Below are 72,089 nucleotides of genomic sequence, written 5' to 3' on the forward strand. Positions count from 1 at the left end.
ACCGTGCACATGATGGCAACATCACGGGCTCATAGTTTGTTTTTTTTTTTTTTAAAAGGCTGGGGTTAGCCAGACCCCTACCAGTTATACAATGATACCATTGAGATTCGAACTTGCAAAGTCCCAAGACAAGGTGACGTACACTAGCTGCTCCTACCAGAGAAGCCGAGCCCCCATTGGTACTTATAGCTTGTTTTTACCTTATCTAAAACTCGGGAAGGTGTCGCTTCAGGTCGCAAAGAAACATCCTGTTCATGTAAGCTGATCATACAGTACGACAAGCACCGGTATTGACAAGTGACAACGCTTCACGAGATGCGCTTGAAGTATTTGAAGTATTCAAGGTTGATTTATTGTTATAGTGAGCCAAGCTGAGTTCGAGCTCACTTTGTTATCTAGCAAAAAAAAATAAAAATACATAAAAATAAATGTAAAATATATCTAATATATATATATATATATTTTTATTATTTAACGAGCTTCTAAGAGTCGAGCCTAGCGGATTACATATTGTTCCTATTAAGCTTGCCAAGCTTATTTTACGAGTACGAACGAGCTCTTTATGAGCCAAACATGAGAGGGTTAGCCTGTTTCCCAATCATACTTAGACTGAGATTGAATGAGATAACTGGATGGTTAGGTCAGACTATCATAATTGAGAAACTCATAGTCAAATACCTCGAATTATTTTCAGGAAAAAAAAAAAAGAAAAAGAAAAAGAAAAAGAAAAAGAAAGGAACTTAAAACTGAGTAGCTCGGGATATAAATGGTATCATCTCCCAAAAAAACAACTTAACAAGACCTAATTCTTCATCCTTTCATTTCTATACTCGTATTTTAGATCTTGGATTTTTTTTGCAAGATGATATAGGATATGCTCTACAAAAAATTTTGTTTGTATTACTCTTTTTAGCTTCAATATAGTACAAATGTTTGATTAGAAGTGCCAAAACATTGTCATAAATCAAATGTACGATTTACAGTAGAGTAAATAAATAATAGGTACGATTTACTTTGTTTTTTTTAGATAATCCAAGGGAAAAACACCCCCCATCACGGACAGCACATGATTGGCCTCCGGTTAATAAAATCTTTGAGGTCCCCCAAGGTAACCTTGTGGCAAGGGATACCACCCGTGGATTTAAAACTTGTAATGGCCCTTCAACTTAGTCACCCCAACCAGATGAGGGGATCCCTTGTGGGCAATGGGTACTAATTATTAGTGTGTATGTTTTCCTACACATTGTGATTCCTTAACAATAATTTGGTTTTACCTTTCAACTAAGATCTAAAGGGAAAAAACCATGCTTATCTTTTGACTTCTAGAATATTAGCAACAAAATTAAACATTTGATTCCCTATCTCTTAGCAAACAAAGAAATAAAAAGATCTTAATCAAGAATAAATGATCTTCACCACCCAAAGGGAAATATTTAGTTTAACAACTTTTATATAATTGCCTTAATAAATTTTGATAGTGATTATCTAAAATGCTTTTGTTAATTCATGATTAAATATCATATCTTAAATGCATTATCATCCTCATGGTTGTTTAGGAGACAGTTAGCTAGAGATCCTACTCTTAATGTACTATCAATTGCCATTGTTACAAGGGCATGCCTTTTTTGGTCGTGTTCTTGGTGACACAATTGGACACTCTGACACAAACAATGACATGTATGGACATTATTTTAATATTTTTGATCAATTTTAATATATTTATTAATATTTCAGTAAAAAAATAATATTTAAATATCAACAATATCTTTTAATTAAGTGAAAATTTAAAGAATTGCATGTCTTCATGCCCAACTTTCCAAGACATTTTTGAACTTGCAAGTTGAACCTGAATCTTGAGAAATCTTAAAATAGATGGTTTTCAGTGGCTGAGCTGCATGATAAGCATGAAGCGACACTGCATAAAAAATAGCCTGATATGTTAAAAGAACATTAAAGGGTATGTCCTTATTGTTTGACACCACCACCACAAATGATTTTTTTTACAAAAAGAACCCCTTTTGCAACCCCTTATGAATAGGGGTGTCAACGGGTCGAGTTTACCAGGACCTGACCCGAACCAAACCCTATATGGTCCGAGTATGGTGATAAATAAGAAGACCCAGGTTCAAACCCAAAGGTACGATTAATACATAGACCTCAGTATAGTTTGTAAAATTTTATACCAAACATGGGCCCGACCCGAGTTCCGATTAAGACCCATAAAATTTTTATGTAAAAATGATAAAACATATTATTTTGCCGGGTATGACCCGGATCTGGTTCATGTAGTTCATCCGGGTATGATTTTTCTTATGGTGAGTCCGATTAGACTTGAGTCCGGACCCAATACCATACCTGAAAATTGGTGCCAGGTCTGGTTACACCTATATACTAACAAAACCTTACTGTTTATTGACAAACAAACCAAGCAAGGATTGGCTTGGCTATTGTGTGGAATTTGATAGTGTAACTGTACTCCTTTTTTTACATACAACACTGATGTTATCAGTTCGAGGTCCTAAATTCTTTAATGATTTTGTTCCCCTCATATCTGTTCTCGAAGAAAAATATTAAATTCTTGTCTCTTGAGTCGCTTTCCGACTTTGTGGGGCTTATGATTATTCCACTTGAATATATGTTATCTTATTCATAAATCAACAAAACCCACTGAAAATGTGCCTTTTTTCGGCAGGTGTAAGGCCATGTGGCCATAAGGTGATTGTTGGGGGCCGTTCCAACAATCACAATACTCAAATGCAAGAGACCTGTCTCTTGGGGGATGCAGGGATTTCTTCCAGGGGTGTGTCCAAAAAACTTGAACTCTTCACAACTATAAATGCAGTGAAAAGGGTATGGTATGTAGATAATGAATTATACAAGGAATCATAAAAGCATTCACAGAAAGTAACATTTTCAGTTACTAAAGGCATTCAAACTTATGAAAGGGTTGAGAGTGTGGACTCCCTGGTGATTTCGAGCGTTATAGCGACATCTTCACCCCCGCTGCAATTCTGCATCCGTGCATAAAGGTCCTAACATTAGTATCAGAGTCAGCTTCAACAGATCCTTGACGGTGCCGGAAGCAGTCCGTGCATGCAGGCATGTTGACACAAAAATCGAGCGTCGGTGATGACAATGTCTCATCACAAAAAAAGTTACATAAAGAAAAATCAAAATTCAAAACAAAAGGTTTGTTTTTATTTTTCTGATTTAGACAAATCGACGAACCAAGCATTCTCGATTTGCTTAAAATTGAAAAAAAAAGAAAGAGAAGAGGAAGAGGGTTCAGTTCTCTCTCTCTCTCTCTCTCTCTCTCTACTGAGAGGCATTGTCGAACAAAAAAAGCCTACAAAGGCGTTACCGAATAGAAAATGCTTGCAGAGGCGTCGACTGAAGCCATTGAAAAAAGAAGAAGAAAGGAGGCCTATAATTGCTCACCCTTTTCGATCGAAGGCTGAATTTGCCACCAAATTTTTGCCTGCAGTAGCAGAAAGAGGCTGTGGAGGCCTTCTGAGGTCGTGCGGTGACCACTGGTCACTTAGTCTGGTGCGACGTGCTACCGCTGAATTGGTAGCCGGGTGTCATTGGGTCAGATGTGCTACTGCCAGACCGACACTGGATTTTCGCCTGCAGCGACAGACAGACAACAAAACAAAAACAAAAAAAACAAAAAAAAAAGAAGAAGATGAAGGAAAACAAGGTCTTCACCTTGCTGGGGCAACGTCTAACAGGCCAGAGGAGGTGGTCGTTCCTTGCCGGACTATCGGGCACCGAAAAACCTGATGCCTCTCCAGCACGACTCCATTGGGTTCCTTTCTTTTTCAAAACAAAAGAAAAAGAAAATGAAAAAGGGGAACCCTAATCGGGTTTCTCCTTCGTTTTAACACATAAACCTTTTTTTACATAAAAAAATTAATAAATAAATAAAAAATTCAGTTTAAACCTGATTTTTTTTATAAATTCAGAAAAGGGTTGGTTTTCTTGAAAAACATAAAACAGTATATCAACTTTTCTAAAATTACAGAAAAGTGGTTCCTTTCTTTTCTATTAAACTCAGGAAATTATATATATGTATATATATATATATAGTTTGCTGAATAATTAAGAAAAGGCTACTGATCTTTTTTTAAATTACAGAAAGAGGGTTAAATCTTTTTGTTTAACTAAAAAAAAATCTTTTTGAGGTTTTTGTTTTCATTTTTGCTTAAAAAGGCTTCTGCTTTTCTAGAAATTGCAGAAAAGTAGTTTATCTTTTCTGATAAACTCAAAATTTTTAGAAAGTGTTATGCTTTATTGAGTTTTTGCAGAATAGGTCCTCTAAACTTTTCTGATATTACAGAAAGAGAGTCAGAACTTTCTGTTTAACTCAGAAAGCTGCAGAAACAAGTTTATGTGATTTTTGTTTACATAGAACCTCTTATATTACTTTTTGAAAGTGCAGAAAAGTGGTTCCAAGTTTCTAAAAACCACCTATTGCTTATTTTTGTCAAATAGTGCTTAAATTTAATAATTTTTCTAAATTTCTTGTGTACTTAAAGACTATATTGCATACTAAACTAGTTTAGAAGGATAAAAAATAGTTACATTTAGAAATATTAATTAGAATAAGCTTTATTAATTCTAATATTTGTTTATAATTAAGAATATGGCAAATCGAATAGTCATGACTGAGTTATCCAAAATAAAAAAACTCAATGAGACAAATTTTAGAATGTGAAGAAGGAAGATGCAATATCTATTAACACATGACAAGACCTTATACGTATTGAACAATGTAAAATCTTCACTAACTGATAGATCGAGTGAAGAAGAGAAAAAAACTCATAATGAGTTTATCAAAGATGATCAACTTACTCGAGAAATTCTTCTAACATTTATGCAAGATGACCTCATCTGAGTGTTTGAACACTTTGACACTGCAAAGAGAATGATGAAAGAAGTCAGAAAGAAGTATGATATGACTTCAGAAACCCACATTCAACTTCTTCTGGAGCAATACAACTCATGCAAGATGAAAGAGTCAGACAACGTGGTCGATCATGTGAATCGAATGCTAGTAATGGCTAAGGACTTAGCCATTACTGAAAATGATATTCTTGAGCACATGTAAATCTTCACCATACTAAACAACCTTTATCCAATTCAGAAGATGATGTCAATTGCCATGAGATTAAATTAGAAAAGCCTTACTCTAACTGAGCTCTCTCTGTAATTAGCCCTTGAGTAAGAGCACATGTCAAAAGACAAGAAGGGAAAAGTTATGAAAACTCAAGAATCCTTTTCGGCGACCTCTCATAAGTTCAAGCTTAAAGGCACATTTTTTAAGAAATTTAAGAAGAATAAATTCAACAAGAAGTGTGAAGTGCAAACAAAAAACTCCAAGACTGCAACCAGAGGAGCATGTTTCACTTGGGAAAAAGTTGGGCATTTCAAGAATAATTGTCCAAATAGTACCAAGAAAGAGAATTCAGGAAAATAAGTAAATGGAAAACAAGAATTAGTATGCATTGTGTCTGAATCATTGATCACAGATAGTGATCTCTCAAGGTGGTGGATTGATCTAGGGGCGACATGACATGTGTCTAAGACAAAGAAAAGACTTGTGGAGATGAAAGAATTGAAGCCTGATGATCATAAGGTGTATATGAAAAATAACACTTATAGTGATGTGGTCGGGATAGGGACCTACAGGCTTCAGTTATAAGGGATCAGTCTTCTACTAAAAAATATACCTTCTATGAGAAAAAATCTTTTAGAAGTAGAAGATTTGCTAAAAAGGGTTTCAAAATTCGCTTATGGGGTGACAAGGTCACTATTGGGAAAGATGGAAAAGCGAAGCTCAACGGTCACTATGATGCTGACCATGGTCTTTTTTGTCTTAATGTAACTCTTTATATAAATAATACAATGAATATTTCTAGTTATATTGATTATGTATTTAATGTTGATGCATATTTATGACATTTAAGGTTAGGGCATGTAAATGTCAACAAAATGAAAAAGATAATTTGCATGAAATTATTACTTTATCTTAAAAATGTAAAATTTGAAAAATATGAGCCATGCATATCAGGTAAAATGACTAGAAAATATTTTTCTAAGGGTAGTAGGTCATGTGACTTACTAGTGTTGGTACACACAGATATCTGTGGACCTTTAACAGTAAAAACACATGAAAGAAAATCATATTTCATCACATTTATAAATGACTACTCAAGGTATGACTACATATACCTAATCTCTAAGAAATCTGAAGCTCTATAAAAGTTTAAATCATATAAACGTGAAGTTGAATGATTACTATGAAGAAAAATCTAAGTTATTAGATCTGATAGATGAGGTGAATATAACTCTGATGAGTTTAAGATCTTTTGCATTGATAATAATATAACTCATCATACAACTATGCTTTATACACCACAACAGAATGGTGTGGCAGAACAAAAGAATAAAACCTTAATGAATATGACAAGGTTCATATTGGAACATGCAAATCTTTCTAAGAAATTCTAGGGAGAAGCAATTTGCACTGTCATGTATATCCTAAATAAGATTCTTTCTAAGGCTGTAGAGTTTACACCCCATGAATTATGGACTGGTAGAAAGCCAGACTTGAGTCATTTGCAAAAGTGGGGGTCACATGCTCATGTGTTGATTCTTAGTAAAATGAGAGACAACTTAGATAACAAAACTATCAAATGCATCTTCATGGGATACAAAAAATGATCAAAGGGATATCAACTATATAACCCTCAAAAGGGATTTATAGAGAGTAGAAAGGTAGAATTTCTAAAAACTCAAGAAAGCAATTTTGATCATAAAGACAATGATGTCTTTCTTGATATCATAAATGATCCTAGGGTACCAAGTCAAGAGTTAGAGCATAACGATCCAATTATGAATAATAAACAAAATTCATAACCAGTAATTGGACAGAAAAAAACATGAACTCCTCCATCCTATTTGAATGATTATTATACATTCTTGAGTGATGAATTATGCTATTCTATGGATTTGGATGAAACTCTTGACAACTTAAGTTTTGAAGATGTAGTTGCTTCTAATGAGTCTAAACTATGAAAGAAAGCAATGAAAGATGAGTTGGACTCTATAGAAAAGAATGGAGTTTGGTAAGTAGCTATTTTGCCTAGTAGATATAGGGCAATTGGTAGTAAGTGAGTTCTCAAGAAAAAACTCAAGGTAAATGAATCTATTGATATATTCAAGGCAAAAATTAGTAATAAAAAGTTATTCTCAATGAGAAAGAATTGATTATGAAGAAACTTACTCTCTTGTAGTCAAACTGTCATCTATTCATATTATTTTGGCATTGATAGCTTATTTTGATCTTAACCTATATCAAATGGATGTGAAAACAACCTTCTTAAATGGTGAATTAAATTAAATTATTTTCATGCAACAACTAGAAGGTTTTGAAATTAAGGGTCAAGAGTATAAGGTATACAAGTTAAATAAATCCTTGTATGGACTTAAGCAGTCACCAAGACAGTGGTATTTGACTTTTCATAATGCTATAACTAAATTGGGTTATGAGGCAAATAGTCTGAAGTACTGTGTATATACCAAGAATAGTGAGAGTAAGTTTACTATGTTATCACTCTATGTTGATGACATATTAATTACAGAAAATGATATAGACATGATAAATATGACTAAGTTATGGTTAAGTTCTCGATTTGAAATGAAAGATATGAGTGAAGTTTCATATATCCTTGCAATTAAGATAAAGAGAGATAAAAACTCGATATTGCTATGTCTAAGTTAAGAAAAATATTTTGACCATATTCTAAAGAAATTTAGAATAGAAAGTACCGAGGCAAAAAGTACTCTTGTAGTAAAATGCTAAAATCTAAGTAAGAATGATTGTCCAAAAGATGAACAAGAAAAGTTAAATGTTCCCTATGCTCAGGCAATTGAAAGCCTGATGTATGCAATGCTTTGCACTAGACCTGATTTGAGTTTTACTATAAATTTAGTGAGTAAATATCAAAGTAATCCTAGGCTCTCCCACTGGAGAGAAGTGAAGAGAATTTTTTGATATCTAAAGGAAACTAAGAAACTTAAGCTATGCTATCAGTCAAATAGTTTAAAGCTTGTAGGCTACTCAGATGCTGACTTCGCTGGTGATAGAGATGGAGCAAAGTCCATCTCTAGTTATGTATTTATGTTAGGAGGTGGGGGCAATTGCATGATCATGTAAGAAACAAGGGTGTGAGGCACAACATACCCATGAAGCTGAGTATATTGCCTGTAACATGACAACCACATTTGGTATGTGGATAAATCATTTCCTAAATAAGTTGAAATTAGACATTCCAAAAGATCTACTTCAACTTTATTGTGACAATAAAACTGTTATAAGACTAATACAAACGGAAGCGGATAACTCTAAAAGTAAGGGTGCTGAAGTTAAATATCAATATATTTATGATATGCTTATGAAAAATGAAATAGCAGTGAACTATATTCGTTCAAGTGATATGGTAGCAGATCTGCTAACCAAGGCAGTCACTGAGGATGTTTTCAATAGACATGTGAGTTAGATGAGACTCAGATATATCTAAGTGGTGAGTAAGTAAATATCACTCAGAATGTGTGTATGCAAGGTTTCGATTGAGAACAAACATATAAACATACAAAATCCCTTATAGCCAAGTGGAAAATGTAAGGGCATGTGGTCATAAGGTGACTATTGGGGGCTATTCCAATAGTTACAATACTAAAATGTAAGAGACATATCTCTTAAAGGATGAAAGGATTTCTCGCAAGGGTGTGTCCCCAAAACTTAAACTCTTCACAACTATAAATGTAGTGAAAAGGGTATGGTATATAGATGATGAATCATACAAGCATTCACAGAAAGTAACAATTTCAGTTACTAAAGGCATTCAAACTTGTGAAAGGGTTGAGAGTGTGGACTCCCTAGCGATTTCGAGCGTAACAACTACATCTTCACCCCCCTGCAATTCTGCATCCGTGTATAAGGGTTCCAACAACAGGAATTGTCGATGATAAAAGAGCAAACACGTTAATGACCCAAGATGAGCAAGGCTGGTAAATGAACTGAACAACTCGTGACTCTACTCAGTTTGTCTCATTATGATCTCTCATTTGTGATCGGTTCATATAACTTGTGAGCCCAATCATGAATAACTCATTTAGTTTAAACAAGTTTAGGCCAAATACAAGATGTCCGGCTTGGCAAAGCTCTGGCGAACTCACATAGGTAATATATATATATATATATATATATATATATATATATATATATATATATATATATTATTAATGATAGGCTGCTCCTGGAGCACCTATTTTTACCTAATAAAAGCTTTAGATTTTCAAAATTTATGAACTTTTTTTTATTGATCAGACCATATATAGATATGATCTATAAGAATTATTTAGTAGAAAACAGTTTTGGATCATGTGATTATTAAGACCTTTAAAAAACAATGGCTTACAATATATTAAAAATTTATGACTTAAAAAATATATTTTTATGTCCAAAAAACATGATTCAAAGCATGATTCCTATCAAACAAACTATGTTGAGTACATTTAAGTTTTGGTTGAGAAAATACAAAATACAACTATGATTTCTAGTATCTGAAAGTAGGTGCTCTGGGTAGCATTACTCTATCTATATATATGTTTTGTGTAAAATATATTTTAAGTGTAATATATAAAAAGAAGAATGTAAAAAATATACATGTAAAAAAGAAATATGCATTAAAATTTAGAATACAATATATATATTCTAATTGTAATATATAAAAAATATATATATTTCATGTATAAATAACATGATTTTTTTACATGAGCCTGTTCTTATTCCGATCGTCTAGTTCATGAATGAGCCCAGCATGAGCTTAGCTTGGCTAAACACGAGCCGAGTCTTCATTGGTAAGTGAGCCGATCTCGACCAGAACATGCCCAGTTCTGTTCCATCAGCTAGTTTTCCAGCCCTACTTAAGGTTGGTGGGTATGCATGTGGAGAAAGAGAGACTTACAAAACAAGAGGAGCCAGGAGGAAGAGGGGGAGCTTTAAAGGAGTCAATTGTTCGGTTTCTTCCTTATCTTACTAAATATATTAACACTATTGCATACAAGCAAGGTGGTGGTGAAAATGAAATACAAAAAAAAAAAAAGGAACCATAATGGGTTTGACTGAAACTTTCAAACAGGGCAAAGGGAGAAAGACCATACAATTATAAATACAATATGTGGGCCTAGGCGTTTTATGGGCAGCCCAGGTTCAAATCTCATGAGCATCACCCTAGTATAAACCGAAGCTTGACCACTCTCTGCGGTCGAGGAGTAAGCCCTCAAAGTTTTACGCTGATCATAAGTATGGCAGGCTGAGCCAAGGCGACTAGATCTCTGAGCCTGGGGCAGTTTCTCCAAGTAAAAAAAAAAAACGGCATTAGTCACCCGGGCATGAAAAATCTGAACCCCATCATGCACTCCAAGTCCAAAAAATGTGGGCCCATTTGGACTATTTATTGGGCGCAAAACACATGGGGTGTTTGTTATAATACCTGCAGGGGGTGATTATCTTGCTTGAATGACGGGGAGGTTTTCCTCCTCTCTTCCAGCCCACCTCCTCCTCTCTCCTCACGGAGCACCAGATCATTTATTGGTTTTGTTCCCTGATTCAAGATTTGATCATTGGTGGTAGTTTTGGATATGCGCATTTGCTTTTTATTTTTGTTTGATCTTTTGTTACTGTGGGAGTGAGAGAATTAAAGAGATGAGACGTTATTACTGTGGGTAGTAGGGATGGCAGTGGACTGGGAGAAAACGGGGCTTCGCCCCCGTCTTCTTTGAATCGGGGATGAAGGACATGAAATGAGGATCGAGGTTAAAATTAAAATTTGTGCGGGATGAAGGCGGGGATGAACTTATGCTTTCTTCTGTCCTGTCCCATCCCGTCCTGTCCCGTCCCGTCCCGTCCCGTCCCCGTTACTTTATCCCGATTTGCTTCAGTAAATTCGGGTGGTGGGTTTGGAATTAAAAGGTGGGCTCTGAAGCACCGACTTCTACAGAGGTTTACTATGTTCTACTGATGCATCAAAGGTGTGTAATTAATCTGCACGGAGGTGGAGCAGCGGTAGACCCTCATCACACTGTTCCGCTACGGAAGCTCTTCTGCTGCTGCTCTGTATGGTATTCTACTGAGTTGGGTACCCACGGTTGTACGAGGTAGACGTAAACCAACGTGAGTTTTCCCGCTCTCTTTTGTTCTTTCTTGTGTTTTCAGAATGTTGGTCGTTCTGTTATGGGAACGTGGGGTGCCCAGATCGCGAATTGGTTATGAGGGGAGATGGTTTTGTGGGTTGTTTGCAGGTGGCAGGATGTCGCGGCCCCTACAGCGAGGCAACCGGCGGGTCTCCGACGGCGGCGATCCGAGCGATTCGCAGGTGACGGACAGAGATGAGAAGGAGGGCGTGCAGCGAGCTCGATCCTTGGGTGGCACTCTCGAGATCGCGTCTCTGTTGAAATTCTGGAACAGGCGGAGCAGTTTGCCTGCTGGTGGCGACGATCATGGCAGGGAGAATTCGAAGCCGTATGCGGAGGACAACTGCCTCGGATCCGATCTGAAGGATCTGCCATTGTCGTCTGGCCGGCTCGAATCCAGTGCTCCCAATGCGCCCCGGAGCAGGCCCAGTTTGTCCCTCAGAATTCTCAAATCCGGTCTGGTTGTGGTCGTTCTTCTTGCTCTCTGTGGATCTTTCTGGTGGACGTTAACAATCCCGACGCCACCGTCAAGCACGACGAGTTCTTATAGGGGTTACCGGCGGCTTCAAGAACAAGTGATGGAGGATTTTTCAGATATTGGGGTGTTCTCACTTGGGCTGGCTAAGCTGAGGGAGTTGGATTTCTGTCCCCCGGAATTCGAAGACTATGTTCCCTGCTTCAATGCTACCGGGAGTTCGGAAGAAGGATCTGCGGATGGCGAGCATTATGAGCGGTACTGCGATCCGAAAGCAAAACAGAGTTGCTTGATCCTCCCGCCCAAGGATTACAAGGTCCCCCTGAGGTGGCCAACTGGGAGAGATGTGATATGGAGTATGAATGTGAAAATTACGGCTGAGGAAGTTGTTTCGTCGGGAAGCTTGACGAAAAGGTGAGCTGTGATTTCTTTCTTCCAATTGATGTTGGTCTTGTTTCCTCTTTTAGTGCGATGGTCAATCTCGATTTCTTAGTGAATTAACTGGTGTTTTTAATTGTTAATTTGCTCAGGCAAGAAATTCATGCTTTCTGTATTTCTTGTTATTTACTGCTTTCTATTATTTGTCTTTGGTGGTAAAAAATTCATTATCTGCCGTCTTTTAACATCATGTTTTACCAAGGGGAATATGTGGTTTAATGATCGTAGTTTTCCTTTAGTGCAATTCTTGTTAGTTTAATCAGAGAGTTTCATATGTTTCAGAATGATGATGTTGGAGGATAACCAGATTTCCTTCCGATCGGAGACTCTTTTTGTTGATGGAGTTGAAGATTATTCACATCAAATTGCAGAAATGATTGGGTTGCCAAACGAATCTAAGTTTGTTAATGCTGGTGTGAGTATGCTTTTTCTTTCTTCATGTTCAAATCTTGGTGATCTATCCATTCTTAGGGAAGCACTTACATGCCTAAACCATTCGAAATATCCAAATAACCTTGATGCTTGCGTGGATGTTGCCTCGTATTTTTCCTTTATTCGCTCTTGGTTCTGGTTTTGTGATTCATTTTTACCTTGAAATAGAGGGTTGATCAATGAAACGTGATGAATTTGTTAATTTGTTGCTGTCTGCAAGAATTCTGTTGAAACTGAATTTGGAATGCTAATGTATGCATTCTCAGGTCATAATCCTTTTATGCATTGGCTTATTCTGTATTCTGTTGTGCATCTTGCAGGTTAGAACTGTTTTAGATATAGGCTGCGGTTATGGTAGCTTCGGAGCACATCTATTTTCTAAGCAGTTGTTGACAATGTGCATTGCAGACTATGAGGTTACTGGCAGCCAGGTTCAGCTGACACTTGAACGAGGTCTTCCAGCAATGATTGGTTCATTTGGTTCAAAGCAATTGCCATATCCATTTCTTTCCTTTGACATGGTCCATTGTGCAAGATGTGGAGTAGATTGGAACCAGAAAGGTACTATTCTGATCATTCTCTACTAAATCCTACATTGAACCGTATAAATGGTTTATGCCTTATCCGAGGTAGTGTACAATCCAGTGTTTAGGCTTTGCCCATGTTTATGCATACCAAAAATTATATGGTGTATAAAACTTGGAAGTCATGTTCATGTATGTGTGTGTGTGCAATGTGTGGTTGCTTGTATTTTCTAAAATGCTCAGCCGAGTTAAATATTTACGCACATAGTTCAAGTCTGATGAATGGACCGAAGAGTGAACATCTGGTCATTAGCTCCTTGTATGTTGCTGCATACCATGAGCGCTTCATTTCAATACCATGCAAATATTGGAGGCCATATGAAGCTGTCTGAGTTGGCCAAATTGCCAAAAACTAGTAACTGCCTGATTTAAGTAGTTGATATCATGGTTTTAAAACTTGTTGACTTGTCACTCAGCTCGTCCTTGAATGACCCGTGACTCGGCCGGGTCATGTTAACTTTATATTTTATATAAAATATATAAATATATGTATATACTATGTATATTTTATAATATTTTATCAATATATTATATATAATATGCATTATATGATATTTTTTATAATATATTTAATGTATAATTTTATTAATATATGTATAACCATATTTTTATATATAATATACATGATATTTATATTATATTTCATATAATATATGTAATTATATATAAAATATATTATATATGTATATATATGCATGACTCGCCCATGACTTGGCTGACTCATCCATGACTCTGCCGGGTTAACTCGGTGACTCGGCCGGGTTTGGTTCAAAATGAGTTTGTACTCGTTTTTGACCCAATGACTGGGCGATCCTGGCCGAATCAACTGAGTCACCGGGTTGACCCGGCGAGTTTTTAAACTATGGTTTATATATGGGATTGTCCTTTTGAAGGATCCGACATATGGCGAGCACAAAGTTTTATGATGGCCTTTGTTTTATGCAGGTCTAGCTTTCCTTATTGAGGCTGATAGAGTTTTGAAGCCTGGTGGCTACTTCGTCTGGACCTCACCAGTGGCAAACACTCACAGATCAATGCGTAAGAAAGAGATCTTTAAAAAATGGAACCATATTCGTAGTTTTGCTGAAAACCTTTGCTGGGATTTACTGTCACAACAACAAGAAACTGCTGTTTGGAAGAAGACGAGTATAAGGGACTGCTACACCTCTCGGTGAGGAGCAGAAAAAACTTGTTTCATAGTTCCTTTTTTTTAATTTACATATTTGTGTTAAAAGATAGAACTATGACCAGTAAGTTACAAAATGCTCTCTGTGTTGCTAATTATAAGTTACTGCATAACTTCTGCAGGAAACCTGGTACACGCCCTTCTATCTGCACTAAGGGACATGATACTGAATATCCATACTATCGACCACTTGTCTCCTGTATAGGAGGAACTCAGAGCCCTCGATGGATTCCTATTGAAGAACGTACAGCCTGGCCTTCTCGTGCCAAACTGAATTCCACTGAGATTTCTCCTCATGGTATGCATTGCTGATGCGCAACTAATGGAAACAAATGATAATTGAGATGTCATAGTTGGTACATAAATAGAAAAATGGGTTTAAACATTCAATTTGAATAATTCCTTTTTTATTGGTTCATCGGTAACAATTTCTTTTATACATTAGGTGTACACAAAGAAGACTTTGACGAAGAGGATATAAGTTGGAACTTGATTGTCCGTAATTACTGGTCTCTTCTTTCACCTCTCATATTTTCGGACCATCCAAAGAGGCCTGGTGATGAGGATCCTTCTCCACCTTTTAACATGCTTAGAAATGTAATGGATATGAATGCTCGTTTTGGTGGCTTTAATGCTGCTTTGCTGGATTCTGGAAAATCTGTTTGGGTCATGAATGTGGTGCCTGTTGGAAATCCAAATTATCTTCCCCTTATCTTGGACAGAGGATTCATTGGCGTTCTACATGACTGGTATGTAAAATACTTCTTCCACATTTCTGAAATACTCAGCAGTGATGTACATACATTTTGTTGAGTGGGACATAACCCACTGCTTTGGTTGTTTCCCTATTTCTGTTGTTCTTGAGGCTTAAAACTTGGAGACAACTGCATGTTTTCTATTAGCTAGAGTCTAGCATTGTCTCTCCTTCAATTCCATGTTCTTTTGTGCTCTAGGACCATGACGTATGCTGTAGTTTCCCACCCTTGATCTCATCTTGTGATTTTTAGTATCTGGTCCTCTTCAAAGAAGTTCAAGTGGGTGTTCCTCATATATGCTTCTTTCTTGAATGAAAGACATCGTCACATTCCTACCACATTTTGTTTTTGAACAAATTCTATTATCAAATTGATTGGCTTCTGCCTTGCCTGGAGTTACAATGGTTGAGTCCATTGCTGGGTTGGACTCATGCTTTCGGCCTTGGGACAGATGCTAAGTGCCTAAAACTACAGAGATATTTCTCATAATCAGGGCTGATGCTGATCTTATTTTTTCCTCCCCTAAAGAACACTGTTGCCCAAGTGTAGGAGGAATCCTCATTGGCATGAAGCGTTGGCCGGAGATAACAAAAAATTATGAACATTTTGCTAGCAATCACATCTTTTAGATAATATCTTTAAGTCCTTTGAACTGTCGGCTAACCCCCTGCAGCTATTGCCAGTGAGTAGTTTTTATTTAGTTTACTTGTCTGCCTCCCAAACTTATTTTTCCTTTTTTTTAAGGGTGTTAAGTGGTTGTGGGTTGTGTTATCCTGAAGTTCCTATTATAAAGTCTATGCCTAGTGGATAATACCAGTTACAAATGTGATATTTCTCCAATTAACATCCTTTATGAGCTAATTGAAAATACAAGCCTAAAGGAACTTTCTTTTGCTTATAAAAGGTCTTTTCTGAGACATCTTACACTATGTTGTATTGGAATGTGAATATTGATCCATTCAGCACCCAGATTCCCAGACCCATATCCACAAACAAGTCCATAAAGACGTGTTATGTTGTGTGTGTATTTTATATTCGTGTATTAACCCATATGTTATTTTAGTGTGGTATTTAACATGGGGTCAAATGTGTAAATTTACATTTCTGGAAGTTATAAAATATAGAGCAGTCCACATGTTTCCAGATTGAGGAAACGTGATTTTTGAAGGCCTGTCCATATTCTTCTTCTTCTCTCTCTCTCTCTCTTTGCAGCAAGAAGAAGAAAAAGAAGAGGAGGTACGTATAAGATCTATACTAGAAATCACTTTATAAAGAACAAGAGAGAGGAGGAAGAAAAAGGCTGCAACAAATGATTCTCCACACTCCCTCGTTAGGGTTGTGGGTTACTTTAAAACATTATGTATTTTACATGACAAAAATACCCTTAATTAATATACAAGAGACAACATAGCTAAGAGGGGTAATATGGTCAAGCCGAATATAATACATTACAATAAGTCTGGGACGTTAGACAAATCGGGATCTAGATCCAATAGATCACGTCTCAATACCCCCCCTCAAGTTGTGCATAGTAAGAACCATAAACAACTTGCTCTTTAAGTACCAAAACCATTCCTTAATCCTTTTGTGACCAAATCTGCAACTTTATCGTGCATCCCAATAAATTGAGTAGAAATCTCCCCACTTTCAATTTTGCTTCTAATAAAGTGTTGATCTATCTCTATATGCTTCATTCTTCCATGCTGAATAGGATTGAAAGATATATTGATCGCACTTTGATTATCACAAAACATGATAGAACTTGACATCTGTTGATATAAATCGGACAATAGATATCTAATTCAAATGATTTCAGATGATGTTGCTGCCATTGACCTGTATTCAGCTTCAGTACTTGATCGAGTCACTGCCTTTTGTTTTTTACTGCTCCATGAAACCAAGTTCTTTCCAATAAAAACACTATAGCTAGAGATAAACCTTCTTTCATCCGGATCCCCTGCCTAATCAACATCTGAAAAGGTCATAATTGTTAAAACATCTTTATCTCTATCATTTCTCTGATAACAAAGCCCATCGCTAAGTGTGCCTTTCAGATATCTAAGGATTCTTTTGACAACCTTAACATGATTCACACGAGGACAATACATAAACTGAAAATTTTGATTGACTCTATAAACAATGTTAGGACGAGTAAAAGTGAGATATTGAAGCATACCTACAATACTCCTATATCTTGTAGGATCATCGAAAATGTCTCCTTCATCACGCCCAAGTTTTTGTTGCAAGACAGAGTAAATATTGGTTTCCAATCTTTCATCCCAACCCAATTGAGGAGATTAATGGTGTACTTATGTTGTATCAATACTAATGAGTCTTTTCTGCTATCAACTTCAATGCCCAAAAAATATTTGAGATCTCCCAAGTCTTTCATTTTGAATCTTCTATTTAGCACACCCTTGACAACATCAATATATTGTTTGGAATTTCCTGTAATTATGATATCATCAACATAAATGAGCAATATTGTAAGCTATTTATCACCTTTGTATATGAATAAAGAATAATCTAAATGAGATATGCAAAAACCATGCTGCTGAATTTTAAGAGAAAAATTCTCAAACTATGACCAGGAAGCCTATTTTAGCCCGTATATAGTTTGTTCAATCTACATACATAGGTGGCTGGATCTATCTCATTATACCCTTGTGGCGGCTCTATATATACCTTATCTTTGAGGTCTCCATCAAAATGATGATTTGCTTCATCAAAATGATAATTCTCCTCATAGGAATCCCAATGATATCCATGTGTATACTCGGCGAGAAGAAAATGAACATCAAAATGCTTTTGACATGTATTCACAAAACATTTCTTTGGAAGATCAAGAAGAAGAATCCATACCTAGGCGATCTTCTAAGAGTAGTAGACCTCTTCAAAAATTTGTGTAATATGATTCTTTTTCCTCATATTATAGAACTTGTCTAATGATGATCCACTGCCTTCCAATTTTAAAGAAGCCAAGCAACATCCACATTGGATAGATGCTATGAAATTTGAATTAGAAGCACTCAACAAAGCTAATACTTGGGCAATTGCAAGTCTCTTTAGGAAAAAAAGTTATTGGATGTAGATGGGTTTATAAAGTCAAAACTAAGAGTGATGGGTCATTAGAAAAATACAAAGGTAGGTTAGTTGCTAAAGATTATGTACAAGAATATGAAATTGATTACGAGGAAACCTTTGTCAGAAATATCAACTTGCAAGAGTTAAAGATGAGGTAAAGAGAGAGGAGAGAGAGGAGAGGAGTCGACAGCAATAGGGTTTTCCCTTTTTACTTGTTATTTATAAGTATGGTACAGGATATAACATTACACAAGTAATAAAATTAAATTACAAACATGCCACCGCCCATGCATCCCTAGGTGGATCCTTGGAATGTGGTGCGGGTCGGATCCATGATCCAAACTAACAGCCTCCCTCAAGTTGAGTATGGTCTTTGATCATGCTCAACTTGTCTTTGAGTGCCCAAAACTGATGAGTGGATAATCCCTTGGTAAAGATGTCAGCAACTTGCATATCTTACCGAACATATGTAGGTTCAATTTCTTTTTCTTCCACCTTTTGTCTAACAAAGTGTTGATCGATCTCGATATGCTTCGTGTGACAATGCAGGATGGGATTGAAGGCAATATTAATAGCACTCTGATTATCACAAAGAAGCATAGAGGACGAGATCGGTTCTTGTAATTCTTGCAGTAGGTGTCTCACCCACGTAACATTGGTTGTTCCTGCTGCCATTGCACGATACTCGGCTTCAGTACTAGATCGTGTCACTGCCTTTTGCTTCTTGCTACTCCATGTTACAATATTATTGCCGATAAGAATGCAATACCCTGAAACTGATCTGCGCTCGTCAGGATCACCAGCCCAGTCCGCGTCTGTGTAGGTGAATAGTCGATGCCTGACGTATAAGCTGCGTCCTTGGTATACATCAGGCCATCTCCAATCGTACCCTTTAAATACCGAAGGATCCTTTTTACTCCTTCCATATGTACATCTGTAGGAGCATGCATAAACTGTGAAGCCTGATTGACAGAGTATGCTATGTCAGGCCTAGTGAATGTTAAGTATTGTAACATCCCTACAACTCGACGATACAAAGTAGGATCATGATAAGTAGTGCCTTCTTTAGCACTTAGCTTATGATTTAGAAGGCAAGGTGTGCTAATTGGTTTACATTTCTCCATCCCTGTAGCAAGTAAAATATCAATAGTGTACTTATGTTGGCTCAATGTAATAGTCTCATGTCGACTATCAACTTCCACACCCAAAAAATATTGCAAGGGACCCAAGTCTTTCATCTTGAATTTAGCCATCAGCATAGACTTAACCCAAGATATGTGATCCTCATCACTCCCGGTAATAATGATATCATCAACATATATAAGCACCCAAACAATAGCTGAATCACTTTTGAATATGAACAATGAGTCTAGAACACTTTTAGTGAACCCATGATGCTGGATCTTCGTGGAGAAACTTTCAAACCAAGATCGAGAAGCTTGTTTCAAGCCATAAAGAGAGCGTCGAAGTTTACATACCCAATTTGATGAATCATGCATGCTATATCCAGGTGGCTGCTCCATGTAAACTTCTTCCTTTAGTTCACCATGCAGAAAAGCATTTTTAACATCAAGTTGACTGAGTGACCATCCATGTTGTAACGCCAATGCAATGATAATCCTGACTGTGCCCAGTTTTACTACTGGGCTGAACGTTTCATCGTAGTCCTGTCCATATTGTTGTGTGAAGCCTCGTGCAACCAGACGAGCCTTATAGCGCTCAACACTGTCATTCGGTTTGTGCTTGATCTTGTACACCCATTTGGATCCTACAACATTCTTGTTATCTGGCCTTGGTACGATTTCCCATGTATTGCATTCATGCAATGCTTCCATTTCCTCATTCATCGCCTCTACCCAAGCACGAGAATGTACAGCCTTATGAAAAAAGGAGGGTTCTGTTTCTTTGGACACTCTAGTTAGAAATGTTTGAAAATCCAAAGAGAAATTGTTATAACTTACCCAACGATCTATAAGATGTTTAATCCGAGTGGAACGTCGTAGAGGAGTGTCTTCATTGACTGGATGAACTCTACGAGAATAAACAAGACCAGAAAAACGTGAGGATGTTGTTGTAGGAGGAATGTCTTTCATATGCGGTTCCACATCGAAAGTATAAGGTTCATTGTCTGTCGATAAAGATGAATCCTCATAAGGCAACAAGTCATATAAAAGTGAGTCACTGAGCCAAGGATCATAACTATCCTGTGTATCTGTGGAAGATGAACCCAGAGTGTCAAAATTTTCATCATAAAAAACATTTCTAGATACCCGAATTTTGCCTGTATGAGGATCGTAACACCTGTATCCCTTATAGTCATCTGCATACCCAAGAAACTTGCACTGTACAACTCTGTCTTGAAACTTATTTCTAAATGAATAATCAATATGAACATAACATACACAACCAAAAGGATGTAGTTCTTCATATGATGGATGGCAATTATAAAGAACAAAATACGGAGAATTATCTTCAAGGATGGTCATGGGCAACCTGTTAATAACGTAAACAGCTGTATGGAAAGCCTCTGTCCAAAGAGAGAAAGGAATACCCACAGTATGCATCATGCTTAAGGCTGTCTAAAAAATATGCTTGTGTTTTCTCTCAGCTACTCCATTTTGTTGAGGGGTATGAGGGCAAGAAATGTTACGTGTAATGCCATGCTCCTTCAAATATTCACTAAAATCATGGGATATGTATTCTCCCCCCATCACACTGGAAATATACAACATTGGTATTGAATTGGTTTTGGACTAGTGCATGAAACTGTTTGAACAACTTGAAAACCTCATGTTTGTTTTTTATGAAGTAAATCCAACTAAAACGAGTGTAAGAGTCAAGAAAGAGTACATAGTATCGAGATCCAGAAAGAGAGGCAGTGGGCGCAGGACCCCAAACATTTGAGCATATAATCTCAAAAGGTTTTGTTGCTCTTTTATTGATACTATGAAAAGGAAGTACATGACTTTTGCATAAGTGACAACTTGAACATTTTGACTCTAAAATGACTGCGGGTATTAAACCTTTAGCATACAACTTGTCAAGAAAAACTTGACTACAATGACCCAAACGAATATGCCATAAGTCTGGCTTATTAAGTTTCAAGACTCTATATGAAGAACTATGATCTGTAGATCGACTCAAAAATGTTGGAAAGGAAGAAGCTGAAGAAGCCACGGCTACGGAAGACGACATCTTCAAAGGCACATGAGATTCTTCAAAGACGTACATGTTCCCGCGCCGTTCACCTTTACCGAGCGTCTTCTTGGTGTGAAGATCCTTAAGATAAACAAAAGGAGTAAATTCAACGGAAGAATTTGTTTCATCAACTAATTTTGACACAGATAGAATATTCTTTTGAATAGCAGGTGTGAGTAAGACATTTGACAAGGGTAATTGAGATTCAGGCAAAGAAAGGGAGACGTTTCCAGTGTGAGAGATGGGGTGGTGAGATCCATCTCCTATGACTATAGTGCCATTTTCGGTGTAATGAGTCAAGTGAGTAAATTTACCTGCATCAGAAGTAACATGTGCTGCTGCCCCTGAATCAATATACCATATACCTTCATCATTTTGGCGCAAGTTCATCTGATTGAAAGTAGTCATAAGGATATTTTGTATGTCCTGTGGAAGAACCTGTCCTTGAGGAGTACGTGCAAACTGATGAGTTGCCTTCTGCCCTGGCCTACTATCTGGCCTCCATGTTTTGTTCCGGTTCTGAGGATTGTACCAACAATTTGCTTTAACATGTCCCCGCTTGTTGCATAGAAAACAAGTAGGAACACGTCCCCCTCGTGGTACACTGCCTGAACCAATACCTCCTCCACCTGGTGTAGGCAGTAATCCTCCTTTGTTCATAGGTGTTCCATTGGGACGAGGAGGAGTAAATAAGACTCCTGTTTGAATAGGCGTATGTGTCATCATCACAGGATGAGCATCATCTGACGCGTGTTCCTGATTTAAGCTGACCTCATATTGCAAAAGCTTAGATTGAAGATCATCAAAACATGGAAGAACTGAGACAACCTAGAGTGCCGTGCAAAATATGCGATATTCAGGTCCAAGACTACCTAATACCTGTTGTACCATATCCTTATCTAATACAGGACTTCCAATGGCAGCTAACTGATTTGTAATCACCCTGACATCCCCCATGAACTCTGTAACAGATTTGTTTCCTTTTCGGATGGATTGGAATTGCCACTTGAGTTGCAAAGCCCGAGATTCGGAAACCTGAGAAAAGGAATGAGCTAGTCCATTCCACAACTCGGCAACAAATTGATCATCAAAAATAGTTTGTAAAACACGATCAGAAAGTGTGGAAGTTATGTAAGCAACTAATGTCTGATCCCGTTGTACCCATATGTCATAAGCAGGATTGGTGGTTCGAAGTTGACTCACCTTCCCATCTTCACCTGTTATTTCTTGCATGATATGTGTAGGTGGGGCGGGTGATCGCCCATCTAGATGCCCATAAAGACCATGACTGCGAATAAAAGGCACAATCTGACGTTTCCAAAGTAAGTAGTTATTATGTGATAACTTGTGGGTCATGAGGTGAGTAAGAAAACTAGGGTTCAACTTGGAATCCATGGATTATATGAAGAATAAGAAGCCAAACTGTACTAACAGTGTATTAAGGGAAAAACAACAATGCTGTGTGATGAAAATAATATCAGCACACACGTTACACAGAAGAATAGTGACGTGCGAACCAGAAAAATATTGAATGCCGACTGTACTAATAGTATATTGAGGAAAAACAACAATGCTGTGTGCTGAAAATAATATCAGCACACACGTTACACAGAGAAAAAGAAACAACAATGCTGTGTGCTGAAAATAATATCAGCACACACGTTACACAGAGGAATAGTGATGTGCGAACCCAAAAAAAAATATTAGAAATATTTTGGGGAGAAAAACAAAGATTCGGCAGACTGAAAGGATCGAAAGAGAATATTAAGACGTGCGTTCCAAAAAAATATTGAAAAAGAGAAGAATCGAAAGAAAAACTAGAATGACGTGAAATCTGATTAAGAAAAAAAGAAATAAAGAAATCTGATTAAGGAAAAGAGACAGAAATAAAGCCTACGTCCTTTAGAAGCACGTGATGGTCCTTATAGGCCTTCTAGATGATTGATTTCCGCGCCTGTGCTTTGATACCATGCCAGAAATATCAACCTGCAAGAGTTAAAAATGAGGTAAAGAGAGATGAGAGAGAGGAGAGGAGTCAGCGACAATAGGGTTTTCCCTTTTTACTTGTTATTTATAAGTATGGTACATGATATAACATTACACAAGTAATAAAATTAAATTACAAACATGCCACCGCCCACGCATCTTTAGGTGGATCCTTGGAATGTGGTGCGGGTCGGATCCATGATCCAAACTAACAACCTTTGCTCCGATTGTTAGGATGACTAGTGTAAGAGCTTTAATAGCCTTATTATCCATTGAACAATGACCTATCTACCAATTAGACGTCAAAAATACTTTTTTAAATGGAGACCTTTTGACGCAGAGCATGATCGGGTCCGGTCTACACAGAGTGACCCGGGCGTATCCAAGGATATCGACACTAATGGGATGGACGATCAGACCCAGACGATGGATCTGATCGCGAGTTTGGTGCTACGATGCAAGGACGTGGTGCCCTTGCGCACCTACGCAACGCGAGCAAAGGCTGGAAATAGCACCGCGCATTGGCAGCGCCCAGATCCATTAGCAACGACGAGTTGTCTCGGGTCTAAGGACTGGACTCGAAACCCAAATCCAGTCATGCCCTATTAATACCCTGTTTTAGGGTTGCGTGAACACAGAAGATTGATTATTATTCTTACTCTGTTTTTATTCTTTTTGACGCACAGTCGGCAACAGCCTCTCATTAGCCCCTTTGTTTATTGCTTTCGTTCCTATTTGTTATTTCATTCCATTTCATTGTTCAGTTGAAGTTTACATTGAAATAAAACTAAGCCTCATCGATTTTGGTGGGCATTCTTCTTACTTTCTGTACATCGCACGACCGTGAGGGTCGTGCCTGTGAAATTGTCTAAGAAGAGACAATACGCATACAAGCATAAATACTTTATAAAAGAAGTGCACGAAAGCACTCTCACAACACTTGAACAAAATACGCAAAAAGCGTAAAAATAATAAACATGCAACAATGCATGTATTTTATAAAAGGAGCAAATGCTTGAGACTCTCAAGCTTATTTTACAACAAGGGAGAACACCCCTATTTATACAAGAGCAAAGGGGTGCAAAAGGGGGCTCCCCAAAGGAGTCGTTGGGGAGCCCCCAACGACTCTATTGGGGGGACCCCCAATGCACCTTTTTGTAAAGCAAAAAGGGAAAAATAAAAAAATAAAGAATTACAAAAAAATAAAAGAAGAAATACAGCATATTCCAAATGAAATATGCGCAAAATGTAAAAAGACAAGAATACCCTTTTTGGGTAAAAGAGAAAAAGGGAAAAAATATATAAATATATATACTTATATATAGAGATACGTATACATATATTATATGTATACATATCTCTATGTATATAAGTATATATATTTATACTTATAATAATGTTTTTGAGTATACATTTTAACACCCCCCCTCAAACTTACGGTGTGATAACCGCAAGTTTGTCAAGAAGGAAATGAAATCTGGGCGAACAAAGAGCTTTTGTGAAGAAGTCCGCAAGTTGATACTCAGACGTCACGTATGGTAAATCAATGACCTTCTTCAAGTATTCTTCCCTGACATAATGATAGTCCATCTCTATATGCTTTGTTCGCTCGTGAAAGGTGTGGTTTTTGGCAATATAGATTGCACTTTTATTGTCACAGCACAACTTTGTTGGTTCTCTGATAAGCACTCTCATATCTTTCAAAAGGCGTCAAATCCATACAATTTCCATGGTAGTGGATGCCATGGCTCTATATTCGGCTTCGGTGTATGACAGAGAGACCTTCTGTTGCTTTTTACATTGCCATGAGATCAATGACTTACCTAAGAAAACACAAAAGCCAGTGGTGGAGTGACGGTTACTAGGGTCACCTCCTCAATCAGAGTCAGTATAAGCAAGTAATTTTAATTCAGAGGAAGAGAATAGAAATACTCCCTTGTTTATTGTTCCCTTCAAATATCTGATGATGCGAAGGACAACACTCATATGAACGGTTGTGGGAGCGTGCTGAAACTGACTGGCGATGTGTATAGCACCTGACTGTAAAATTGTCTACGAAGAGACAATACGCATATACGCACAAATACTTTGAAAAAGAAGTGCACAAAAGCACTCTCACAACACTTGAACAAAATACGCAAAAAGCGTATAAATAATAAACATGCAATAATGCATGTACTTTATAAAAAGCAAATGCTTGAGACTCTCAAGCTTAGAAAAATACAAAGGGGGAACACCCCTATTTATACAAGAAGGAAGGAGGCAAGAGGGGGCTCCCCAAAGGAGTCGTTGGGGAGCTCCCAACGGTCACAATTGTGACCGTTGGGGGCTCCCCAACGACTCTATTGGGGAGACCCCCAATGCACTTTTTGAGAGTGCAAAAAAAGAAAAAATAAAAATTAAAAGAATTACAAAAATAATGGAAAAATTACAGCATATTCCAAATGGAATATGCGCAAAATGTAAAATGACAAAAATACCCTTTCGGGTAAAAAAGGAGAAAAATGTATAAATATATATACTTATATATAGAGATACGTATACATATAATATATGTATACGTATCTCTATGTATATAAGTATATATATTTATACTTACAATATTGATTTTGAGTGTACATTTTAACACCCCCCTCAAACTTACGGTGTGATAACCGCAAGTTTGTCCAGAAGGAAATGAAATCTAGGCGAACAAAGAGCTTTTGTGAAGAAGTCCGCAAGTTGATACTCAGACGTCACGTATAGTAGATCAATGACCTTCTTCAAGTATTCTTCTCTGACATAATGGCAGTCCATCTCTATATGCTTTGTTCGCTCGTGAAATGTGTGATTTTTGGCAATATAGATTGCACTTTTATTGTCACAGCACAACTTTGTTGGTTCTCGGATAGGTACTCCCATATCTTCCAAAAGTTGTCGAATCCATACAATTTCCATGGTAGTGGATGCCATGGCTCTGTATTCGGCTTCAGTGGATGACAAACAGACTTTCTGTTACTTTTTACACCGCCATGAAATCAAAGATTCACCTAGGAAAACACAAAAACCAGTGGTGGAGTGACGGTTACTAGGGTCACCTCCCCAATCTGAGTCAGTATAAGCAAGTAATTTTAAATCAGAAGAAGAAGATAGAAATACTCCCTTATTTATTGTGCCCTTCAAGTATCTAACGATGCGAAGAACAACACTCATATGAACGGTTGTGGGAGCGTGCTGAAACTGACTGGCGATGTGTATAACATGTGATAAGTCAGGTCTAGTAATACTAAGATACATTAACGAACCTACCAGCTGCCTGTAAGGGGTAGGATCGGTTAAAGGAACACCATCGTCAATTTTCATTTTTGCTCCCACAACTTCAGGAGTTTCGCATACTTTGTCATCAGAAATCTCGGATCTGTCAATAATCTCACAAGCAAGTTTAGACTGAGATAAAAAATAACCACGTTGCGAATAAGCAACCTCAATTCCAAGAAAATATGTCAGAAAACCCAAGTCTGACATCTCAAATTTTGAAGTCAAGACGGACTTAATACCCTTGACTCCTTGAACATCATCACCTGTAATTAACATATCATCAACATAGAGCAATAATATTACAATCCCTGCTTTAGATTTCTTAGTAAATAGAGCAGTGTCAGTATAGCATGAGAAGAAACCATTTTCCAACATTACACTGGTAAATCTATCATACCAGGCTTTGGGAGCCTGTTTCAATCCATAAAGAGCCTTTCGAAGATGAAGAACTTTATTTTCAGGAAGGTGGGGCATCCATATATACTTCTTCGTTAAGATCACCATTTAAAAAAGCATTTTTCACATCCATTTGAAAAATGTTCCAATTTTTAATAGATGCAATAGTAATGAGACATCTAACTGTAACCATTCGGGCTACATGAGCAAAAGTTTCTTCATAATCAATTCCATACTCTTGCCCATACCCTTTAGCAACTAAGCGAGTTTTATACCTTTCGAGGGATCCGTCGCTTTTAGTTTTAACTTTAAAAACCCATCGACAACCTATAGTTTTCTTTCCCATGGGTAGAGTTTGGAAATCCCAAGTTTCAGCCCTTTTTAGAGCACTAAGTTCATTCTGCATGGCTTCTTGCCATTCTATACATTTTTTAGCTTCTTCAAAATTCCTTGGCTCAAAATAAGAATGAATGACACTAAGACAAGCCCTATACCGGGGTGAAAAAGAATCAAAAGAGACAAACCGAGTTGGCGGTCTCCTATTTCTCTCAGATCTTCGGTGATCGAGAGTAGGAACAAGCTCACTATATTGGTCAATGACACTTCTAAAGGTGTCTTGGTTTCTACGGGAGTAGGTTATCGGATCACTTGAAATCCTGTTTTCTTGATCATTGAGAGGGTTATGTTCTTCAACATTACCATCCTCATCGTGGTTTGATGATACATCATCATCACTAGATACATCATCGTTACTAGCCAATAAATCAAAAAGGAATGAGTAATCAAAATTTTCTTGTTGAGAAACATTTTTTTCAAATCCACTCTCATTTTCTAAAAACGTTACATTTCTAGAAACATATAACTTATCATCTCGAAGATCATAGCAACGAAACCCTTTTTGAGTTTCGGAATACCCAAGAAAGGCGCAGGGGATAGCTTTGGGAGAGAGCTTGTCGTTTTTATCCGTAAGTATAAAACATTTACACCCAAAAACACATAACCTATTATAATCAGGTTCAAGTTTATATAAGATCTCAAAAGGGGATATTTTTCCTAATATCCTAGAGGGTAAGCGATTTATCAGATAAACAGCAACGAGGGCTGCTTAAGCCCAAAAGTTTTTAGGAATGTTTTGAGAAATAAGCAGGGTCCTAGTGGTCTCAATGATGTGCCTATGTTTTCTTTCGGCCAAACCATTCTGTTGAGGGGTTTTAGGACAAGACCTTTGGTGAATAATTCCGTGATCCTCAAGATATGTTTTAAATTGGTTGGATAGATGTTCTCCTCCAGAGTCACTTCTAAAAATCTTTATATTACTATTGAATTGATTCTTAATCATTGAGTGGAAGGTTTTAAAACATGTAAAAACTTCATGTTTGTATTTTAGGAAATATATCCATGAATACCTGGAGAAATCATCCACAAAGATAACATAGTAAGAGAAGCCTCCTTTTGAGACAACAGGTGTGGGTCCCCAAACATCGGAATGAACAATTTCGAAGGTTTTAGATGAGAACATAGTTCTTTGCTCAAAAGGTAAACTTTGCATTTTTCCGAGAATACAATCATTACAGGAAAAAGAACTTTTACATAGATCCTTTGCAAAATGTAGATAGGATAACTTGGTGACATTAGGATGACCAAGTCTTTTGTGCCATATGTTTATATCTTTGATCCGGACAACATTACAAAAAGATTTTGGAACTTGGAGAGATTCCATATAGTATAAGTCTCCTTTTCTAAAGCCTTCCCCAATCAATTTCCCGGACCGGCGATCCTGTATTAAACATTTGTCATATGAAAATTTAATATCGCAGCCATGGTCCGAGAGTTGAGAAACAGAGAGAAGGTTTAAGTTAAGTTTAGGTATAAATCTAATTTTTGGAATGAAAAAATCTTGAGTTTCAAAATTACCTATTCCTTTAATTTCAAGAGCGGTTCCATCCGCAGTGGAAACAAAAGATGGAGAAGCATGTTTTGAAAAATCGGAAAGTGAAAACATGTTTGGGGACATATGAAAAGATGCACCTGAGTCCAAAAGCCAAGAGACTTTACCTGGAATGGAAGAGGTAGACACGGCGGCCCCGGATGTAGCTCCCTTGAGAAGAGGTTGAAGAGCCTCCACAATTTGATTCAACGAGAGTGACCCACTTGATGAGGCCTCTTCCTTTTGTGGTACACCGGTGGTGGCCATAGCTAGAAGTTTCTTCCATTTGGGACATACGGGCTTGATATGCCCCGGTTCCTTACAAAAGTGACAAATAGTCTTGCTATAGTCCCTCTTTCCTCTTTGTCCACCATCTCCTCCTTGATTTTGGAATTTAAAATGAGGAGGACGATAGGTCTTTACATTATTTTCGGGTCTTGATACAGCATTAACCTCATTGTTTTCTTCATGATTACAAGGAACCACAAGAACATTTGGTCCTTGTTTACATAAACTCATACGAGTTTCCTCACCACTTAATTTGGTGAGAACATCTTCAAGAGATGGAGGGGTAAATGAGGATAGAAGTGATGACCTTATTTGCTCAAATTCCGGTCTTAACCCATTCAAAAAATTGAAGAACCGATCTTCTTCAAGTTGCTTGTGGCGGAGTTCAATTGCCTTTCTACTCCATTTTGGTTCAAGCATGGAAAGCTCATCCCAAATGGAGGAGAGGTCGGCATAATATTCTCTAATGGACATTTCACCTTGAGTAAGGGAGAGAGCCTTCTTTTGAAGGTAATACTTATGGGAAAGATCTCTTGATGTATACATTTTTTCGAGATAATGCCAAGCTTCCGATGCTTTCTTGAACTTGATAATGTTGGCATTAATCTTTGTTTCGACGGATGCGAAGAACCAAGAAAGAATCTTGAAGTTCTTCATCTCCCATTCGTCGTGCTTCTTGGAGTATTCTTCAAGAGCTTTGATCCTTTCTTCTCCCTCAAGAATCTTGATTTCATTTCCGTCCATCATGGTTATTTTGGGTTCCGGTTCCGGAATTGAACCTTGCACATAACCCCATAATCCTTTACCTTTTATGTGAGCCTCCATGTTCCCGGCCCAAATATGGTAGTTGGACCCATTCAACTTGAAGCCAAGCGCGAAGTGAGACTCTTTTTCACCCATTATGGAGAAGAGAAAAGGAGAGGGAGGCGTACCAACACAATGCTTCAACTTCTAGCTTGCACAAGATCCTTCTAAAATATTTGAGAAGCGAGATCCACCACTTCTACTTCTAAGAATCCGAAGGCACGGTTTTCGAGGCACTTGAAAAAAAGAAGAATCCCACGATCCTTGATCACCAATCGAGCTCTGATACCTTGTAAAATTGTCTACGAAGAGACAATACGCATATACGCACAAATACTCCTTAGACATGCCCGGGTCACTCTGTGTAGACCGGACCCGGTCCTGCTCTGCATCATTCTCCCCTGGTTGAGAAGAAGTCGGCTCTGACGACTTGTTGTCACCACAGTAAGCATATAGATCAGACACATTGAAGATAGGCGAAATGTTCCAATCTTCGAGCAGTTCAAGGAGGTAGGCATTCAGACCCAATCCTCGGAGGACCTTGAATGGGCCATATTTCTTAGGATTCAATTTACCATAAGTACCCACTGAGAAACGCTCAGGACGCAGGTAAGCCCAAACTAACTGACCAACTTGAAACTGGATATCTCGACGACCTTGGTCTACGAAAGCTTTGTAAGCTTCGTAACTTTCAACGAGTTTGGCTCGGACTTGCCTATGTATATCACGCATGTATTCAGCGGCATCAAATGCATCAGAGGCTGGGGCTGGGAGACTGGGCACAGGTGCTAGATTTACTACATGGGTGGGTGACCGACCATAAACCACTTGAAATGGAGACTTGCCCTTGAACCGGTTGATGGAACTGTTATAGGCGAACTCGGCTTGCAGCAAGACTAGGTCCCATGTTTTGACATTCTCCCCAACTAGACTCCTTAGCAAGTTCCCTAGAGTGCGGTTCACGACTTCGGTTTGGCCATCGGTTTACGGGTGGTAAGCACTGCTGAACTGGAGTTTGGTTTTCAATAAGGCCCATAACGATTTTCAAAAATGGCTCATAAAGCGCGTGTCACGATCTGAGGTGATCGTGTGGGGCAATCCATAAAAGCAAGCCACATCCTTCAAGTAGTACGAGGCTACTAACGAAGCGTCGATGGTTTGCTTACACGGGACAAAGATAGCCATCTTGGAAAATCGGTCAACCACAACTAGGATGGAATCAAAACGACGCGAAGTTCTGGGAAGACCCACAATAAAATCCATGGAAACATGTTCCCAAGGCCGCTCAGGGATGGGCAACGGAGTATACAAACCACTATTCTGACGTCGACTCTTGGACACTTGACACACTCGACAACTTTGAACAAACTTGACAACATCTTTGCACATTTGGGGTCAAAAGTATCATTCATCTAACAGTGTGAACGTCTTATCATGTCCAAAATGACCAACTAGTCCCCCTTCATGTAACTCGAAAATCAACTGAAGTCTAAGAGAGAAAGCAGGCACACATAACTTATTACCTCAAAAAAGGTAACTGTTATGTATACTAAACTGTGGGTTGGCTGGACTATCAGAGGAGAGACCCTTCCCAGACTTGCTGAAAATAAGGGTCCGTTGGGTACAACTCCTTGCACTGCTCAAACCCAATGACCTGCACTGACATAGTCATCAGAAGACTATTTTTCTTGCTAAGTGCGTCAGCGACCTTGTTCAGAGTGCCTAATTGATGGCGAATCGTGAAGGTGTACTCTTGCAAGAAGCTGACCCACTTGGCATGCCTGGCACTCAACTTCTTTTGACTATTCAAATACTTTAATGCCTCATGATCTGTGTACAAGACAAACTTCTATAAATAAGATAATGCCTCTAATAACGAAGGGCTTTACCACGGCATAAAACTCAACATCATAAGTGGAGTACTAGCACCTGGCTTGAGTCAGCTTTTCACTAAAGAAAGTAATGGGTCTGCAGTTCTGACTCAAGACTGCACCAATTCCCACTTTGGAGGCATCACACTCAACCTCAAAGACTGCTTTAAAATCAGGAAGGGCTAAGATAGGGGGCACTAGTCATTTTCTCTTTGATGAGCGTGAAGGCTTTTCCCGCAGCAGACGTCCAATGAAAATTATTACCCTTTAGGCACTCCATGATGGGGGCCATGAGGGTAATAAAGTTTCTCACAAAACGACGGTAGAAAGTGGCTAACCCATGGAAACTATGGATTTCTCCTATAGTCTTTGGGGTAGGCCATTCTACAATCGCACGGACTTTGACGGGATCCGCCTTCACTCCATCAGACGATACAATAAAACCCAAAAATATGACACTTGACGTCATAAACTCACACTTTTTGGCATTGACATACAACTTTTACCTTCTTAAAATCTCTAAGACCTGACGCAGATGACTAAAATGAGCAGACAAAGATGAACTATAAATCAAAATGTCATCAAAATAGACAACAAACTTCCCTATACAAGGGCGCAACACTTGGGTCATGATATTCATGAAGGTACTCTAGGCATTTGATAACTCAAATGGCATGACTAACCACTCATACAATCCATCACGTGTCTTGAATGTCGTTTTTCACTCATCCCCCTCTCGGATACAGATTTGATGGTACCCACTTTTTAAATCGATTTTGGAGAAAATAGAGGCACCGGCCAACATATCAAACATATCATCCAAACAAGAAATGGGAAAACGGTATTTGACCGTAATGCGATTTATCGCTCTACTGTCAACACACATGCACATGAACCCATCTTTCTTAGGAGTGAGCAGGGCGGGTACTACGCAAGGGCTCACACTCTCGCGAATAAAACCCCTTTGCAGTAACTCCTGAACTTGTCTCAACAACTCGGCATGCTCGGATGGGTTCATGTGATACGCGGAGAGGTTAGGGAGACTTGATCCCGAGACAAAATCAATAGCGTGCTGCACCACCTTCATCGAAGATAGACCATCATGAAGGTCATCTGGCATAATGTCGCAAAACTCCTCAACAAGGGGAGCGATGTCCGCGGGAACGGACAAAGACGTACTCATCAATGGCTTAGCCACTAGGGCATAACAATAATCATCCTCCCGACAATGGCTCAAGAAAGACCGGTAAGAGAGGCCCGCGAGCCTGAGAAATCGCTCTGACTTATCCATAGTGAAAAAAATGATCTCCTTGATAGGGAGAAGGACTATTTTATTGCCCTTAAAAATAAAAGAGTACGTGTTCCTACGGCCATCGTGAATGGTCTTGCGATCAAACTGTCAGGGACGACCCAAAAGAATGTGATACGCACTCATAGGGGCTACATCACACCACACCTCATCGTGGTAATGCTCCCCCATGGAGAACCGAACTAAACAACGTTGGGTGATGGGAACCTCATTTCGTTTCTTGAATCATATCATCTTATATGGTTGGGACAATTTCTCCGTTTTCAGGTTCAAGGTGGACACGACACTCTCGGACACCATATTCTCACACACACCAGTATCGATAATAACATCACACGCATGACCCTCACACTTGCATCGGGTTCTAAAAATGTTGTTCCACAACCATTTTGCAAGGGTCGACTCACGGGGTGCGGTCAAAACGTGACGGATGGACAATAAGTTTTCGACGTTGCCATCAAACTCTACGACTTCCCTCTCATCCTCTTCCTCAACCAATGACTCACCCTCACTCTCACTATCGGATGCTGACTCAATAATACCCTCAACGAGATGGGCGTTCTTGTTCACGGTGGGACACTTAGACGCGACATGTCCTAACTCCTGACACCTAAAACAACGGATGGTAGACTCACTAGGTTTGGCTTTGGATCTGGTATTGAATGTGGGTCCGGACTGGTCGGGTTTGCTAGGATCTACTCAAGGGGTGGATTTTGAATCTTCCTTCCTAGGAGAACTCGCTCCCCTGGTTGGGAAACTCGACTTGGGTCGACTAGACTGGTCACTATGGGAGGTCCTATACTCTTGCCTCCTTTTCAATTTTTTATCCACATTCATAGCTAAATTGCTTGCCTGATCTAATGACTCGACTGTGACACAACTGAAATCGTTAGAAATAGCAGGACGGAGACCAGAAATATACCTCGTGACCTGCTAGCGGGCGGTCTCCTCGATCTGCACTCGCAGGGATAGACGATGGAACTCAACAGTGTACTCCGCCACAGTACGGGCGCCTTGACGCAGGGTCAGGTACTCCTTGTAGGCTCGCTCGGCGTGGTCCGAAGCCACGAACTTTGATTGCATCTCCTCCCACGTCTGTACGCGCTCTAGTCCATGCCGCTACCTCGACTTCTGCAGCTCAACCCACCATGTTTGTGCTAGGCCCCTCAACTGAGTTGACGCTAGAGAGACACGACGGTGCTCAGCTACAATGTGGTAGTCGAAGAAAAACTGTACGGCATAGGACCGGTTGAAGAACTGCTCTACATTGAATCGTCCTGCAAACTCTGGAAGGTCTAGCTTCACTTCGTAGGTGGAGAGGTGCTCTGGTGCTCTCTGTTGATGGATCTCCACTATTCCTGCGGAGTACTCGTTCAAGAAAGCGTCGTCATCCAACACTGCTTCATCACCCTCTGCACGATACTGTTCGCTTGTATATTGGTGCTAACGAACTCCAGCGACGTGTGGTCGACGCTCAGGTCGCACTGGTCACTGCTGAATCTGCATGGTGGCTACTGGGAACTGCCTCGGTCTGGCTTGCCCGTGGGCGGGAGCCATCTGTGGCCTGCGTTGTGGCACCAGTATGACAGGAGGTCCTACTAAAGATAGACAGGTCGGTCGGGTCTCGGGCTCTAGGTGGGTAGGAATGGGATAATATGGGTTTGGGTTATGAGTTGGGTTAGGGTAGAGGTATTGGGTCGGGTATGGTGCTGGGTTCTGGATCGGGGATGGGTTAACGGATTGGGTTTGGTACGGGTATTGGGTTTGGTTGGTGTAGTATTGGGATGAATCACCCGATTGGATCTGGATTGGGTCAAGTCTTAAACTATTCGTTAGACCCAAAATGGGGTAGGTAGGATCACGAATCGAGTTATGGTGTGAGAAGGCCTGGTTTGAACTTGACCCTTGATCCATAACAAGATGGGTCTGGTTTTAACCCAGCTCAAATTCAAACTGGAGCTCCGTCCGGGTCCAATATGGGTTTGGGTCAGCAGAGGATCTGAATGTGGGTTCAAAAGTAATAGGTTGGATCTGGTTCGGGGCGACCCACGAACCGGACCCAACTGGGTAAGTCGGGTAAAGGTTTTCGAGGCCAGGACCCATTCTTTGGGACCCAAAGGATGGTCACCGAAATTTGGGTCTGGGTCCCGCTGTCACATAGTCTGGTCCGAACCCTCGCGAGTTCAGACCTATCCACGGGGACCCGGCACCCTCTGCACGTTGGTGGCCTGCAGCAACGCCCCCACGCGTGGGCACGAGTAAGTGGGTCGGGTCAACCTCAACCCTGGTTGACGCTGCTGTGCCAGCAGCCTGGCCCAGCGTCACGCTGGGGCCTTGCGAACCAGGCCCAACAACTCGAGGCCAGGCCTGCGCACCCAGGCCGGTGTTGGGAGGCCATTCAATGGCCCCCTGAGTCGGCTGGAGGGCTTCGACCACCCAAGCGACAGTCCCGCCAAGGTTCAGGAACGGTACCCCCTGCTGGAACGTCACGCGACCGACGTCTCTGCGCAGGCCTGCTTCGGAGTCATCCGGTTGCACAGCAAGTTGGCGGGGATTCGGGTGGACCTGTTCGAGCGCCATCGCAGCCGGGGTCTGCAGTCTCGTCGCCCAACCCAACACTCGCTTTCATCGTAGTCATTACGGGTGTCTCCACCAGCGATTCGAGAACAAGTCGATCTTCAATTCCATCAATATGTTTCGACATACCGACTACATCCTTGCTTACGCGCGGTAGGTTTTCCTGGATCTTCGTCATCATGTCAAGCATTTGCATCATTGAATCTTTGATGCTGGTTTCCTCCCGTTGTTTTCCACTTGTAGGATCGTTCATCGCCTCTTGAGCCATGCCACTAACGAAGGAAGAAGGCTGGGCTCTGATACCACTTTGATGCAGCAAGGAGGATCGGCTTTCGCATTCTTTGACGACAGCGGATGAAGGCACTGTTAAAATGTATACTCAAAAACATTATTGTAAGTATAAATATATATACTTATATACATAGAGATACGTATACATATATTATATGTATACGTATCTCTATATATAAGTATATATATATTTATATATTTTTTCCCTTTTTCTCTTTTACCTAAAAAGGGTATTTCTGTCTTTTTACATTTTGCGCATATTTCATTTGGAATATGCTGTATTTCTTCTTTTATTTTTTTGTAATTCTTTATTTTTTTATTTTTCCCTTTTTGCTTTACAAAAAGGTGCATTGGGGGTCCCCCCCAATAGAGTCGTTGGGGGCTCGCCAACGACTCCTTTGGGGAGCCCCCTTTTGCACCCCTTTGCTCTTGTATAAATAGGGGTGTTCCCCCTTGTTGTAAAATAAGCTTGAGAGTCTCAAGCATTTGCTCCTTTTATAAAATACATGCATTGTTGCATGTTTATTATTTTTACACTTTTGCGTATTTTGTTCAAGTGTTGTGAGAGTGTTTTCGTGCACTTCTTTTATAAAGTATTTATGCTTGTATGTGTATTGTCTCTTCTTAGACAATTTCGCATGGTATCAGAGCTCGGTTGGTGATTGAGGATCCTTAGAAGTTGAAGTGGTGGATCTTGTTTCTCAAATATTTTAGAAGGATCTTGTGCAAGCTAGAAGTTAAAGCATTGTGTTGGTACGCCATTTTTCTCCTTTTCTTTACTCCTTAATGGGTGAAAAAAAGTCTCACTTCGCTCTTGGGTTCAACTATCATATTTGGGCCAGGAACATGGAGGCTCACATAAAAGGTAAAGGATTATGGGGGTACGTGCAAGGCACAATTCTGGAACCGGAACCCAAAATAACTGTAATAGACGGAAGTGAAATCAAGATTCTTGAGGGAGAGGAAATGATCAAAGCTCTTGAAGAATACTCCAAGAAGCACGACGAATGGGAAATGAAGAACTTCAAGATTCTTTCTTGGTTCTTCGAATCCGTTGAAACAAAGATTAATGCCAATATTGTCAAATTCAAAAGAGCATCGGAAGCTTGGCATTATCTCGAGAAAATGTATACATCAAGAGATTTATCCCATAAGTATTACCTTCAAAAGAAGGCTCTCTCCCTTACTCAAGGTGAAATGTCTATTAGGAAATATTTTGCGGACCTCTCCTCCATTTGGGATGAGCTTTCCATGCTTGAACCAAAATAGAGTGGAGAGGCAATTGAACTCCGCCACAAGCAACTTGAAGAAGATCGGTTTTTCATTTTTTTGAATGAATTAAGACCGAAATTTGAGCAAATAAGGTCATCACTTCTATCCTCATTTACTCCTCCTTCTCTTGAAGATGTTCCCACCAAATTAAGTGGTGAGGAGACTCGTATGAGTTTATGTAAACAAGGATCAAATGTTTTTGCGGTTCCTTGTAATTATGAAGAAAACAATGAGGTCAATGCCGTATATATCAAGACCCGGAAATAATGTAAAGACCTATAGTCCTCCTCATTTCAAATCACAAAATCAAGGTGGTGGTGGTGGACAAAGAGGAAAGAGAGACTATAGCAAGATTATTTGTCATTTTTGTAAAGGACCGGGGCATATCAAGCCCATATGTCCCAAATGGAAGAAGCTTCTCGCCATGGCTACCACCGGTGTACCACAAAAGGAAGAGGCATCATCAAGTGGGTCACTCTCTTTAAATCAAATAGTAGAAGCCCTTCAACCTCTCCTCAAGGGAGCTACCTCCGGTTCCGCCGTGTCTACTTCTTCCTTTCCAGGTAAAGTCTCTTGGCTTTTGGACTCAGATGCATCTTTTCATATGTCCCCAAACATGTTTTCGCTTTTCGACTATTCAAAAAATGTTTCTCTATCCTTTGTTTCCACTGCGGATGGAACCTCTCTTGAAATTAAAGGAATAGGTAATTTTGAAACTCAAGATTTTTCCATTCCAAAAATTAGATTCATACCTAAACTAAACTTAAACCTTCTCTCTGTTTCTCAACTCTCAGACCATGGTTGTGATATTAAATTTTCGTGTGATAAATGTTTAATACAGGATCACCGGTCCGGGAAATTGATTGGGGAAGGCTTTAGAAAAGGAGACTTATACTATATGGAATCTCTTCAAGTTCCAAAATCTTTTTGTAATGTTGCCCGAAACAAAGATATAAATATGTGGCACAAAAGACTTGGTCATCCTAATGTCACCAAGTTATCTTATTTACATTTTGCGAAAGACCTATGTAAAAGTTCATTTTCTTGTAATGATTGTATTCTCGGAAAAATGCAAAGTTTACCTTTTGAGCAAAGAACTATGTTCTCATCTAAAACCTTTGAAATTGTTCATTCCGATGTTTGGGGACCCGCACCTATTGTCTCAAAAGGAGGTTTTTCTTATTATGTCATTTTCGTGGATGATTTCTCCAGATATTCATGGATCTATTTTCTTAAGTTCAAACATGAAGTTTTTTCGTGTTTTAAAACCTTTCATTCAATGACCAAGAATCAATTCAACAGTAATATAAAGATTTTTATAAGTGATTCTGGAGGAGAATATCTCTCCAACCAATTTAAAGTATATCTTGAGGATCACGGAATTATTCACCAAAGATCTTGTCTTAAAACCCCTCAACAGAATGGGTTGGCCGAAAGAAAACATAGGCACATCATTGAGACTACTAGAACCCTTCTTATTTCCCAAAACATTCCTAAAAAAATTTGGGCTGAAGCAGCTCTTGCTTCTGTTTATCTGATAAATCGCTTACCATCTAGGATATTAGGGAAAATATCCCCTTTTGAGATTTTATATAAGCTTGAACCTGATTATAATAGGTTACGAGTCTTCGGGTGTAAGTGTTTTATACTTACGGATAAAAATGACATGCTCTCGCCCAAAGTTATCCCCTGCGCCTTTCTTGGATATTCTGAAACTCAAAAAGGGTTTCGTTGTTATGATCTTCGAGATGATAAGTTATATGTCTCTAGAAATGTAACTTTTTATGGAAAATGAAAGTGGATTTGAAAAAAATGTTTCTCAACAAGAAAATTTTGATTACTCCTTCCTTTTTGACTTATTGTCTAGTAACGATGATATATCTAGTGATGATGATGTATCATCAAACTATGATGAGGAAATTGATGGTGATGTTGAAGAACATAACTCACTCAATGAACAAGAAAACAGAATTTCAAGTGATCCAATAACTTATTCACGTAGAAACCAAGACACCTTTAGAAGTGCTATTGATCAATATAGTGAACTTGTTCCTGCTCTCGATCACCAAAGATCTGAGAGGAATAGGAGACCTCCAACTCGTTTTGTCTCTTTTGATTCCTTTTCACCCCGATATAGGGCTTGTCTTAGTGCCATTCATTCTTATTTTGAACCAAGAAATTTTGAAGAAGCTAAAAAATGTATAGAATAGCAAGAAGCTATGCAAAATGAACTTAATGCTCTTAAAAAGGCTGAAACTTGGGATTTCCAAACCCTACCCATAGGAAAGAAAACTATAAGTTGTCAATGGGTTTTTAACGTCAAGACTAAGATCGACGGATCTTTGAAAAGGTACAAAGCTCGCTTAGTCGCAAAAGGATATGGGCAAGAATATGGAATTGATTATGAAGAAACATTTGCTCATGTAGCTCGAATGGTTACAGTTAGATGTCTTATTACTATTGCATCTATTAAAAATTGAAACATTTTTCAAATGGATGTGAAAAATGTTTTTTTAAATGGTGATCTTAACAAAGAAGTATACATGGATGCCCCACCAGGCATGAAGATTCCTAAAGACAAAGTGTTTCGCCTTCGCAAGGCCTTTTATGGCTTAAAACAGGCCCCCAAAGCTTGGTATGACAGGTTTACAAGTGTAATGATGGAAAATGGTTTTTCCTCATGTTATACTAACACTGCTCTATTTACTAGAAAATATAACGCAGGAATTGTGATTTTATTACTCTATGTTGATGACATGCTAATTACAGGTGATGATGTTCAAGGAGTCAAGGGTATTAAGTTTGTCTTGACTTCAAAATTTGAGATGTCAGACTTGGGTTTTCTGACATATTTTCTTGGAATTGAGGTTGCTTATTCGCAACGTGGTTATTTTCTATCTCAGTCTAAACTTGCTTGTGAGATTATTGACAGATCAGGAATTTCTGATGATAAAGTATGCGAGACTCCTGAAGTCGTGGGATCAAAAATGAAGATTGACGACGGAGTTCCTCTAACTGATCCTACTCCTTACATGCAGTTGGTAGGTTCTTTAATGTACCTTAGCATTACTCGACCTGATTTGTCAGTGTTAAAATATATACTCAAAATCAATATTGTAAGTATAAATATATATACTTATATACATAGAGATACGTATACATATATTATATGTATACGTATCTCTATATATAAGTATATATATTTATACATTTTTCTCCTTTTTTACCCGAAAGGGTATTTTTGTCATTTTACATTTTGCGCATATTCCATTTGGAATATGCTGTAATTTTTCCATTATTTTTGTAATTCTTTTAATTTTTATTTTTTCTTTTTTTGCACTCTCAAAAAGTGCATTGGGGGTCTCCCCAATAGAGTCGTTGGGGAGCCCCCAACGGTCACAATTGTGACCGTTGGGAGCTCCCCAACGACTCCTTTGGGGAGCCCCCTCTTGCCTCCTTCCTTCTTGTATAAATAGGGGTGTTCCCCCTTTGTATTTTTCTAAGCTTGAGAGTCTCAAGCATTTGCTTTTATCGAAGCCAGACAATGGATCCGATAGCGAGTCTGGTGCCATGATGCAAGGACGTGGTGCCCCTGCGCACCTACACAAGGCGAGCAAAGGCTGGAAGCAGCACCGCTCATTGGCAACACCTAGATCCATCAACAGCGACGAGTTGTCTCGGGTCCAAGGACTGGACCCGAGACCCAGATCCAGACACACCCTGTTAATACCTTGTTTTAGGGTTGCGTGAACACAAAAGATTGATTATTATTCTTACTCTGTTTTTTTCTTTTTGACGCACAGTCGATAGCAACCTCTCATTAGCCCCTTTGTTTATTGCTTTTGTTCCTATTTATTATTTCATTCAATTTCATTGTTCAGTTGAAGTTTACATTGAAATAAAACTAAGCCTCATCGATTTCGGTGGGCATTCTTCTTACTTTCTGTACATCGCACGACCGTAAGGGTCGTGCCTTCATCAGCTGTCGTCAAAGACCGCGAAAGCCGATCCTCCTCGCTGCATCACCTTTGTGAAGAATATACATGGATCCTCCGCCGGGTGTTGAGATTGGGAAAGAAAAAGTTTTTAAACTTAATAAAGTTCTCTATGGTCTTAAACAAACTCCATATACTCAATAAGATGCCTATGTTTTCTTTCGGCAATGCCATTTTGTTAGAGAGTTTTAGGACAAAATCTTTGATGAATAATACTGTTTTGTTTAAGGTATTTTTGAAATTCATTTGATATGTACTTCTTCGGAATCAGATTTAAAAATCACTATATTGTTTTGATATTGATTTTGAAATTCATTTGACATATATTTTTTTTCGGAATAAGATCTAAATCACTATATTGTTTTGATATTGATTTTGAATAAGGATATGAAATTCTTTAAAAATAGAAAAAAAATCGAATTTGTTTTTAATAAAGAAAACCCAAGTGCATCTAGTGAAATCATCAATAAAGAAAACATAATATGAATATCCTCCTTTAGACATAACGGGTGCCGGTCCCCGTACATCCAAATGCACTAATTCAAATGGTCTTTTAGAAATAAAGTTGCTATGTGGATAAGAAAAACATGATTGGGTTGGAGATCTCGATCCAGATGTTGATTAGGCTGGAGATCCAGATAAAAGAAGGTCAATTGCCGACTATTGTGTTTTTATCGACAACAACCTTATATCGTAGAGTAGTCGAAAACAAAAAGCAGTTGCGAGGTCAAGCACTGATGCTGAGTATCAAGGTCACCTTCGAATTGACTTGGATAAGGTTCCTTCTGATAGAACTAGCAGAAAAAGTATCAAGTTCTATCTTGTTCGGTGACGACCAAAGTGCAATTACAATATCATTGATTTCGGTTCAGCACCACAAAACCAAGCATATTGAAATAGATCAAGACTTCATTAGGCAAAAAATTGAAGGAGAATTGGAGGCCAAGTTTGTGAGAATAGAAAATCAAATAGCTGATATATTTGCAAAAGGTCTAACGGTGCAAAGATTTTGGTATTTGAAAAACGAGTTGTTCATGGTGAAAACCATGTACAACTTGAGGGAGGCTATTGGAACGTGAATATTGATCCATTCAGCACCCAGACCCATATCCACAAACAAGTCCATAAAGACATTTTTTGTTGTGCGTGTATTTTATATTCGTGTATTAACCCCATCTGTTATTTTAATGCTGTATTTAACATGAGGTCAAATGTGTAAATTTACATTCCTGGAAGTTGTAAAATATAGAGCTGTCCACACATTTCCAGATTGAGGAAAAGTGATTTCTGAAGGCCTGTCCATCTTCTTCTTCTCCCCCTTTCTTCCTGCAGTAAATTCTGTCAACATATTGCATACCATATTTTAACATGTTGTTGGGCTTTCTGTCTAGTCTTCTGGGCCTCATTATTTAGTAAAAACCAACCCACTTTTTAATTTTGCACTTTGTTCAAGATTATGATTTTCTGTCTCTTTTCAGGTGTGAAGCATTTCCTACATACCCTAGAACCTATGATATGTTGCATGCCGATGGCCTGCTTTCACTTGAAAGTTTGATCCAACACAGGTGCACTGCATTTGACATATTTTTGGACATGGATCGCATACTTCGGCCAGAGGTGATGTTCTAGCACAGCCATTCTGAAACTGCCTTTATTCATGCTTAAACATCCTTGTGACTACTTGTTAGCAATAATATTGTCTGAACGGCTGGGCTTTAACTATGCAATCTGGTAGTTTATTGTCTGTCTGTTTTAACAGGATTGGTGAACCATAAGAGAATGCAATTTGCTAAAATGTGCTGAACTATTAATTTTCCCTCAATAGGTTTTTTTCTCTCATGGTTTATCAAATGGATACCTTGAACTAAATGCTTGCAGCTATTGTCTCAACCAATTGATGCTTTAACTGATCTTCACTCAATCTATATCTACCATTTGATAATTGAGTTCAAGTTTAATTTGATAAGAAATTCAATTAGATCTTTGGTCTGCCCTCTTGAAAGTTGAAAACTTGAAACTGTAAGCAAAGAGGCTAAAAGTTACACTGTTTGCTTGTGCATTGCCTAATCCCAGCTAATATTTTTCATGGTATCACACCACCTTTTTTAAAGCATATTCCTGAATACGTGTTTCTTTTTGATAATCTACAAATCTGGTTCACAGGTCTGGCATATTATGTTGGTTACTATTGTTGTGTTTGTTCTTTGTTGAGCTAATGGAGTCACCTCCTGTAGATCATCAACCATCTCTAAGATGTATGGTGTTAGGGGTCCAAAAGCATAATCAGATGATCACTTCATGCTTGGCTCCTTAGGATCTTGTTTTTTTTAGTGGAACAGGTTCTCCATGATAAATTTTCCTGAACAAGAGGCTCCATTAGATTCTCTTATTCTCAAGGCTTCGCCAAGAACAATAAGGAATTAACTAAAGGTTGATGAGGGGGCTTTTGGAAATCGATTGTAACATGCAATCAAGCAGCTCAAAATTGTGGCTACTTTTCAACCATTTTCCTGCATCCCAAATGTTTTTCAATAATTCTCAAAGATGAAAAAGAATGGAATGTTAGGATCAACGTATTAACTATACATCAAATGCATGGATTTGTGATTTAAGATATATATAAGCTCCACATGGTATTTAACTTTGTACCAAAAATGTTATCAGCAAATGTGTGAAAGCTGTTCATCATCCTCTTTTTCTAGAAAGTCACAATTGAACCTAGACCTTTAGTAACATGGTTTGGAGTATAATTGTTTTGGTAGGCCTGTTTCTTGCAAGTTTAGGTTTTTGTCTTGCAAAAAATTTGCATTAAAAAAAGCGAAACACTTTTAAGAATTTTTTTTGGCTTACACTACAGCAGTCTTTCCTAATCAAAAGAGTGAAACAGAAGGAGAAACTGTAGAAAATAAGATACTAAAAAAAGGAAAAACTCTAGATGTTTATTTCTTTGTTTGCATGAGCTGCTAATGAGAACTCAATGTTTGCAAGCTGCAAGTCTGGTAGACAATTTTACAGGTGTCTGTTGAAACTATCAGATGAATTGGCTTTTGCAGCCTAAGACTATGGATAAGTCCAAGGCCAATTTTTTAAGGGGAGAAATGGTTGAATTTCTCAATCTGTCATAACAAAGCTAGGGTGCATTGGGCCTTTTTTTTTATGCTTTAAAACTTCTTTTACATTCATATGTGGAAAGTTCATGTGGAGGTGTAGAATAACTTCTCATACTGCTAAGTATTCTGCATGCTATTAGTCTTTTTTTTTTTTCCTATGTAGCATCCACATAACAAATATAATATTGAAAGGTTGGGGGAGAAGTGCTACATGCATTTGCATAGTAATTCCAAACTGAACTATTCATACATTTGCTGGTGATTGGTTGTATAATACAGACTGTCATTTTTGGCTGCCTGACTGGAGCCATGAATCTTTCTTCTTCCAAAGGCCATGATTCGTGCACTGACTTTAAAGAATGATCCTTTTCTTGTGTGTATCATTTCTTTTTCCCTCTTTTTCCTTATCATTATTGGCAGAACAGGCTGCATCTGTATCTAGAGACCGGACTTGTGCAAGGGCTTCACTTGCCATAAATTAGACTGGGCCTTGTATAGGGAATAGAACATCAAACACTGATATCTTTGTGCAGTCTGTGTCAGAGACCATGATAATGCACAACTTTGGGCCTAGGCCCTGATATCTCTATTTCTATCTTACCTCCAAATTTTCCAACAGTGTTGGTGCTGGTTGATTACATTAGCGTATTGGGAGGCACATTGCTCAATGAGTTTCCAGTTTGTAAAATCACATGTTAAGGAACATTTTTTTGATACACTTTAATCCTATCTAGCAATTAGCCTTTACATTCTTGAGTCTCTTCTACATTGGCTTTTCCAGATGGTTCAGTGGGTAATCACTTTGTAAACCAACTTGTTGCAATGCTGTACTTCATTTTAGTCCAATGAATGTCTTGCCTCTGCCTTACATGCCTTGTTGTCTTACGTCATCTTCGGTGAGCGCATCTATTAATGATATAAACAGCTGATTTGAAGGAAATTATTGGCCAAATAAAATATGAACTGGGACCATTTGAAAAATTGCAGGCCAAAAATCAAATGGTTTCCTAAGAAGAGAAGGATTTGGTGCTTTACCGACTCCTTTTGACTCTTTTTTACTTTTGTTATATATATATATATATATATATATATATAGGCCATAACAGTGGACAGTACATATCGTACACTGTTATCGGACGCCCACCTGCCACTGTTTTAAACAAAAAACTTGGTGTTTTTCCGCCCAGGCCCCAAATCACAAAAATAAATGAATGAGCATCATTCGATGATTGGGCATCCACTATTACGCCCAGTGTTGTGAAAAGCATTGAGGCGTAGCAAGGCGCTCCATCAAAAAACTGTGGCGAGGCGCAAGCCTCAATTTTTTTTTTGAAAACTTAAAAAAAATTATAAAAAATATCTAAAAATACAAATAAATAAAGAAATGCTTTATTGATGAGGTAACAACCAATAAGAAATAGAAAATCTCAAATCAATACTAAAAAATATGAGATTAACATATAAAAGTAACTAAGAAACTGATTGTCCTATAAAGCAACAACCAATAAGCAATAGAAATTCTTCTTCTTCTTCTTATTGTTATTACCTCAGCCAACTGCCCTACACCACTATGTGACACAAATGGCACTTAATATACATATATTATCATTTATATAATCAGAGTAGAGCCAAGCACCCCTTCTTCATACTTGGCTTGGTATTCTTCACGAGGAGCTTTGTGGCTTAGCTCGTTGAACCTATTTGGCAAGCCCAAATAAACTGTCAATAAGCCAGCTGAGGTGAGCCATGAGTTGCTGTTCTCATTTCCCAGCCTAATTGCAGGTCAATAGTTGTGATTGAAGACCTAGGCTGCCATACATGTGGATTATTTTCTATTCTTACAGTTGATAAGCATGAATAACTGTGTGGCTGGGTTAGCATGTTATTGTTTTGGCAGATCATGGGGTACTATTTTGGTCCATGTATCTACTTGTGAATTTGTCATGAAGTTCAGAATATTGGATGCCTTCATGTTTGTTGGTTCCTTTTGCTCCAAATACTCGTCTTATGAATTATGGAGAAAAAGTTGACTTGTTTGTTTCATCTGCATATTGTAATTCATTTCTGCACTACTGCCACTTTTGTTCTTACTCTTTATTTGATGAATACATTAAGCTTAACTAATGTATCTTGTGCAGGGGTGGGTGATCCTCCGTGACAAGTCTCCTAACATTGATGTAGCTAGATCTCTTGCCACACAGATGAAATGGGATGCACGTGTGGTAGAAATAGATGGTAATAATGAAGAGAGACTCCTCATCTGCCAAAAGCCTTTCATGAAGAAACAACCAGTCTGAAGATGGCTGTCGCCTATTTATTTGAGTTTGTAAACCTTTGGGAAGATAAAAGCGTTGATTTTCCATGATAGGTGTTATAAAGTTCCGAGGAAGAAAGGTGAAAAGCATGAGGAAGAATGAAGAGATTCAAAAATCTGACGAGGAGAGATCACAAACAGTTTGGTGGACGCGATTTGGAACCTGAGGAACCGCAAGGTGTCCTTAGGATGTGTAACATGTGCAGTTGGAAGAGCATGATAAGGGGTTCAGTAATCTTCTTCTTATAAGGATACAGGAAGCTCTGATAAATTATGATATTCTTGTCAAAATTACTGAATAACGAACGATGTAGTCAATTCATAAAAAGTTAATGAATGATATCCATGCATGACCACCTTGTTGCTTATTTCTGAATGATATTCATCCACTGCTACCTTGTTGCGTTCTCTTGTTTGACAGGTTTTGAGTATATATATTGGATTGTATCCTTTCGATGAAAAAAAATATTTTTTTGAGTTGAAAAGGTTTTATGCATTTGTGGCCAATTGTTTTTTGTATGGCCGGGAAAACCTACATACAACAGATTCCTTCATCTCAAGAGCTGATTCCTATAAACTAAACATGTAAATCACATTGTGAGGTTAGATATGCCAAAAACAGGAAAAAAGCAGAAAAAAAATGTTTTGATTAGTCAATTGTAGGTCTAACTGATTGTAGCACACAAACACACACACACTGCTTTCATTTCTCTTCCCACTTGATTACTATTGCTTTTCCATGGTTTCATCCTCGTTTTTTGTATTTTTCATGTTAATATTTATCATTTAATTTTGCTTTTCTCTCGCTTCCCTATCGTTTTTCCCTTGTTTTCTGCATAAACATTCCTTATAAAACCATCCCCTAAGGGTAGGCATCTGGTTGGCACCCAACTCTAGATGGACCAGGTTTGGATTGCCTAGCCTGAGCCTGACAAAAAATTGGGCCTGGCTAGAGTAGAGGCAAAATGACACCTCAATGCGCTAGTTTACTAGTGAGCCTAAAGGGCCCGACCGAACCCACCTAGGCCTCAGCCTGTCAAAGACAGAGGCCTGGCCCAAAACCAACAAGAGTCAAACTGGGCTTTGATGGGCCTGGGTCTAGGTCAGGCCTGTCAGACCTTACTGGGCTTTGGGCCGCACTGGGCCGATGCGCACCCTTACCATCAGGTCAACCAAACATGCCACACTTCTAGGGCCCATCTTTGCCCACTGCTATTACCATGCCACGTGCACCATATGCTTCACCCACTCGTTGGATGAATGAGCCCATTGAGAAGCATCCAGGGACCACCTCAACATCACCTTGTCTCTTCACTAGCTATTGGGAATGGCCAATGAATGAATGAATGATCATGAATCTAGGCCAGTGCACTTGATCAAATGACCTATTTGATTGAGTGTGTCAGGTTATAGCAATCTCTGACAGTCCCATCAGAGGTTGCTCTAATACCATTCATCTGTGCGATGAACGTCATTCAAAACACTATGGTTGGACTCTGTGTTTTCAGCTGTTTATTTTGCATACTGTTGATGCCGTTCATCTAAGGTATCAATGGCTTTGAAAAAAATGTGAGGCCCATTATGAGATGCTGAGTCCAACCATGGTGTTTTGAATGTTGTTTATCGCATGGATGAACGGCATCAAGATGACCTCTGATGCATTACTATCAGATGTTGATCTGGCATGATGTGCACTCCATTTTGAATTAACTTCATCCCAAGGATAAATACTCATATTTGTGCAGGTATTGGGTCATGAACAGTCCATGCAACTCATTGAGCAATTCAAGGTATCAAGAATTGATGTTCCCTAGTATAGATATTAGTCCATGGTTCAGTGTACAGGTAATAATAAATGCCTCAAAGGGGCTAGGGCCAAGGTTGGGATGCCAACAGGTCCGATGTAACCCGATATCCAATTAGTCGGATTGGGTAACCAAATCCAGATCTGATTAAAAATCAGGTTTGGATTCGGTATTAATTTTTCATTGAAATCCAAATCCGACTAAGATCTGAATCATGTAATATCAGGTTTTGGAATAGTCGGATCCAGATTTGGTTCTATTTTTTTTCATCCGACTCCTAAAACAAATTAAGTCAGGTCCAATTAAGTCAGATTCGGTAGTGCCTAGATCCGACCCATTGCCATCCCTAGGCCAAGGCCTAGGCATTACCAGTTTAGGGATGTAAACGGTTCGAACTTGGTTGGGAATTGGGATCTAAGCATCATTGAATCCAACCTAATTAAATTTTTGTAATCAGATTTGGATCTGAATAGGATTGGAAAAAAGTTATCCAGAACCTACATATGATGAGCTAATGAGACATAGTTTTGCAAGAAATTAGGTTCGTGATTGAATGCATATTACTATAAAATTTTATATATTGTGCAATGTTTTTGTTTCATATGATTATGTATGGATGCAAGTAGTTAATCATGTCCAATGCCTATGAATGCATTAAATGAAAATTGATGTGTTACAATTTGTACATGTGACATGATGACATCATTGGCATTAAACTCTACATTTATGTGCACAAATGGAAAGCTCGAATCTTAGCTTAGATTCATAATGCATGTGCATAGAAAAATAATAGAAGTAATATAGTAAAAGAGTAATCATGTGAACATTAATTCTATTAAGACTTACAACGAGCGGGTAAACAATACTCCAAGCTTTATGAAATAAGTTTTTGAGCACGAAAAATTATTCTTTCCTAACCATGGAGATAGGAAAAAGCCTCCATAATAACTGTAGGGTGGCAGGTTAAAAAACTCATGAATGAAGTCTGATGCATCAGGATGGTGGTATTGAGTGCACTCTCTCGACTAGGTTATCCTTCACCCTATATTGGTGAAAGGTGATCGACCAGGGTTAAGCCACAAATTATTTAAAAATTACCCTCCGGAACCATAATTTTGATATAAGTTAATCCTGTGTAGTACCCAAAGGGATAAGAAGTAAAAACTCTAATTGTTTATGCATTTATTTAAGCAAGGCATGTATCACACAAAAAAAAAGCAAATAAAAGCAATTACAAGTCATTCATGCTTGAAAGGCTATCTGTTCCACATCGGTACACACCTACATTATTAATCAGCTAATGCATATGAATGATATTTGTATTATGCACTATGATATTATGCATACCTGAATTAGATACATGCCTAATTAACTGTAAGAATTTATCAAAATATATTCATGTATACTGATTTTGATTCACCTTGTTGAATAACATCTTCTACTAGAGACTCTATGAATTCAATCCCATTATAATTAAAGGTATTGAGTAGAGAGGCCTTATGATGGCGAGACATCGCTGTGCAGCAACAGAACAAAGTCTTTCCTTTCTTACAGAGTTTTGGATTTGAACTTTTGTTTATTATTTAAACATTACGACTCTGATGCTATTTTTAAACTATAAGACTTAATTAAATTAATTAGGTAATTATTAAATACAAATTAATTCTATGAATGGTTTGATAGATCTATAACTTGCCCAATCTCTGTATCCGATTTTATTTATAAATGATTTTTACTATGATTTAAAACAAAAAAAATCTTATGATTTTTGTGTTAGAGTTTTGGGGCATTACACTGAAAATGAGGTAAATTTGAGAAATTCTTATTTTTAATTTTCAATTATTTTCAGTCATTTCTTTGAATTTCTCATATTTTCTTGCTTTTCTCATTTTTTGAGCATAAGAGCAACATAACATAGTTTTTTTTTTGTAAATTGAACCCTCATCGATTTACATCAATTTGGCATATGAGCAACTTTTTGTAAAATGATCCTCCTCGATTTACATCAAAGTAGTATCAGAGCCAAAGTCCTGAACGTAGCATCGAAGCAAGCCCTCGATCTTGCCACAATGCTGCAAAGTTTACAAAGTGACTTGACGAAGGCCCAATGAACTTTCATCGTAAATTCTTTGCATGAAATGAGAGTCGATATACGAATCTTAATTACTTTCTTGTCAAGTTTTCTGTTATTTCATTAATTTTAAGTTATTTTATGCTTTTTTCAATTTTTTCTAGATCTACAATAAATGTAATCATAGTTGATAGTTCTCTCATAAATCGCCCCCTTGATTTATATCAAATTTTCTCATTATCACTAATTTTAAGAAACAATTCATGTTGAAGTCTATAGCAATATGAAAGAATATTTTTAATCACATATAACAATTTTCAAGATCATCATTTATCTTGAAAGGTAGTTGTAGTCCCCAAGATTATTGCCTATCCATCATTCATCCTTATCTCATCTTGATTATTTCTCATATTAGTTGTTGATAAAAATTATTTATTTGGATCATGTACGGGTATAAATATGCGAGTTGAGAGATTAAATAAAAGAGAAAAAAGGAAAAAAAAAGAGGTAAGTTTTTTTGTGTGTATATATGCCTTTGATTGAACCACATATATGCGTGTTATTTCTTCGTTTCTCTTCTCTAATCTCTTATTTAATTTTGATTCAATATATTCTTTATTTTTTAACATGGTATCAGAGCATGACTAGACCCATATTCACCAAATTGAAGTTTGCAGTCTTATTTTCATTGACAAGTTCATACTACAATATGCATATTCTAATGACTTTGGTTCAAATTGTAGAACATCCAATGCTTCATTGTTTCGTTATTGGAACATTGATGTGTTCATTCATCTCCATCAATTTCAATATATATTTTTATATTTTTGAATTAAAAGTTTTCTTCATTCATCCTCCAACTTGAGGGTATGTTTGATAGTTTGTTTAGGGTTGAACAAAATGAACAAAAAGAGCAGAACATAACATTGGTTCTGTTCGTTCCGTAAAAACTGTTCCAAGTCCAACGTTTGTTTTGACCATACTCAAATGCTATGTTCCAAATGTCTGTTGTTTGATTACGATGTGCGGACAACTTGGACAATCATGGATAATGGGTTGAATTACTTTGTTTTGGATCATATGACCCGATCCGTCCACCATTTTATATGTTTTAACAAGTTTATTATGGTTTTTTGCTCGAATATGGATCCAATTACGAAATTATATCTAAAATCATGATTTTTTGTTCTGAATATGGATTTGGAATTAGATTGTTGCTCAAAGTATGAAATTTTGCCTCGAATATGGATCTGGAATGGGATTTTTGCATCGAATATGAATTTTTGCTCCAAATAAGGATCTCAATTTGAATTTTTGCCCCGAATATGGATTTAGAATTGGATTGTTGCCCGAAGTATAAATTTTTACCCCAAATATGGATCTCGAATGGGATTTTTGCTTCAAATAAAGATCTCAAATTGCATTTTTGATCTGAATATGGATCTCGAATTAGATTTTTGGCTCAAATATGAATTTTTGCCTCGAATATGAATTTGTTCCTCAAATATGGATCTTAAATTGAATATTTGCCCTGATCAGACTTAGAGACATTAATTATCTATTATAACCAATAAAAGAAACTTAAATAAACAAGGAAAAATATTAAAACTGCATGTGCACATGCAGAATTTACAAGCAATTCACACAATAAAATTAGCAAACTTTGCTTAAATTCATTTTTTCATCATTTTGAAAATATCGTTTTAGATCAAGAACATATGATCACATAGCAGATCTCCTCTATGCTTACAAATGATTTATGTACTAGAAGATCTCCTGCATGAGTCTAGGCATGAGAGCTTTTTTCATAGTTAGCAGTGTCAGCAACATAATATCTCATTTCAAGTTTTTCATCACTCAAATGCAATATTAGATTTCCATTCATATTGACTAAAATAGGTATGACATTGAACAAACACAAATCAACCTGCTCACTTTGACACTCTTTTAGTAATATTAGTATTTTTGGGAGCTTGACACTCACGCTACTTATAAATTTGTTCAATAAGCATTGGTTAGATGGCCATTGTTTATGTACAACACATCAAACAAAATGTACAAAAATCTATACCTTACAAAGGATGACTCGAAAATGACCAAACTATCTTTCTATAAGCATGCATGCACACACACACATAAAATAGAAATACATCAACAAATATTACATTTATTTTTGCCTTTAACAACCTTCTCAGCTCATTTGGGTGCACCACTTCATTAGCCTTTATCATATCCAACATAGGCTTTCTTAGATCCTCCTTTAGATCAAGAGACACTTTCTTTACTGCTAAAGTCATTCTCTTCACCTTGATGTCTCTATGCACCACAAAGTTGGGCATGTCCTTATTTTTTGCCTTCATCTCCTTCGTCAACTTTTCCAGTTGACCGTCTCGGTTTTTTTCGCGGATGAGATGCTTAATCTGCAAGTGCAACAAAGGCCTCCATAAGTGGCTTAGCAATGAGCACATAAATAGGCCTTCTTCTTTTGTTTTCTCTATTTTAAGGAAGCCTTCATGATGTGCATGATTTCCTCTACTTCCATTTTCTTGAATGTATTGAGTTGTTGTGAATGCTCAAATATATATATGATAATTCATTAATTATATGTATGTATGAGCTTTTAAATACATATTTTGATATAAATTAGACTTGCATCACAGGTTCTAAGCATGCTTAAATGAGAGAGAGAGAGATTATGACAATTTAGGCTCACTAGTGGCAATGCAACTTGTTGAAAAAAGACAAAATTTAGGCTCACTAGTGGCAGTGCAATAAACCACATGAGGCCAATTAATTCTCCTATTTTGCCAGCCAAATAAAGTAATATGGAAGGGACCCCTCTCACATCATAAATTTCTATATTTATTTTACGACGTTTTCTTAATATAATCATGTGTAGATGCAACATTACAACAAGGATAAAATTTGTTAATATAAAATAACAAATAAGCATTAAAACATATATTAGAAATCAACAATATGTAATAGTTAAACCATTTATACCACTAGTAGATGCACTCATTTGATATGAACAAGATTGACTAGTCTGAATTTTTTGTGATGATCCATTTCTCTTATCCATCTTACTCATGTGCAAAGCTATATTTCATAGATGATGGGTGATCAAGTGTAGCACAACACTTAAAGTGTGCACTCACATTGTACTTAAAGATGATGGAGCTTGAGATTGGCTAGTTTAAAAACAAATGAGCATGATCTATTTGGCTCATTACTCACAACCACCATATTTTTCTCACATTTATCACAAAAGAAAACCAAAAAAGACCAAAAAAGAAAGTACCTTAAGTGTTGTTTGCTTTCGTAGAATATCATTCGACTGTAGCAATCCAAAATATGACAAATAAACCTACAAGTGCTTTAAATAAAACATCATAAAATTCAGAAACATACAACCATATAAGGGATGCATTAAGGATTCCTGTTGTTTTAACGTGAAGCCCTTAAAACAGCATTCCCAAGAATGAAGATAAAATGTGTCACCATATCACAATTCTCTATGTAAAATTTAAGCTACAAATGAATTTACTTAAAGTTGCACATTGTTTGGTTATGTTCATCATCCTATTAGGTTCAAGTACATTAAGAATGAAGTGCATCGAATCACCCAAACTAAGAAAGCATTTTAAGAATTGGCAACTATTAAGAAGAATAGAATTGAAATTTAAAACATAGCATTTCCAAACATTAGTAATAACAAAATGACTAATTATAACATACCAATCACATGCATCAAGGGCTTTCATGTTTCAAAGCTACCACCACCACCATCCTCCTCATTATCTAATTGGTATGATTCTTATCCTTCAACATGCATGTCAATTTCAGTTTCAGGTATGACTAATTGTTGCACACTCTAATCTTAAAGGTTGACTTTTATCAAAGAAAAGTTTGGGAAGGAAGAGACTTTCCGTGAACACATTCTTATGGCACATTTTCTTTCTTATTTGTTTTCCCTGTTTATGGTGTATAATCATTATCTCCACCATTTGATCAATTTTATGAGGACAATTTTTCTACAAATTTTCTCATATAGAATTCAAAAAATCCCACATAATACTTGATTTTCCCTTAAATGCTTAAATATTAAGAAAACATGAAATAAAATAGGCTTTCATGTTTTGCTCAGCAATGTTTCATACATGCCATCAAGTAAATTCCGCAGTATTTGATTTTTCTCAAATGTTTAAATTGTAAAGAAAAAAAAACAAAAATTCACATTTGTGCTACAGATAACTGTACAAACTGCAGAGAGCTTGTTTACCTATAAGGAGTATGGTGATTGGTTGTAGAATCTTGATATTGTTTTGCAAGACCAAAATCAATGAAATAGACTTAGAATATAACAAAAAAACATAAAAAATGACAAGAAGAATTCATAGGTTCCCATGTCCTAGGAAATTCTTATTTTATTTGTTTTACATTTTAGTGTAAATAACAAGCATATAGTAGATGAATACGAATTTTTCTTGTCATATACTCAGTAAAAACAAAAAATGGCTCATAAAGAAAATAAAAAATAGAAAAAAGCACCAGGCTGCTAGGGAAAAGAGAAAATTGTTGGATGTAAATAGTTCTCAAACAAAAATTTTAGAAGTATTGAAATCCTTTAATCAACATGTTATATTTACTGCACCTTAATATATCAAATATATCAGAAAGATACAAATATATAAGAAAATTCACTGCATAGTAATAAAAAAATTTGAACAATACTTATAAGATTAAACAATACAAATTTCTGGATCAGAGAAGAAATCGTCACTGAGATTCAAGAATCAGAATCAAAGCATGTTCCAATAACAACTTGGGAGTAAACACTAACCTTGAATAAGAAAACTTACAGATCTGCTCTGAAAGAAAAATATTCCAACTTTCTAGGGCTCTTTTCTTCTAGAACTTCACTATCAATCCCTAATCCACCAAAAAACTTTCATAGATCATCATACTCAACTTTGTTCCTCCCGATTCATGCATCCAAACACCAGAAACAAGAAACCAGAAACCTACTGATAATTTTCTAGATCCAAACCGAGAATGTTTCGAGAAAACCTAGATGGGGAAGAAAATCTACTCGGTACCTCCAGATTCATGCATTGCACACATCTTCACTTTCTTGCCTGTAAAATAATACATGATCACCAAGATAGACCCATGACGATCTGTCTCAGAGCGTGAGAAGGAAGACGAGACAAAAGATGAGTGAGGAGAGTGAAGAGAGAAAACCTGATAGACTCCCTCTAAACGAGAGAGAGATGAGAGTGGGAAAGTGCAAGTTTTTTAGGCATTGATGGGTTGAACGAAAACCCGATCGACGGGTTGGACCGTTGCAGCAGCACGAGGAGGTCGGCATCGAATTTTGACAAAATTTTGGAGAGGATCAAAATTAGGGAAACAAAGAAGAGAACGATGATGAACCGAGCATTTTTTTTTCGTCCCCTCCATTCCTGTTCATTTTGTAACAGGGAGAAGGTGGATCAAAAATTACATACTATTATGGACATGGAGAATGCGTGAAACACCGTTCGCTGCATCCAACATTTGTTGGAAATCGTTGTTCCCAACGAGATTTCCGTCCAAATCTCGCTAGGAATGGCAGATCAAACATACGCTGAGGGGACAATATGAAAGAACATTTTCAATCAAAGGTGACAGTTTTCAAAATCAACGCTTATCTCATAGGGCAATTGTTGTCCTCAAGATTATCACCTATCAATCACTCATCATTATTCTATCTTGATTATTTCTCGCATTAGTTATAGATAAAGATTATTTATCTGAATCATATACCAGTATAAATATGTTAGTTGAGAGATTGAATAAAATGAAAAAGAAAAATAAAGGATATGAGAACTTTTTTCCATGAATATAAGCTTTTGGCCGAACCAAATATATTTGATGTTTTTCTCTTTTTCTTCTTATACTCTAATTTTACTTGTATTCAATCTCTATCTTATTTTTTAACAGCATATCGGTATAAAGATAATAATTTTTTTTTTTGGAGAGATCAAAGATACAAGCATAAACACAGAGGTAACAAAACATGGATAGATCTTCCATTTAGAAACCATAGAAGAATGTTGAATAAATTGACGACGGTTGCAAGCCAAATACCAAAAAGCAAGTGAATTCTATTTATACTGCAATCCATATAAAAAAATTGGATGCTGAACAAGATACATACAACTACCAGCACACCCTTATCTTCTCTTGGACAAGCGTTCAAGTCCATCCCTGTGCTTATCCCGATCAATTTGCCTAGACTGGCGACCAGCACGGCTGCGGTTGCTGCCAGATTTTTGAAAGATTGAACCCCCTTTGAGGGATGATGATCCCTGGCTCGAACGCCGTAATGCCCTTCGCCGGGAGCTCCATCCACCATCCCCCAACGCAGCCTTCGCGACGGTGTCATTGGCTGCCTCCCTTGCTCTCACTGGTTTGATTGGCTGCTTGTTCAGATAAGCCAGCTGTGGCAGAATGCTGGATGCTGCTTTCCTCAGCTGATCTTCACCTACATTGGTCTGAACTGGGTTTCCAAGCAGATTCAGCGCCATTAGCGTGCTGTAATTGGCCACTAGCTGCCCAAGTACCTTGGTTGTGGTGATCTTGTTAAAACTCAGATCCAACACAGTCAATTTTAGCAGGCGATGAAGGCCTTCGACATCGCTAATCTTGTTTCCGGCGAGGTATAGTTCCTTAATAAGGGTGCAAGTAGACAAACCTGTGAAAACAGAGATAGTTTTAGCGCACTATACAACAAAGACTGAAACAGGGATGACATTTCAGCAATAACATCAGTCTTTACCATGGCCAATTCGGGATATACGGTTGTAGCTGAGATCTAACACTCGCAATCGAGTTGATTCGCGAAGGCCCTCAATGGTGACAATCTTGTTTTTTGATAAGTTTAGTGTGTGAAGGCTCCTGGGTAGTGATCCTGGAGTTATGTGCACTGCAAAAAAAAAAAAAGATGAAAATTGGTTAAGCGATACAAAAAATATAAGCAGTCTTCACCTTAACTGATTTAAAGAGAAATTCTTGAATAGGCTGTTGGATACTTACCAATGAAGTTGCCAGAGAGGTTTAAGGTTTTGAGGTTGCACATTGGTGAAAAGGTAGGGATCACTTTTAAGCCCATTCCTGAAATGTGGGCTACTGTTGATAAGGGGTTCATGGTCTGAATGATGTTGTTGGCATGTAGAACTTCATTAGGAAGGCATGGACGCCTCGGCGTATGATCACAAATTTCTGGTGATCCTGAGACCTCAAGAGACGGGGCAAACGCTTCTTCGGATTCGTGATGCTCCATTGTAGTCTCGACATCGTCTACTGGCAGAACAGAGTCGGCATCAATACTGTTAACCCAGTCATCTACCCAACTGTGAGAGGATGGCCGTGTGGGGAAGGCCATCCACTGATTGTAGGGCAGGCCTCCAGAAGCTCTGTTTGGAAACACATTATTCAAATTCGAATTTTGTGTGTTCATGGCTTCGTCATTCACTGTCGTCTGATGCACGTCCAGAGTGTCCGATGAATAACCTTCTTTCTGAATGGAGTCCCTGTGATTGATGGCCAACTGTGGTGCTCTGCAAAACTCTTGTTTTGGTCTGTGAAGGTTTCTGTGACTCCATAAGAAGAGCTTCCACCATATCCTTCTACTCCTTGATGGAAGAAGCTGACTAGAAGACAACCGCTTTAGCATTACCTTGTCTGCACTGTTGGAGCTCATCACAGACAATGGACTGCCCCCAATTCCCTGGATTCCTCCAGTATGCCTGCATGAAATTTCTTGAAGATCATCATACGACTGTGATTTTGACGGCGAAAATAGAGCAGGGATAATCTTATTGATAGCCCTTGTCTCCAAGTTTGAGCATGAGCGCTTTAGTCTCGGCGAAGGAAGCTGTGATCTGGGGAATTCTGTTCTCACATAAACGCCGGGATCGCTAAGATGACCGCTCCTGATTGCTTCATCTCCAAAGAAATTCTCGGTTGAATCAGCAGGAACAGACTCTAGAACAGAGAGATCACTATGAGAATTGCTCCTTGGATCATCCAGTTGGAGATCGATATCAGGGTATCCTCCACTAGCCAATGGGCTCTCCTGTTCATCGCCTACTTCGTAAGCGACCTCGCCCACGGATCCATCATGCCTTTTCACCTCAAACGTTGGATCATGCCATCGAGCTTCATCCGAACCGCAATTCATATCTACCCCCATTTTCACCTCACAAGGAGAGCCCTCCTCTGCACTGCAGGGCAGTACAGAGACATGGAAAGAAGTCCCATTTGTGCCATTCGGAGAAGAATTATCAACTCTTTCAAGCTTAACTTGCAGGGATTCATATCCATTTCCTGCAACCGCAGGCTTAGGATATCTAGTCTACAAAAACCATGAAAAAAAATTAGCAATCCCCAACAACAGTGAAACAAGCAACGAAGGAAAACCAAACAAACATGCCTTACCTTTGATTTCTTCTTCTGTAAGAGCACAGAGAAGCATGTGAACTTGGCCATTGTTACACAAGAAGAACCAAATCACCGACAGTTCAAGAAATTACCCACCTCAAAATCGACCAAAAAATGCCGAAAAATCTACAAAAAAAACTCTACGCTTCCCATCTGCTGAAACTCTACTAAAAAACAGGGGTAGCACAACAACGGTGAACCGTTAGCCGTAATCAATAGAAAACGCTCTTTGCACTAGACAGACTCTCCAAATACATAAAGGATTTGAATTCCGGTAATGAAGAATGAATAGAACAAATAGGCCTTCGACTTCCCACACCCTCAACAAGGCGCGAGAAAAGATGGGTATTTTAGCGGCCAGAGTGAAAGGCACAACCCCTCAAAAGAGCCACACAGAGAAGCCGTGTCGATATCCAAACCTGCACAATCACAAAAACCCATCAGAAAAACGGCTAAATGCAATCTTTTTCTTTTTAGAGAAAACAGAAATCATTGGCATTAAAACATAATAGAACAGTACATAAGCAGGGGACGAGGTTTCGCCCAAATGCTAAGAGAGAGGAAATACAAGGTAGCAATATCAGAGTCCAAAAACATGAAATCATCAACACCAATAGATACACCAATTCCTTATTATCTTCTCACCCATCAACCAAATTCACAAACATGCGTTTTTACGAATCACCAATAAGCAAAAAGAGACAACAAAAACAAAAACAAAAACAAAAACAGAAAGAAACCATAAAGAACCATTTTGGAAAACTCAGTCAGCAATACAAGCAGAGAGAGAGAGAGAGAGAGAGAGAGAGAGAGACCTGTGAGATGGCAAAGACAAAGAGATGCCAGATTGAGGGTGTTGCTGTGCTGAGCACTAAAAAGGGTATCTCGGGTACTGATTTTGGAAGGGAGGGGAAGGTAGGATGCTATATTTCAGCAGCATTGACGGCGTGAAATAGTGCTGTGCTTGGGTGGGGGGAGTTTTTTTAGTTGAACAATAGAGGCTGGAACTGCCAAATATATAACCTCCCCAGAGAGAGAGAGAGAGAGAGAGAGAGAGAGAGAGAGCATCACACAAACCAACACGTTAGAACAAGGATCTATTTTTTCTAGAATGTTTTCTTTTACATTCTCACTGCAAAGTACACTGCTTATTTGATACCCAAAACACCCCCACCAAGATGGCAATATCTCAGTATTCCTGATCCGACTCAAGGGAAGGCCGTGTCTATCCCGCGTGCGAAAACTTGTTAACAGGAAAGGCTGTCCTTTCTTGGTAAATGAGAGTCCAAATGCGTCATGCGTTACGTCCATTCTTACTGCTGTTGCACTGAGAGATAAGAATCTATCATAATTCATAATAATTCAGAGTCCAGACGCTCCAAAATTATGTTGTTTCTTGATAGTAAGGCTAGTAAATGATGCTGTGTGCTAGATGGCTTGTTTATAGAAAAAATACACTGTTTTAAAGCTGAGAGAAATAGGATTAAAAATATACGATGCTGTGTGCTTTTCTTGAATGGCCTAAAAGGCCTCTCTCTGTAGTGAGAGTAGTTTGGAACCTTCTTGGAGACTATTGAATGACCAAGATGCCCCTCCTTGTATTGCTCCAGCTCTAATGGGAGATTGGAGGGTACAATTAGGGTTTTATAAACCGAGCCAAATGAACCGAACAGAAGGTGTTAAGGCTCGTCTCGTTTTTGTAGCGAGGTGAGCCAAGCTTGAGTTCATGAAAAGCATGAGTTAAAATGAGCCAAGTTTGACAAAAAACACATTCTTCAAAATTAAAAATAATAAATATTTGACTTTTAAAGCCATTGAGCCAAGCTCAAATTGACTCATTTACAAAATTAATACATTTGTTTTAATGCTGTGAGTACGGGTGTCAACGAGTTGGGTTTGGTTAGGACCAAGGTGAAACCAAACTTGGATCAGATTTGCGAGTATGGGATTGGGTTCAGACCCAGGTCTAATCAGGTCCACTGTCAGAAAACCATACCCGGACCCGACTGCATGAACCAAACCCGAACTATACCCGGTAAAACCTTATTTTATATTATTTTTACATTGAAAATTTGCAGGTCTTAATTGGAACTTGGGTCTGGTATAAAATTTCACAAACTATACCCATGTATCAATCGGAGCTTCGAGTCGGAACCCGGCTCTTAATTGGGTCTTCTTATTTATCACCATATACCCGGGCCCTATAGGATTTGTGGTTCGGGTCAGGTATGAGAAAACCAGGTCCTATAAACTTATTGCTTGCAAGTCAAAACGTTTCAACCATCTACACTACCTGCTATAAAATAAATATTAAAATATATTTATTGCTAGTTAACAAACTTATCTGAGCCAAACCGAGCCTAGCACTTTTTTATTAGTGTTTAACTTGTCAAGCCTATTTTAGGCGTTTAAACGAGCTCTTTAGCACTTTGAGAGCAGAACACAAACTAGCTCATCTCATTTTTCAGCGTTAGATACAATTGCATGGTGCTGAAAAAATGTAGTGGTTTTGATTAAAGCAGCAGGAACGTGTTGAGGAATGGAGGCCGTCCATCTTAAGAGATGGTGTCGTGAAGAACTGATCCAAGGGGTTTGTGTGTGTTTCACGCAACGGCTCTTTTTTTTTTTAAAAAAAAAGAAGCTTTATTTAGCCGTTGATCCGATGTTGCATTGCCCTTGACACTTCAATTATGTGGTGTTGGTTGTGATATGAATCCTAAAAGTATTCCACATTGTGCTCTAGCTATATAATGCACTTCAGTGAGCCCTAATTTTGGCATAAAATAATAATGGTTCTCCTCCAATCGCCTGCTTCTAACTCTCAATTCTAGCCATTCTTTGGGGAAGAAATAGTATAAAGTGAATGTTAGCTTGACTTCACTTTTTTTTTTTTTGGATATTTTTGCGGAGAGCCGTCCCTCAGAATCAGAGACCTAGTCGCGCTGGCTCTGCCGGGGGTACTTAACTATCACTGTTCTGGTAGTGTAAAACTTCATGGGCTTACCCTTTGCCCCAAGAGAGTCACCATGCTTAGGCTTGAAAAAGTGATAACATCCATGAAATTTGAACCTAGACTGCCTGCCTAGCCACCTAAGCCCCCATCCCACCATGCCAAACTCCTTTGGAGCTAGCTTGACTTGGCTTGAAACCTGAAATTGCATTTGTTTATATTTAGACGAATGCCATTCTCTTACGTAGCATGCCAACATGCCTAAGTGGTGGCTATAGAAGACCTAAAATGCTTGCTCGAGTCCAAAATATCCAATCTAACAAATCCAAATCTGATACTAATTATGTTCAGATTTTAATTCAAGGATCCCAATCCTCAAGTAATTTGTCAAATTCAGATCAAATATCTATATATATATATATATATATATAAAAAGTTAACATATGGAGTCATGGTTCATTCAAGGACGAGCCAAGTGATGAGTCACCAAGTTTTAAAACCATGATATAATCACATCAGGTTCAAAAACTTGCTATTTTAAAATTTCTAATGAGGGATAAAGCTACAAGCTGGAAAGAAGCAATCACACACAATTGACAATTTTCAAGAAAATATAAAAACTCATGAAATATATAATAGAGAGAAAAGCATTATAATATATAATCAAATGAAAGGGTTGGTAAATATTTGTTAAGAACGAGGGGTTTTCATAAGGTTTGGGATCCCATTAGCTACGTCATGGAAGAAAACAAACCAAAGAGAATCCCTCCACAGCACGTTCCGTTCTCCACTGTCTGCGATTCAAACGGACCTTTAAGGAACCCCAGGGTTCCTGTTGGTAGCAATTTTTATGGACGATCCGGTAGCAATTTTAATCGACGATCCAACGGTGAGATAGAAGCCACGAGAGATGATGATCTGTGAGGATGATTATTCTATTCAAAGCCACCACGAGGAAGATTTTCTAGACCGTTCGTCCCCGTCCATAATTGACAGTACGTACCTTGGCGTAACGTCGACCGCCCTTCTCTCGAAAGAAAAAGGTTGGAAAACATCATTCTGTCGCTCTCAATGTTTTTGGTGTCTTGTGGTGTCATCTCCCTTTCTCCAACCCTCATGACATTTTTTTACACACAAGACAGGACCAGGTAACCACTCTTAGAATCAGAGACCTAATCGTGCTGGTTAAGCCTGCCGTACTTACGATCGCTTTCTCGATGGGGGTAAACCCATGGATCAGGTGGGCCTTGCCTTAATTAATGCAAGGGGCTGATGCTTATGAGAATGAAACCCTGATCACAAGCCAAGTGGCCAAGCCCGGCCTGCGCACGTTAGGTCAAACCCTTTTCGGACACCTTCGTGACATTGAAAACCAAACCACCAACCCATGAAGAATCAACCAGCATTGTAGGGGAAATATTTTCTTTCTAAATCCTTCTAGAATTTAGAGCCGTGTTGTCATGGTTTTGCTTAACCCCAGCATGCCTATAAAAAATAATAATTTAGCATATCTCTTGATCTTTTTATTTATTTATTTTTATAAACTCAAAAAAACTGCACTCGGCATGAAGACCTAATCGCGCTGGCTCAGCTTGCCATACCTAATATCGTCGTGCCAAAAACGTAAAACTCCAAATCAGGACCCCAGATCCCTGTGCCTATGCTACACATTGGCTTGTGCAGAAGAGCAACACCCATGAAAATCGAATCTTGACTGCCCGTCTAACCGCTAAGGCCCCACCTCTAAGCCAACCCCGTTAAGGCAGCAGATCACTTGATCTGCTCTGCTCAATATGGCCACCAAATCAAATGGGCCCTCGTACCCATTATCCTTTCTATGTCACAAGGTGTGAGCTGGTTCAATGGCCACTCCTTTTCTACATAAAGAAATCAAAATGATACAACGATAGCAATATAATAAGAATGTACGGAGCTAAGAATCCCAAAAAAATATCATGATCTTGTTCTTGATTTTCAGGAAAGACAAGAAAGTGGTAAAACATAGCTTTCCAAAACCAGTTGGCCAATTGACCAATATCGTTTGGTGTCCTTCGTAATCTACCAAACCCACATTGAAATTGAAACACAAACCATTATTATTATTTAGTTTATGAATGGTGGTGGTTCATCTATCGGAATAAGAATCCATATTACATTATTAGGAGAGAAACGTACAGGAAGAACACGGAGATCGTACTTGGCATGCTACCAAACATGCTCCACTTGTTTCATACTCTACTTCGGTTCTCTAGTGTACAAGTCCACAAACGAGTAAAAAAGTGATTTGACATTTTCAACCTCCATCGCTTCATCCGGACGACCCCACGGTCTTTATGCATTTTGTGGACGGTGAGGATGCCAAATCACTTTTCTTAAAAGTGACTTGCCTGATCACCTGATCTGCTCTCCAAACGAGTGGAGTGAATCACTTTGGAAAAGTGATCCCAAGAGGGAAATCCCCATTTATCCAGTTGGAGAATTTGTGTTTTGGGGTTCTTATGGGAATAAACCACAAGCGATTCAAATACCTGGCTAGGTGGGTCGGCTTAAGGCGTTCAAGATGAAGCATGCCACGGGTTCAATATCATAGGCGTGAGTCCTTTGTCACAAGGTTGAAGCTAACAAAATACTATTCCTGACAGGCAGAGAGATAATACTCATGGAGTTTTAGGCCCTAAACACTGAAACAGGACTATGGTCTCGGCTTGTTAAGGAATGTCCAAATCATCACCGTGGTTTTTACCATTATTGAAAAACTAAAACTCTTTACTTGAAGAAAAAAATTAAGGATAATTTGGGCCACCAGGTTGGTCTGAGTGGCTTATGAAGTAGGGCAATCGTACCTAGAGCTCACCTCATCTGGTAGGGGTCACTTGTAAATGTCACCAAGTTGACAGGACGTCACAAGTTCAAAACCCAAAGGTGGCATTAGGGGTGGCAAAATCTGACACTACCCGCCAACCCGCTTCTTAGCCGGGTTCGGGTTTCGCTTAAACGGGTTCATGTCATAAACGGGTCGACCCGCCTAACCCGTTTATTAAACGGGTCGGGTTCGTGTTAGGGGTATATGCCAACCCGCCAACCCGGCTGACCCGTTTAATAAATGGGTTAGGCAGGCGGGTCAACCCGTTTACCCAAACCTGACCCGCCAACCCGCCTTCCAACCCGTTTACCCGACCTGCCCGCCAACCCGTTTACCCAAACCCGACCCACCAACCCGCCCGCTAACCGACCAACCCGTTTACCCGACCCGACCCGTTTATTAAATGGGTTAACCTTGTCGTGTCGGGTTACTCGTTTAATAAATGGGTCGGGTTCGTGTTTGCCATGGCTGACCCGTTTAATAAATGGGTCGGGTTCGTGCCAACCCGCCGACATGACCCGCCAACCCGACCTGATTGCCACCCTTGGGTGGCATCCCTTGCTGCAAGGTCGAAGCTGAGATTAATTTCCCAATCACATCGTTTCACAATCAACATCATGATAAAAATCCGAATAGGTATTAACATAATAAACATGATTAACAGTCGATCGAAACAAAAACAAGAAGCAAACATGTCGATTTTCATATTACACCAAAATCCAGACAAATACAAAAGACCAAACATATGCATAGAACATAATAAAAACAATACAAACATGTTAATACTATGTAACAGGCTAAGGCGTATGAAAATACTCTCCTTAGAGAAGATTCGCCCACACATACGGTGCAAAAAGGGTCTGACGTCCTTCCTTCAGGATACAATAGCCTCGGCGATTTAGATCAGTGCACTCTGACGGTAGATCACCCTCCAAAAACAACCTTTCAGAACCGTTATTGCAGAAAACTCCTTTCTAAAAACACAAGAGAGAGAGAGAGAGAGGAGATTTTTTTTTTTACGTTCTGTGTATGCGGTAACCCTCTAACCACTCCCTTTTATAACCCCTGAACGGTTACAAAAGACGTGGAAGAGACCCGTTACCCATTATGAATGGATGTGACGATCCAACGGATCGATCTGTAATCAATTCTCCTTTTTCTCTTTATTTTAATCCAAATAAAAACAATAATGCGGGACAAAAAGAATATTGGACTTAGAATGGATATGGCCCTAAAGAGCCAATTATCCGAACCCAAACTTGAGCCCGTCTCGACGCGGTGGGCGCGCACGTGTGTGTGTGGTAGCCATCCTATTCCCTTATTCTTTGGAACAAGTGTTAGAATCTCCATATAGGTTATAAAGCCCACAACTATTTTGAGATTCTTCAATATGAGACTATTCCACATTATCAAAGTCCAAACATACTCCATAAAGAATTGGTCTCTAACTGTTTTCTTTATTTGAATTACCTCCTCTCTTCTTCCTACATCCAACATTCCCCAAACAATTCAAAAAATGAAAACAGGAGGAAACAAAGATGCAATATGAAGTAATCTGCAACAGGACATATCATGCTTTCAATAATGATACCTTCCCGTTTGAACCACTACCTTAGTTGACTAACTTTACCCCCACAGGAACAAAGTCAACTAAAGTCTTGAACTTGAACCTTTGATGTAGGAGTGTTCATTAGCAACAACACGATAAATGTTTTGGTTTTAATCTTTAGGGGCAGCGCCTTAATGGCCATGTGCCCAAATCATGTTTCATAAGCAACTTCAGGAATAACCCAATTTCTTAAACTGCAGACATACAATCACACTCACATAGGTGAGCTTCTTTAGAGATGCACTGCTAACATCTCACCTAAAAGGCTTTGAACTCATTCATAGTTTTAATTCTTCCTTCACTTGCAACTACAACACCTTTCCAGAGTAATTAGGGAAAAAGACACAGATACATAATATCACATTATGAATGTGCTATCCAGTTCACCCTACAACTTATTATTACCACATTGAACCTACTTTGTAAGATCTCCACTTAGATAGGTTGGGTTGCTACTGTAGATGAACTACTGATGAGTTTCAGTCTCATTCCCTATTTGGATTTCAGGATTAATGACTTATCTAGTTCTTTTGTTAATGGATCAACTGTGTTATCTTTGGATCCAACATAATCTACAACTACCACTAACTGAGACACCCGTTCCCTTACAGATTTTATTCTGACTTAGATGTGTCTTCTCTGCTTTTGATTATATTTTATGCTTTTGATCTTTGTAATTGTGACCATATTATCACAATACACAAATATTGCAGAATTTGGTTTGCTCATTAAAGAAAGTTCCTCTAGAAGTCCCTTTAACCATTCAGCTTTCATTTCTGTGATATCTAAAGCACACAGCTCTGCCTCAAAAGTAAACCATGACAATATGGTTTGCTTTACTGATCTCCAGGCGACTACGCCGCCACCCAATATAAATATATACCCCATTACGCCATAACTCCTAGAGTTCATGGCTATCCAGCTTGCATCACTATATCCCTCAAGTACGACAAGGAATCTCTTGTAATGCAAACTCAAGAAAATAGTACCTTTCAGGTATCTAAGTTCCTTGTCCAATGCCTTCCAATGAGTGTGATTTGGACAACTTGTGTATCTACTTAATTTTGTCACAGAGAACAAAATATTTGGTCTCGTGCAATTTGAAAGATACATAAAACTTCCAATAATCTGGGAATACCTTAATTGAGACACAGGAACATTGATCGTATTCTTATAAAGAGGAGTAAAAGGGTCATATGAAGTCACTACAGATCTTCCTTGGTTATAGCCAAATTTCTCAAGTACTTTCTCAACAAAGTGAGATTGAGAAATAGTTATGCCCTCAGTTGAATGAGTCAGCTTTAAGCCTAAGATCACATTTACAATACCCATATCCTTCATATCAAATTTACTACTAAGAACTGACTTTGTCTCATTCACAATTCTCATATTGAAACCAAACAATAGAATGCCATCTACATACAAGCATAGAATGATACACGCATCACTTTTAACTTTATAATAAACACATTTATCATATTCATTGACAACAAAGTCAAATGATAAAATAACTTTATCAAACTTTTCATGCCATTGTTTATAAGCTTGTTTTAGTCCATATAATGACTTAACAAGTCTACAAACTTTATTTTGATTATCAGAAGCCATAAAACCCTCAGGTTGATCCATATAGATTTCTTCTTCAAGATTGCCATATAAAAATGCAGTCTTTACGTCCATTTGATGGACCGAGAGATCATAAATGAAGGTCAGTGCAATAAGCACTCTAATTGTGGTCATTCGACTAACCGACAAATATGTGTCAAAATAATCTATTCCCTTCTTTTGTTTGAACCCCTTGACAACCAGTCTCGCCTTGTATTTATCAATAGATCCATCTGGTTTTAACTTTTTCTTAAAGATCCATTTGCACCCAATAGCAGAACTACCATGAAGGAGGTCAACCAGTTCTCAAGTGCCATTAAAGATAATGGATTCCATTTCAGTCTTTATGACTTCTTTTCAATGCCTTGCTTCAAGAGAAGCCATTGCATCACGGAAAGTGGGAGGATCATCCTCGATAAGGTAAGTGATATAATCACTTCCAAAATCCTTGGTAATCCATAATCTCTTGTTTCTTCTTGGTTCAACCACATCCTCAGACTCAATTGGTTAAGAGTGAGATCAAGATGACTCAACCCCCACATCTGTCATCCTTTCTATATATTCGAGAATGAAACCAAAAGTTGAAGGTACATCTAAAGAAGAAAGATTCTGAGGTACACCAACTTTCATAGAAAATACATCCTCAAAGAATGTCGCTTCTCGAAGCTCAACAATAGAGTTTACATCTATGCCAGATATTTCAAACTTAATTACTAAAAACTTATAGGCATAGTTGTTCTCTACATAACAAAAAAAGACAACATCTACGGTTTTAGGACCCAACTTCTTTCTGTTGTGCTCTAGGATAAGTACCTTTGCAAGACACCTCCACACTTTGAGGTATTTCAAGCTAGACTTCTTATTTCTTCAAAGTTTAAATGTGTTATTATGTATTTTTATCCTTTTGGAAAACTCTATTCAGAATATGGTAAGTTGTACTCAGAGCATCCCCCCACATATAGGTAGGTAATCTGGAACTTCTAAGTAAAGCATTTATCATGTCAGTTAGGGTTTTATTCTTTCTTTCCGCAATTCCATTAATTGAGGAGAATATGGAGCGGTAAACTCATGAACTATGCCAACAGATTTGTAATATTCATCAAGTTTGTTAGAGGTATATTCTCCCCCTCTATCAGACCTCAATCTTTTAAGTTTTCTACCAGTTTGTGTTTCTGCTTCATTCTTAAAAATAAGAAACATATCAAAAGCTTCATCTTTTGATTTTAGCAGATACACATAATAGTATTTAGAGCCATTATCTATAAAAGTAATAAAGTACTTTTTATGATTTCTAGTTAACACTCCATTAAACTCACAAATATCTGTGTGCACCAGATCCAAAATTTTAGAATCTCTAACAATCGTATGGAATGGTTTTCTACATTGTTTTGTTTGCACATAAATTTCACATTTTTTAGTTTTATCTATGAAATGCTAATGAATCATCTTCAAGTTCATCATGCGCTTCACATAATTAAATTTACATGACCCAATCTATTATGTCATAAGTCAGATGATTCTATATTATAAGCAACATTAGATAATGAATCAAAATAAACATCATTCTCTAATTTATTACTGCAAACATGTTTAACATGGAGTTTAAACAAGCCATCACCTAAATACCACTTGCCAATAAAGGTTCCAGAATATAAAATAACAACTTTATTACATTTAAAATTAAATTCATAACTCTCTCTAACTAGACATGAACCACTTAAAATGTTTCTTCTAACTACAGGCACATTGTGCACTTTGTATAGAGAAAGAACTCGTCTTGAAGAAAACTTCTGATCCATGCATCCAATTCCCAATACCTTTTCAACAGTGGAGTTGCACATAATCACAGATCTACCTTAGTGGCCTGGTAAGAGACAAATGCAGACTTATCAGCACATACATGCACATTAGCCCCAGTGTCAACCAACCACTCAGTTGACTCATAAGATAGATTTGAAGGTTAACAGAAACATACTCAGTGTTGGTACCAACGACCTCAGCCACCATGTTGACTTGAGGAGTACCATTTGTGGTCTCATGAGCTTTGACCTTTTTGGAAGAACATTCCTTGGCCCAGTGTTCAACCTGTCCATAGTTCAAACACAGTTTGTTCTTTGTTTTTTTCTGGATTTTGGTCTTAGGTTTGAATTGGTTTTTCATTGTAGGTTTAGATTTTGTCCCTTTCCTTTAAAAGATACAGTCATTATATTAACTGTAGGTTGTTTAGTGGGCATCACAACTTGTTTCTGACTCCTATGCTCTTCTTCAATAGTTATGGCTACCATAAGATCATCCAGGGAGATCTTTTCCTTACGGTGCTTGAGAGACATACCAAAGTCTACACAAGACTTAGAAAATTTTTCTACGATGGTCATAACTTGAAACTTCTCAAGAAGTTTCATATCTGCCTCAGCCAAACTATGAAGCAATAACAAAAACTCATGTGCCTATTCAGTGATCGACTTGCCTTCAACCATCTATACTTCAAGAACTTGGCGACCGAGTACTTTTCAAGATCTTGGTCTTCAGTGTCATACTTTTTGTCAAGTTGATCCCATAAGGCTTTAGCAGTGGTAGAGGAGGAACTGTATACGTCGAACAAAGTACTGGACAGAACCAATAGAATGCAACCACGACATATACCATCATTCTCTTTTCATGTTACTACCGCATTAACAGAGACTGAATCATGATCTATTTTAGAAACAGTAGGTTATTCAAATTCCAGAACAGAAATCAAGCCTATAGACGTGAACCAGATTTTCATACGTTGTTGTCAACGCTTAAAATTCTGACCGATAAAATTTTCAGGCATACCAGACATGTCTATTTTCGGTATAAAACTAGATGACGTCGACATGCTTAGAATCTTCTCTAAGACTGTTAGATTAATTTTCCAATCACATCGTTTCACAATCAATGTCATGATAAAAATCTAAATAGGTATTAACATAATAAACATGATTAACAATCGATCGAAATGAAAACAGGGAGCATACATGTCAATTTCCATATTATACCAAAATTAAGACAAATACAAAGGACTAAACAGATGCATAGAACATAATAAAAATAACGCAAACATGTTAATACTATGTAACAGGCTAAGGCGTATGAAAATACTCTCCTTAGAGAAGATTTTCCCCCACATACGATGTAGAAAGGGTCTAGCGTCCTTCCCCCAGGATACAATAGCCTCGACGATCCGGATCGGTGCACTCCGATGTTCGATCACCTTTCGAAAACAACCTCTCGAAACCGTTGTTGCAGAAAACCTCTTTCTGAAAACACAAGAGAGAGAGAAAGATGAAAAACCTTTTCACGTTCTGTGTATGCGGTAACTCTCTAACCACACCCTTTTATAACTTCTGAACGGTTACAAAAGATGTAAAAGAGACCCGTTACCCATTATGAATGGATGTGATGATCCAACGGATCGATCCGTTACCCATTCTCTTTTTTCTTTTTATTTTAATCCAAATAAAAAGAGTAATGCGGGACAAAAGGAACATTGAACTTACCGAACCTGGCCCAGTGTGGCGTGGTGTGGCGGGCGTGTGTGTGTGAGGTAACCATCTTATTCCCTTGTTCTTTGGAACAAGTGTTAGAACCACCACGTAGGTTATAAAGCCCACAATTATTTTGAGATTCTTTAATATGAAACTATTCCACATTATTAAAGACCAAACATACTCCATTTTCATAAAGGAGCGGTCTCCAACTGTTTTCTTTATTTGAATTACCTCATCTCCTCTTCCTACATCCAACCGAGTGTACTCTTTTACCAACCGGAGGCCAGCCATGGTGCAGTCAGGTGATGAGTTTTTTTTTTTTTTTACGAAGACTAC

General features: G+C 38.2%; 2 protein-coding genes across 2 annotated transcripts; one reads left to right on the forward strand and one right to left on the reverse strand.

Annotated features, from left to right (window-relative positions):
• The first annotated feature begins 11,329 nt into the window (after positions 1-11,329).
• LOC149812284 (putative pectin methyltransferase QUA2) lies at positions 11,330-47,219 on the forward strand. The gene is made up of 8 exons (XM_089992671.1): positions 11,330-12,151; positions 12,458-12,590; positions 12,928-13,168; positions 14,137-14,362; positions 14,500-14,675; positions 14,823-15,126; positions 42,906-43,044; positions 46,676-47,219. Exons 1-8 carry the CDS (start codon positions 11,379-11,381, stop codon positions 46,832-46,834), a joined length of 2,151 nt encoding a protein of 716 aa, XP_089848797.1. The 5' UTR covers positions 11,330-11,378; the 3' UTR covers positions 46,835-47,219.
• Positions 47,220-56,779: 9,560 nt separating this feature from the next.
• On the reverse strand, positions 56,780-60,208 carry LOC149812285 (uncharacterized). Its single transcript, XM_089993111.1, has 5 exons — positions 60,030-60,208; positions 59,212-59,633; positions 57,808-59,128; positions 57,551-57,697; positions 56,780-57,466 (listed from the first exon to the last, which is right to left on the reverse strand). The coding sequence occupies exons 2-5, from the start codon at positions 59,260-59,262 to the stop codon at positions 56,946-56,948; spliced, it is 2,040 nt and encodes a 679-aa protein (XP_089849237.1). The 5' UTR covers positions 59,263-59,633; positions 60,030-60,208; the 3' UTR covers positions 56,780-56,945.
• Between the last annotated feature and the right edge of the window lie 11,881 nt (positions 60,209-72,089).

Source organism: Nuphar pumila, chromosome 17 (genome assembly GCF_984573655.1).
Source record: "Nuphar pumila chromosome 17, dmNupPumi1.hap1.1, whole genome shotgun sequence".
NCBI classification, from domain to species: domain Eukaryota; kingdom Viridiplantae; phylum Streptophyta; class Magnoliopsida; order Nymphaeales; family Nymphaeaceae; genus Nuphar; species Nuphar pumila.

Coding starts and splice junctions, on each gene's coding strand:
- LOC149812285 (XM_089993111.1), bottom strand. CDS start 59,262: ATGGCCAAGTTCACATGCTTCTCTGTGCTCTTACAGAAGAAGAAATCA. Junction 59,129..59,211: donor TACAGAAGAAGAAATCAAAG/GTAAGGCATGTT, acceptor TGGTTTTTGTAG/ACTAGATATCCTAAGCCTGC. Junction 57,467..57,550: donor TATATCCCGAATTGGCCATG/GTAAAGACTGAT, acceptor CTGTTTTCACAG/GTTTGTCTACTTGCACCCTT.
- LOC149812284 (XM_089992671.1), top strand. CDS start 11,379: ATGTCGCGGCCCCTACAGCGAGGCAACCGGCGGGTCTCCGACGGCGGC. Junction 15,127..42,905: donor ATTGGCGTTCTACATGACTG/GTATGTAAAATA, acceptor GTCTCTTTTCAG/GTGTGAAGCATTTCCTACAT. Junction 43,045..46,675: donor ATCGCATACTTCGGCCAGAG/GTGATGTTCTAG, acceptor TATCTTGTGCAG/GGGTGGGTGATCCTCCGTGA.